Raw genomic sequence first — 72,089 nt, 5'->3', positions numbered from 1 at the left:
ATAATAATAATAATAATAATAATAATAATAATAATAATAATATATGAAAATAACAAGGATATTTAGATAAAAAAACGAAAACAGGACTAAAATTAAACTAAAAACAAAGTTGTGGGGTAGATTTGAAAAGAAAATAAGGAAGAGAGGACCAGATTGCAATATGCGCGCAACATGGGACGACCAAAAACAGAAATATCCCCAATCATTAAGACGCAGTGCTTGGTACGGGGATAAATTGAAAACCTCAGAGATTTAGGTGGCCAAATTGCAAAATCATAGGAAAAGGTAACTAAAGCAATAAATTGCAGCGCACTGGAGAGGTTGAGGGACCAGGGGGACAAATATCCCTAAAAGCAGAAACATACAAATCATAGTTAGTGGCGCCGTTTCCTTTTGACTTTTCAATTTTTATTTTAAAACCATTTTAACCTTTATATATTTTTTCTGAAAAACTGCTCTCAAACCCCCCCTTTTTATCTCTTCCTCCTTTCTTCAGCTAGGATTTCAACACCCATCATTGCCGGTAGTTCACCGTGCCGACGGAGAGGGGAGCGGCCACGGGGTAGATCCGGTAAGACTCTTTTCTTCCTTGATTCTTTTTTGTTTTAAAGGAAGTTAATGAAATAAAAAATAAAACAAAGCAAAGATAAATAGAAAGATTGAGATAACAGAGGAAAAAAAATTGAAGTTCACCTTCTAAGCTTTTCTTTTTTCTTTTTTTTTTGATACAAACTTTTTGTACATTTACCCCCCACGTTTGTTGTTTGGATGGCTTTATATAGCCTAATTTTTACATACTTTGTTATTATTTTCTATTCTTGCTTCTGTTTTGCTTGTTTGCAGGGCATGGGCATGGACGGTGGGGTGTGTGATGGCTCAGCATGCGTGGGGCGTGGTGGCCGACAAGGTGGAGCAGTGTCAGTCGCTTGGGGGCATGCTATTTTTTTTTCTTTGCTGGGAAAATGTTTGGTGATGGTGAGCTAGGGTTAGTGGGTTAGTTTAGGTGGGCTGTTGGTCTAGATTGGGTTTGATGATGTTGGGCTGATGAAATTGGGGTGGGTATTTGGTTGTATTTGGGCCAAAATTGGCCTGCAACAGCTGCCCCTCTTTGCTCATTATCGTGTAACGGGAATAGAGCAAAGACATAATGAAAGGCCAATTCTGCCCGGTCTTGCCAATTGTTGACTTCTTTGGCGCTCTTCTTTTCCGAGTAGCCTCTTACTAGTCCATCGCATCTTGTAGCTTTGGTTCAGTTCATTGCATCTTCTGATATGGGCCTTGTAGCTTCAATCTACTTCAATATAGTTTCAAGGATATGATATTTGTGGCTTCCATCTGCTTCACTGTAACTTCAGAAGGATAATATCTACAGCTTCAATCCTCTCTTCTATTGCTTCCGTGAGATAAGGTTTTGGTCTTCTCTTCTGCCACTTCAGAAAGGTAAGATCTGATGTCCTCGACCAGCTCCACTGCAACTTCAGGGAGACAAAATCTGGTGCCTTCAATCGGCTCCAATCTTTATTCTTTACTCGGCATGTGATCTTGGGCTCAACTCATTTCTCGCAATATGAATTGATTCTTTAAAAACAGACATTAAAACAGAAATTGAAAATAGCTCAGCACATGAGCTAAAGCTCAACTCACTTCTCGCAATGTGAGTTGATCTTTTTGAAACTTAATTTGAAAAGCAGATTTTGAAAATACCTCGACATGTGACCCGAGGCTCAACTCACCTCTCGCAATATGAGTTGATTTTTGAAAAACAGAAATTAAAAGGCTCAACTCACCTCTCGCAATATGAGTTGATTTTTGAAAAACAGGAATTAAAAGGTTCAACTCACCTCTCGCAATATGAATTGATTTTTGAAAACCAGAAATTAAAAGGTTCAACTCACCTCTCGCAATATGAGTTGATTTTTGAAAAACAGGAATTAAAAGGCTCAACTCACCTCTCGCAATATGAGTTGATTTTTTGAAACTTAATTTGAAAAGCAGATTTTGAAAATACCTCAATGTGTCTTGAGGCTCAACTCATTTCTCGCAATATGAGTTGAATTTTGAAAACAGAAATTGAAATTACCTCAACGTGTCTTGAGGCTCAACTCATTTCTCGCAATATGAGTTGAATTTTGAAAAGCAAAAATTAAAAATAGCTCAATGTGTCTTGAGGCTCAACTCATTTCTCGCAATATGAGTTGAATTTTGAAAACAGAAATTGAAATTACCTCAACGTGTCTTGAGGCTCAACTCATTTCTCGCAATATGAGTTGAATTTTGAAAAGAAAAAATTGAAAATACCTCAATGTGTCTTGAGGCTCAACTCATTTCTCGCAATATGAGTTGAATTTTGAAAACAAAAATTGAAATTACCTCAACGTGTCTTGAGGCTCAACTCATTTCTCGCAATATGAGTTGAATTTTGAAAAGCAGAAATTGAAAATACCTCAACGTGTCTTGAGGCTCAACTCATTTCTCGCAATATGAGTTGAATTTTGAAAACAGAAATTGAAATTACCTCAACGTGTCTTGAGGCTCAACTCATTTCTCGCAATATGAGTTGAATTTTGAAAAGTTGAAAATACCTCAACGTGTCTTGAGGCTCAACTCATTTCTCGCAATATGAGTTGAATTTTGAAAACAGAAATTGAAATTACCTCAACGTGTCTTGAGGCTCAACTCATTTCTCGCAATATGAGTTGAATTTTTGAAACAGAAATAAAAGCATTAGAATACCAAAACATGTTATCTGGTGGAACTCAGGTGTCTTTTCCTTTAATTTAATACAACTATCATCACATCTTCTTATTCTACTGGAGTACCTGTATATGTCATGCATGATGTTATCATGATATGCACATGTTTGTCTTAAATGCCTTTATGCCTACATGATTATGCTATGCGCCTTAGGCATGTTTGTCGTATGTCCCTTTCCTTCATGATTTTTGATGATCTGTGTTCATTGCTTTGACTCTTGACTTTCTCTTCAGGCTCTGTACCCATCCTCTGGCTTCACGAGTAATCTGCGTTTCTCAGTTACCGCTCTCTTGCCCCTTGTTGAACTTTGTCCTTGCGTTGAGGCTCTTGTACTTATCAAATTCTCATCCGGGTAATGCTCAACATTTCTTTTGTTTGGAGCATGTCATTTCAAAATACTCTAGATCTTCAACGCATGAACTCTTCCACATTTCTTAATCAAGAATCTTTTTGAGTTTGTCTTCTTGCGTATAAATTTTTGAGCTGCTAAAAAACCTTCAAATACTGTAGTCTTGCTGCTTGACTCACTTCTTGAATCTTTTTACTCATTGGGCCCAAACCTGCTTCATTAGGACGCCCTTTCGGGTTTTCATCCTAATTTTTGTTTATCAAGGCGCCCTTTTTCAGGTTTTCATCTCGATCTTCTTCTTTCTTTTTTTTTTTTAAGGTGTCATCACTCATTGCCCATCAGGGCTCTAACGTAGTACGCTGCCCTATTGCTTGATTGGTATTTCGACCCAAAATAATCGCGTTTTGCTCAACCAGCTTGCCCCACTATAACTTCAGGGTCCATTCTACTATAATTTGGGGACACAAGGTCGGCACTATCCTTAAACCATTCCACTACAATTCCTGGCTATAGGATCTGTATCCTACTGTAACTCAAGGGTGTATGATCTATAATTTGTTCCATCGACTGATATTTTTGACAGAAAATCTGAGGAGATAAACTCAATTTGAGCTCAAATAATTCCAACCCTTACACTTGGTAAGCTCTTGAACAACCGACTGGTTCCAGGTTCCTGTACTATTTAGAAGCTTTCAGAGTAATATGCAAAATTCCTTTTATAAAAGTATGATTAGTCCATTAATCATTATTTCAATGCGAAATGCTTGAAAAGTATCGAACTGATAGACAAGAAGAAAATTGGTTAAGAGCATAACTCGAAACAAACAAGTTGAACAATGAGAGTAAATGCAAGTTTATTGGAAGCTTATTTTGAAAAGAATAATATAATCAAAGATAAATTCAGAAATGGGTAAAATGGAAAGCTAAGTGCCCCAAATATCACCGCCTGAGCTTCTCTGTACAAACTCCTTTTAAGACAATTTTGAGTTCAACATGTGTTTAGGGGATTCAGAGTACTTTGTCAATGCCCCAAGATGTAGCATACTTCTTCACTGTCAATTCAAGTATAGCAAGACTACCATATGCCCCACCTTTGAACAAGATTTGAGCTGCCTTTTTCAGGTTTTCAACTCAAAACCCCTTTGGTCTTAAGGTGCCCTTTGCGGGTTTTCACCTTGACCTCTCCATTTTCTTTTCTTTTTTCTTTTTTTTTTTTTTTGCTTTTGAATGAATGAAGGTCACAAGGCGCCCTTTGCGGGTTTTCACCTTGGCCACTCATTTTCAAGTATTTCTGGACTGAATCCAAATTTAGGATTGGATTAGTGTTCTTTCGGGGAAAGCCTCATTTACCTCATAAAGTTCTTAAGCATCCATTTCCCTTTGAAATCCTTTCGTATAGAAAGGATCTTCTGTAATACCAAGTTCCTACTATGAAATTCCTTTGGGTGAACCATTTCCGCCATAACTCAGCATCATACGCGTTTGACCTCCAAACCCTTTTCTGCAGTCAAGTTTAATGAAGACATTTTACTTCATCCAATTCTTGATTCAATCAAAGCTTAGAGAAAAAGAATCTTAATTTCCATGGACAGAACCACCTCCAATGCCCCAGTGAAGGTCCTGGTCAACTTTAATAAGCACAAAGAGTAAAAGGTAGCTTCTTATGTCAACATTTACAAGTCTCGGTCACCTTCTATAACTTTTCTTGATTTTTGTATCTTTCTTTTGGCAGCCTTTGTTGCATTTTGATATGACATTGTACAGTTACGCATTAAAACATGATTCTTTCTGGCATTTGATTTCTTTTTTTTGTTTTTTTCTTGTCCTTTTTTTTCTTTTTGTTTTTTTTTGTTTTTTTTTATTTTCATAACTGTCGACCTTATAATATTGGCATATGAAGCTACATTCATCTTCTTAGTGAAGCAATTGACGGCCACGATGATGATGTCGACTGGAAGCTTTTGACGAGATCATCCCCAGAACATCTATGCCCCACGTATTGAAAAGTTTGTGAAGAGATGAAAGAAGCACGTGAGTCTTGACGTCATAACTGATGCTATTCCCTTCCCATGGTGGACCAACAACATCTGATCCTCATTGATTAGCTTGGCTATTGCAGAACCATTGTCATGTGTTCTCTAAACACCCTTATGGACCTCTTTCCAGATGTTCCTAAGTGCGTCTTAATATGATCGTGCAAAAACATCCTTAAATTCTTAGAAATAACTCAATAGTCTGGCCTTATTCTTGCGGTGAGCTAGGTTTCGATCTTCATCACTTTCCCAAGCTCACAATGTCAGCTGACCCTTTGTAAGTTAGGGTCTGTTTTTCATCTCATTTTGTTATCCTTCACGAATCAGAAGATGGACACAGTCTCTGTCATCTTCAAAGTCCTGAGATTCCTCTAGACACACATCTTGCTCCAAAGGGAGTTAGTAACAGTGTCGCTCGTGACATTGATATCTAGAGACCCACTGTGGGTATGAAGGAAAATTCTAGAGAATAAATGATTCTAAGGATGATTATTTGTATAGGATGATCATGAATGTAAAATAAAAGAATGAAAGTCCAAATAATAAAAGAATCTATAAATAGAAGAAAATTTACTCAGAAAGATGCATTTCATTGAAATAAAAATCTTGGACCGAAACCTATTTCTCAAAAGAAATCTTATCACCTCTAGGTCTTAAGGCAATAAGTATGTTTTGAATATTACTCTAGATTAGCTTTAAAAGTACACGGATCTCTTCCACTGTCCCATTGTTCAAAACACTCCCAAGTATGAAATTCGGAGGTGGGTGATATCGAGGTCATGGTTGAGTTGGGTACGAATTAGAAGCATAGTGGCTTCCTATTCCCACCACATGGGTTTCTGGCTCTTTTTTCTTCATGGGTGCTACCCTTTTGAGCTCTCAGGGCATTCCATCCTTCCATTTTTGATGGAATTCTCTATAAGTTCCCCAGATATCACAATGTTCGCAAAGTCTTTCGTAGCACTTCCTACCAACTTGTCATAGAATGGTGCTCTCAGAGTATTGATGAAAAGGACTGTTATCTCAGTCTTAGTCAATGGTGGTTCCACTTGAGCCGAGATATCTCTCCACCTTTGAGCATATTGCCTAAAGGTTTCTGCTGGTTTCCTTTCCATCCTTTGTAGAGTCATTCGATCAGGCACCATGTCAGACACATGCTTGTACTGTTCACAAAATGCTGATGCTAAGTCTTTCCATGATCGGATCCTTTCTTTACTAAGTTGATTATACCATCGAAGAGCTGATCCGACCAAGCTGTCTTGGAAACAGTGTATTAGCAACTTATCTTTATTCACGTGACTCGTCATTTTTCGACAAAACATGACAAGATGCGTTCTTGGACATCTCGTTCCATCGTATTTTTCAAAATCTGGTGCTTTAAACTTCGGAGGCAGAACTAGATCAGGCACCAGACTGAGCTCCTTGGCACTTAATGCAGAGAAGACTTCAGCGCCTTCGATTGCCTTGAGCCTTTCTTCAAAACTCCTATACTTGCCCCAAACATCATGATCGTCTAATTTCAACTTGGCTATCTCTACTGGGTCATCCCGATCTGGAATATTGGGATCAACGGGATTACCTCCGGGGTTTGATACAGATATACCTTGCCTTAAATGAGTAGGTGGTACAGGTCGTTGCTCCAAGCCTACAGGCTCCTTTTGAGGACATCCTCTTTGCGTTACAAGAACGTGAGGCGGGGTGAATCTTGGGGGATAAAACGGATCCTGATCATGATTAACTCTTGACTGAGGTTCTATAACGTCAGGACTCTGCATAAGTCCATTCCCTTTAACAAAAGCTGACATCATCCCATCATTTTGGCCATTTGATCCCTTTGCTTGAGTGATTCCTCTCGAGACCTTACCATCAGATCTCTCGTTTCCTGCTATGATTTAGCCAACTGTTCTTGCAATTCTCTTTGGGCCTTTTCCATTCTTTCAATTCTCTCATTGAATTCGGCCTCCATAGTTCTAGCTCTTAGCCGCATCTTATACGAATGGCATGATTCCAGACTCGTAGCGTTACAACTGTAGATCATACGGTTTCAGTCGCAGTGAATGATTAAGGGACATGTACATGCAATGAATGGATGAATGAATAAATGGCAGATGAATGTCAGTCATGAATATGCAAAAATTTGGTGTTAATTTCAAGATAGCCCCTATTTAGGCATTTCCTTAATCAAAAGAGTCTATTACACAACATTTCGGACATTCGTATAATTGACTCCTCCATCAGAAACCCATTTTTGGCAACCAATCTCTAATCAACACCTTCCTAACAAGATGCCTTTGATGCATGATGAAAAATAGAAATACAGACAAACAACCTTGGTTAGCATAACACATATGAACAGAGAAAAACTGTGGAAAATCTAACAAATTAAGCTCCTTGGTCCAATGGACTTGATTCCCTTGCATAGAAAGCGTAAATGTAAAAGAAATAGAAGGTAAGGTGTGTTTTTCCCGTATACTTATTTCGGTGACTAGTAAACGGACAAAGGTTAGGCATGGCTCTAGTTAGATCGCTCGTACAGTTCACTATATGTGGTTTTGGCTCTAGATAGGTACTCGAATTGTCCATACTGTCATCTACTAAGATTAGTATATAGCCTCAGTCATTGCCCATCATAGGCTTACAAGATCAATTCGAGGGATTACATTTACTTATGCCTATGCGGAGGGACGAGTTAACTCACGAAAGCATAAGTCATATGTAACCCGAAAGTATTCACTAGCCTGTGTGGAGAGCGAGTTAACTCACGAAGGCGTAGCGTTTACTTTCACTTAACAGGGACAGAGCCCGGGTATAGAGCTCATGTTATGCAACAAAAATGCATGTGCACGGTGTGTGGGGAGAAACTTGCAAACCTTTTCTCTTTATTTAAAACTAAAAACTAGAATCGTAAAAACTTAGAGCTGAAAAACCGATGATAAACAAGTTAGGAAAATATTTACAACACGATACAAATGATTCTTTGAAATTTAAAATTTTAAGGATCACGACTAAATATGTTTTTGAACAAGGAATTTTTGCAAATTTTAACAACACATGCTTAACTCGACTCGACTCTCAAAAAGGGTCCCTAGTGGAGTCGCCAAGCTGTAGCGACGTAAAATTTTTTTAGCTTAGCTTTCGGTTGGTCGCTAATTGTGATAATTTATTAAACATTTGAAAACCAACTTTCGATTTTATTAATAAAGGGAGTCGCCACCGATCCTTTTTATAGGTGTGATCGGACACCTAATAAATTTATTTTTAGAACAAAAAGAAGGCCAAGTTTAGGTCTACGTGAAAGTCCAGAGAAAAATTTGGGTTCGGGAGTCAGTTACGCGTGAGGAAGGTATTAGCACCCTCGCGATGCCCAAAATTGGTATCTTATAAACAAGTGTTGTCTTAATTTTCAAAATTGCTAGTCCAAAATAACATTGAATCGTGATTCGATCAAAACGCGAGAAATTTCAAGTTTCGTTTTGTATTGAGAAGGATATACCGTTTTAACACGAGTCGATTGATATTCACCCAACATAGCGATGAAATCGATGGCATAGTGTTTAAATCGGTACGTTGCCTTGGTTATTGAAATAAATAAAAACACGAATAAATATTTTAAAATAATGAACAACGGGGTAATATATAAAAATGGGTGGGAAACGAAAGATAATAGTTGGAAATACATCAAGGCACATAATACATACAACAATAATATTAAAAACAATGACAATGCACGCGATATTAAATGTAACAATAGTATGAAATATGAGAACACAATGAGAACACGATGAATATACATATAAAGATAATTAAGAGTATATATGTAATATATATATATATATATAAAATAGTAATAGTGTTAGAAATATACTATATATAGTGTTTGAAGTATATACATAAGATAGTAAATAGGTATATGTAACTTGTATTATTAAAATATGTACATAGGGTAATATACACAAAAATTTAACTAATAATATTGAAAATACATGTTCATAATATATATAAAGCATATATATAATATAATATTAAAACATTTTACATAATATATACATATATAATTACGGTGTTAAAAAAACATATTAATATTAATAATAATACTAATATTACATAAAGATATACTTATATATATATATATATATATATTAAAGATATGTGCATATATGATATAATACATGAATAGTACGATATTTAATATATACGTAATATGTATAATAAAAATAATAATATACATAATATATAAAATATATACGTATATAACAAAACATATACTACGGTTAGTGATTATAATAGTAATGGTATTAAAATACAAAAAAACAACAATGTAACATAACAAAAATACTATATATATAAATCTATGTACTTAAATAGAAATATACACTATTATAATGATAATAATAATAAATATAATAACAATATTGAAACACAAAAACAAAAACAATAAAGATATTGAAGTAAAGTAAAAATAAGCCTATACGTAAATACATATATATACATATATACATAAAACATATATAAACATTGGTAATAATAATAATAATAATAATAATAATGTTGAAATATAAAGGCAAGTATAGCATTAAAATATTAAAATAGAATAAATAAAAAACCTAATACAAATACATATATATATATACGCATATAACAAAAGCACATAATAATAAGAATAAGAATAAGAATAAGAATAAGAATAAGAATAAGAATAATAATAATAATAATAATAATAATAATAATAATAATAATAATAATAATAATAATAATAATAATAATAATAATAATATGAAAATAACAAGGATATTTAGATAAAAAAAACGAAAACAGGACTAAAATTAAACTAAAAACAAAGTTGTGGGGCAGATTTGAAAAGAAAATAAGGAAGAGAGGACCAGATTGCAATATGCGCGCAACATGGGAGGACCGAAAATAGAAATATCCCCAATCATTAAGACGCAGTGCTTGGTACGGGGCTAAATTGAAAACCTCAGAGAATTAGGTGGCCAAATTGCAAAATCATAGGAAAAGGTAACTAAAGCACTAAATTGCAGCGCCTTTGGAGAGGTTGAGGACCAAGGGACAAATATCCTAAAAGCGAAACATACAAATCATAGTTAGTGGCGCCGTTTCCTTTTGACTTTTCAATTTTATTTTAAAACCATTTTAACCTTTATATATTTTTCTAAAAAGCGCTCTCAAACCCCCTTTTATCTCTTCCTCCTTTCTTGACTAGGATTTCAACACCCATCATTCTTGGCGGTTCACCGTGCCGATCGAGAGGGAGCGCCACGGGTAGATCCGGTAAGACTCTTTTCTTCCTTGATTCTTTTTTGTTTTAAAGTAAGTTAATGAAATAAAAAATAAAACAAAGCAAAGATAAATAGAAAGATTGAGATAACAGAGGAAAAAAAAATTGAAGTTCACCTTCTAAGCTTTTCTTTTTTCTTTTGTTTTTGATACAAACTTTTTGTACATCCACCCCCCACGTTTGTTGTTTGGATGGCTTTATATAGCCTAATTTTTACATACTTTTTTATTATTTTCTATTCTTGCTTCTGTTTTGCTTGTTTGCAGGGCATGGGCATGGACGGTGGGGTGTGTGATGGCTCAGCATGCGTGGGGCGTGGTGGCCGACAAGGTGGAGCAGTGTCAGTCGCTTGGGGGCGTGCTGTTTTTTTTTCTTTGCTGGGAAAATGTTTGGTGATGGTGAGCTAGGGTTAGTGGGTTAGTTTAGGTGGGCTGTTGGTCTAGATTGGGTTTGATGATGTTGGGCTGATGAAATTGGGGTGGGTATTTGGTTGTATTTGGGCCAAAATTGGCCTACAACATTCATGAAACTTTAACACATGCTTATTTTCATATCCTAGACCTCATAATAATCGTAAAATAATTATTTTAACATCGAATTTATGGTCCTAAAACCACTATTTTGATAAGCCCTAATTTAAGATGTTACAATGCCTGATCGATAACTGTTCGAAGAGTAGTAACCGTCCCAACAATGTTTTCGTGAGAGTAAAAACCATTGTAATCTGCATATGGCACTCCAAAAACAAAACTAAATATGGACCCTAAAGAGTTGAGTGGTGGAGATGAAGAGATATTAGAGAGAGATAAAGAGACACGAAAAAATAAACCACCAAAAAATGGTAGAAGAAAAGGCAGGAATAGATGGCGAGGAAGAAACAGGAGCAAGCCCGAACCCTAATGAATTATGTTGATCATACTTAACGTAACAACATTGGGCCAAAACAGGTTGAGAAGAACGAGCCTGAACATTACTATTTAAATTGGGTTCAAATTACAATATTGAGCCAATGTAGGTTGAGACGAAAGAAACTGAGAAGAATGGCTATTAGGGTTTCAAACTCTTCATCATCATCATACCGATAAAAACATCGGTGGGCAACATGCCCAATTCTATCTTAGATCTGACATTGAGAATGAGATCATTGTTCAAATCTTCTAAGCCCATGACCTCTACTATACCTATTTCGTCTAGATCAAATATATTAAGATGTCGATAAACCAGAATATAACTACACAGCGATTGAAGTCAGAGCGGATAGGGTATGACTAGCAAGATTAGTCGTAATCATGATCTGAGCAAGATGGGCATTCAAATGAGCCTCCCCATTAAACAAAACGGTTACAATTCCTTTTAGATCAAACGATGTTTGATTGGTGGTGATGATCGAAACCACATGGTCGTACTCCAGTGGAAGGCCTTTAAAATGGCTAACTGTTGCTCTTTTTGACAAACTTTTTTACCACACCCAACCAGAGAATCACACAAATGCTTTATCCCAGCAAGGTAATCTGACATACTCATATTATTTTTGTGGAAATTATGAAGTAAAGAACAATATCTCATGGCTTTTGTTGTTGATTGACTACCAAAAATTCTATTTAACACAAACCACAACATAGATGCATATGAAAAATCGCCAATTAACCGATTATACATAGTAGGCCCCCACCGATTATTACACAAAAGCCACCCAAAGATATCAACATCATGTTGCTCATATTGAACAAAAGCACGATTTTCCATTGATAGGCCCCCACCGCCAATGACCACAAATGGAGAAACCAACATCGTACCATCAAGATAACTTTGAAGTTGATGAGTCTTAATCACCAGTAAGACATGTTACTTTTAGGCTAAAAAGTTGCCATCATCAATCAAAGTAGCAACCTTCTAAGATGCAAAAGCAAATGGATTTAACTCTAATACCATATTATAGATTAACAAGAATTCATATCAAGAAATCAATCATAATTGCATATCTCAAGCCAACCGTAGCTTTATATCTAACAGATAGTAACTTAGCAACTAATGTAACAGATTAACAAAAACTTAGAAACTACTTACTACTACTAACTATATTGAACTAACTAGCAGTTGTTAGCTGATACTAATACCATGCACCTAAAGCACATAATCAAGTTAGTAACTTGGATTTCGTAATTTCAACTACCATGAAAAATTTACACTTTAACCCTTATAGAACATATTATACTTCTATCACAACAACATAATACTTAATATGTCAAAACTTTATAAACCATAATTACTCCTAAATTAATCCACTTGCAGTGAAAATTATGTTTATGCCCTTACATAGTGAAAACACAAAAATTATAATTAGTTTTTGCACTTCTTCATTTTTTTTATTTAGTCCAAAAGTTATCTTAATCATGATAATACACATTCCAAGTTATTATCATTCCAAATAATCATTTTTAACCTATATTTTCTCAATTTGGTCAAATTGTATTTTTGTCCTGATACGTGATTTTGTGTGATAAGTTTTATAAATTTATAATTAATCATTCTTGAAACTAACTATTATCACGATGTAGGCAAGTGTACCTATTGAACAGTAGTATAGCTTTAGTAAGACCAGATTGTCGAACCCAAAGGAACTAAAAGTACTAGTAATGACTATCTTTTTATTATCTAGCCTAAGAATAAGGGGGTTTGTTTTAACTAATTAATTAACTAAACTAAGAATTTACAGAAAATAGAATTGGGGAATTACTTTTGGAAAAACGGTTAAATTAAGACAATACTTAAGGAAAAATCCACCTAGAATTTACTTGTTATTCTGACTCCGAATCGAACGATTTATTCATTTGACTTGATCCGTAGAAATCCCTAAGTTATATTATTATCTCTCTCGAGACTAACAATGTCTAACCCTAGGTTGAATAATTGAAATCTCTTTTTAATTAACTTCCTAGGGTTACATTAACTCTATCTATGGATCCCCTTATTAGGTTTCACCCTAATCCGGCAAAATCTTGTCACCCTATCTCTAGGCACGTAATCAACTCCGCTTAATTATGACAATTGTACTCTTAGACGGGGTCTATTCCTCCTCCGAATAAGAGCTTAACTTGAATCAATATCCTGAAATATCAAAACTAGAATTAAGAACACATAATTAAGAACAAGTCAAATATTTATCATACAATTCAGAAAATAATAGCAAGATTCGTCTTAGGTTTCATCCCCCTTAGGTATTTAGGGGATTTAGTTCATAACTAAAAAGGAAAACACCTCACAAGAATAATGAATATAAAACATAAAGAAAACCAAAAACTTTTGAAGGGAAATTGAGGGGAGATCTTCAGTCTTGATGATGAATCCAGCTTCTGAGATGGATCAATCGGCTTCCTTTGAGTAATTCCTTCCTTCCTCCCTGTGCCTCCCTTTTCCTCCTCCTCTAGGGTGTATTTATAGGCTTTGGAATGCTTCAGAACCCTCAAAATTGGCCTTTTCCGAATTGGACTAAACTTGGGCTCGGCAGGGACACGCCCGTGTGACACACTAGTGTGCAATTACTTTAGGTCGTGGTCAAGCCTGTTAAATAGGCACGGGTGTGTGGTCCACCCGTGTGAGTCGTGCTTCGATTATGCCAAATTGACACGGCCGTGTGGTCTGCCTGTGTGAAGAGGTCCAGGCCGTGTTGATTTCGTACGTTGTCCCATTTTCTCCATTTTTGGCCCATTTCTCATTCCTTTCGCTCTCTTATGCTCACCTAAGTATAAAACATGAAATTAAGGCATTAGGAGCATCAAATTCACCAATTCTAAGGAAAAATCATCCATAAAATGTGTTAAGCATGGGGTAAAAATATGTATAAATTACGGTTTATCAAATATCCCGACATTTAAGCATTTTCTTATCCTCAAGCAAAATTCCCAACTCATAATCAAAATAAATTGTTCTCAACTTATAATCTCTATCGAAAATATCTCAAACTAATTCATGAGTAGTCGTACATTGAGAATTAAACTAAAAGAACATTAGAGCTTCAAACATTCCAAGTTGAGTATTTAATCATGCAAAACTTAGGCATCTCCCCTTATCTAAGTGGTTACCTTGATTCAAAATCGCACGGAGTTTAACATCTTCACTAAAGATTCACTCAAATCACTCAAATTGTTTAAGGACAATGAAAGTAGCACTCATCAGTCAATATGAAAAGTTATTACCATAGGCTTGCATGAAAATCAAATCTCCACCACTATAAATTGAGATGATACATTAATCAAAAGGTCTTTAGAGGGTTGTAACGAGGCTTGGTTAGGGGGTGTGATCACAAGCTGAAAGAAAGGGTTAGAATCGAGATTGAATTGAAAAATTACTTAACTAGAAAAAAATTTTAATCATTACTTGTGTACAACAGAGCTTTTTCTTAGAATATGGAATTTAAGTACCTAAGCTAAAAAAACAAAAGATTACTACTAAAATATATACACTTTTTTTTAAGAACAAACAATTACAAAATAGAATAAAACATAGCTAAGCAACTATTCCAACTCAGATCTCGACAAAAATAGGGATCAAATTAATTTAGGGGATTTCAACAATAATGAGTTATAGGTTAATATTAAGGGTAAATCAATGAATGGGTTGTTAGGCTCAAGGGGGTTCACTAAGGGTTACTTGTGAAGGTAGGCTTTTCATGGTATGAATGGGTTAAACCTAAGTGCCTTTGTCATTTTGACATATCAAATCAAATGGTGTGGTCTTAACATGCATAATCAAGCAAGTTCTAGAGTAGCAATTCAATACTGGCGCACTCATAATGAAAGTGAGCATGAAAGAAATAATAAATGCCCTAAAGGCTCAAGATCTCACAAAAATTATGGTTTTTTTATGTTTAAACTTGTGGATTCCAATTCAAGATAAAACCTAAACTTGGGGAAACAACCTAAAAGTTTTTAATTCTTTAAAAATCAACTTATCATGCTTGATTCCCTAATGTCTTAAAGTTTAAACAATCAACGCATAAATGCCTATGTTTTAATTCAAGATATATCAATAAAAGTCATAAATCAATCAAAATTTATTCTAAACATGATATGAGAGCTTTTCAAGAGAACAAGGCAATCATTCAGAAATTTTTCTGATATAAAAATGAATACCCCCCACACTTAAGATGTACATTGCCCTCAATGTACAGAAATAGATATATAGAAAAGAATATAAAAATAAGATAGGGAGAAAAGTGAAACTTCCTGAGTGATGAACGAATTTCCTTGAACTAGAGTTTTGGAGAATAATCAGCGTAAGGGTGGAGGAGGAGGATACTCCGACGGTGGTAGAGGTTCATTAGTCCATAAATCCTGCGCCAAAAGAATATTATATCTAGTGGTAGCTATGGTCGTGGTCGAGCAGGACATGGCAGTCGTGGAGAACCTTTCCTGGTGGAGTTTTTAGTTCCTATGCGATGATGAGCTTAGGAGCTCTATATAACTGTGATAGAATTAGGAACTTTTTTAAGGGGTATAAATAAGAATAATTACTCTTAATGAAATAACCGAAATTGATAATTATAAAATAAAATTATAAAATCTAAAAAATAAAAAGTAGTCTTCATAAAAATTAAAAACATAAAATAATAAAATAAATAAATGTTTTTAAACATCTTCATCACTGGATGGTTCGCGAGGTGGGAGTGGCCATGAGATGTGGAAGTGCTGACAAATCTGCTGTAGAGTAGCATCAATGTTGTCAAATTGTTAAAACACTGCTGCTCGAATCGAGTGAGGCATTCATGTAACATCCTGATTTTTGAGATTTTCGTAATTCTCGCGATTTTGGTAAATTTTGTAAAGTTTGGTATTTGGTTGTGAAATCCATAATTGGAGTATGTAAATGGGCTTATGGAAGGCCCATGTGTTGGCCAAAACCCGATAGAATTTTTGAATTTTAGACTTAAGGAGATAGGGGCATTGGATAGTTGGCCTTATTAAAAGATGTGGGTAAAATGTAACACAAGAGAGCCCCTAGCAAAGTGGCTAAGTGATGCCACTAGGGAGCTATAAAGGTGGCGTGTAAGTGGTTGGGGGAAGGCCAAGGTTCGATTCGCTAAGCTGGCAATTGTGTTGTTATTTTTACGCCTTGAGCATGCAGAAATTTGAAGCCAAATGGAACTCTGTTGGAGAGAGTTTGAATCAGTTGAATGCTTGAATTAAGGAGTGATAAGGGGAGAGATTTTAGAGATTTGAAAGGAGGCATAGAGTTGGCCGAATAGTGGGGATTAGGGAGGAGAAATCGACTTGGGGATTTTGAGGGTAGTATTTCGGCATTAGGGGCTATAGTTGTGCCGATTTTCTTCTGTTAAACACCATAGAGTCATTCTTTTCTTCCCTTTTCCTCTCTAGCCGAAAACACCACTCTCTTCATCCAGTTTCTTTCTCTTTTATTACCAAAACCAAACCAATACTCCCTTTCTTTTCATCTACTACTTCCTTTCTTTTCATCCCCCTTGCCGAATCATCACAAGAACCGAAACCTTTGAAGGTTGGTTGTGCCGTATGCTTTTAGACCAGCATCTTTTCTATTCTCCTTATTTGTGGTGACCGACCCCTTCATCTGGTAAGTACTCGTTTTCCAAATCATTTTAGTGGTAAATGTTGAGAAAAGCCGAAACCCCCTATTGTTTAGGGAAGTTGGCGATTTGAAGCATAGGCCTTATGAGGGCCTTTCCTTTTGACCTGTATGGTTTGTGTAGTAAACTAGATAACTTTGGAGGAGCAACAAGGCTTGGAGTATCAGTTTTGGATAAGCTTGAATCGAATCGTCGGACCCTGTGAAGGTAAGGGATCTATGGCTATTAGGGATTCCTTAGCCGAATATGGTAAGGTGGACTTTAGGTTTGATTGCTTGAACTTTAAACTAAGTATGGTGATGTTTAAATTGTAGGTTGTCGTGGGAGACTTTGTTAGCGAACGTCACAAAGCAGGTGTGTAATAACCCCCGTAAGATCTTAGATTAATATTCGTTGAAAAGCCGAAATGCTTAAATCCGGCATTTTGGAAACTTGAGATTTTGCATGTGGTTTTAGATGCGATAGATACGACATGGTCGGTGTTGGGATCAATGGAACAGGTAAGAGCGCAAATTTTGTGCACATTGGTAAGTTGGGCCTCAAGGGGCTGGAATTGGGCCCAATGGGCTTTCGGACCATTTGGGTAAAATTGATAGATAATGGAAATTGGAAAAAGTTGCATGTTAACACGGTGAGTACTGTTGTAAAATTTGGGTTAAGAGGGCTTAGTGGGCTAAATTGGCATTCGTAGGGCCCATTAGAGATTTTGAGCCCAAAAGCCCGATTTTGTTAAAACGCGTTAAAATCATAGTTTAAAAACTTGGAATTTGATAATTGTTAATGAACGTGGAAAACTTGTAATATTTGGCAAATTTATAGAATTACCCTTAAAATATGAAAAATAACTATTTTGCCCCTAGGTAAAAATGACCATTGTACCCCTAGGGTTTAATTATGAATATGATGCATGGATTTTGATATACATGATATGACATGATATGCACATGATATGTTACGAGATGCACATGATATACTCATTATATACATGGGTTGCGTTTGATATAAATGGAGGAAGTGTAAAAAAGGCTTTGCCCCAGTTATTAAAAGAGGCTAGGCCTCCAGTTATGATAAAGCAGCTATGCTACCAGTGGAGAGTTTGGTTGGGTGGGTTGAGTTATTCCCCACATGGAGAGCTTGGTTGGTATGGGTGGAGAGTAGCAGATGGTGGGTTGAGTAATCTCCCCAAATGGGCTTGCATACATTCATTAATATTACATGTGATATTGAAATGGTCCTATGGGCCATACCGCTTACAGTAAAGGCTTCAGCCCAGTGATATGAATTTTGAAAAGGCTTTGGCCCAGTGTTATGAATTATGAAAGGCTTCAGCCCAGTATATGTTGAGACTGAATTTGGGCTTAGGCCCAATATGCTAGGATTAGTTTGGGCTCTGAAAGGGGCTTGTTGCACACTGAGTTTCCAAACTCACCCCCTTCCTTAACCTTGCAGGTGAGCCTTGATGTGGAGACTTGGAGCCGGAGGGGATTCAGAGTGGCCGTGTTGATCGTTTTCGAACTTTGCAATAAGTAACTATTTTTTTTCAAGTTTTATCGTAGTTATTATTATTATTTGGTTTTGGGTTGCAATAAGGCCTTTTTATTTTTCTAGGATTATTCTATTTTATACTATATGTTTTACTGTTATCAATCTAAAATGGCTAGACTTAAGGTGCGTTTTCAAAACGATACTTGTTTCCAAAATAACACAACGATACAATCAATCGGTTAATCAAAACAACTATTTAAATGAATTACAACTCGATTTTCATACAAAACCTAATCTCGTGCCAAAGTGAGCATGTCTAGGATTGGATCCAATCGAGAGCCTGGTACTTAAGTAGCCTTCATGGCTCACCTCCTCTGTTTTGGATACCTACCTGGTGCTCAGCTTCCATTTACTATAGCAAAGACCATCTTTTAAAACACTAAGAAGGCCATTGGAAGAGGCTTGGGTTTTCTTAAAGACTTAAGTGACATGTCGGATTCGGCCATAACGTCTGGGCCGGGTTTGGAGTGTTACAATTCAGAGATGTCAGCATATGAAGTCGCTGCATGAAATGGATGAGAGGGTGGTGGTGGCTGAGACGGTGGGTCCTCGTGCTGTGGGGGGACATCATTAGTAATGTCCTCATGGGCCTCCTCCTCGGTAGATTGGGCGAGACGATATTAAGGAGGGTAGGTTCCTCGGTGCTTTTCGATCATCCTCATGCTTAGCATGCTCGAGATGCCTTATGAAGACATCTGGCCAATGAGGGTCAAGGATGATTCTTGGGCCGTTGTGTTGAAGAGCCTGAAGTGTCGAGCCAACCGAGTAACATAGGGGCCAATGGAGATGACCCCCTTCCTATGCCACTCCGTCTGGTGCTGAATGGCGAGGGCAATGAAATAAGCCAGGTTTATGACGTGCCCGTACGACATACACCATAGAAAGTAGGCGTTGTGAGTGTTGATGACGTCAGTGCTCTCTCACCTTCCTGTTATCGTGTGAGCCAAAATAGTGTGTAAGTACCTTAGGGATGGAGGGAGAGCTAATGCCTTGGAGCGGTGATCACGAGGTTTCGTGATAGGTTTTAAATATTTATAATTACTCACTCTTGAACTAACTAATATCGTGATGTAGGCAAATGTACCTATCGAACAGTAGTATAGTTTTAGCAAGACCGGATTGTCGAACCCAAAGGAACTAAAAGTACTAGTAATGACTGTCTTTTTATTACCTAGCCTAAGAATAATGGGGTTTTGTTTTAATTGACTAATTATCTAAACTAAGAACGCACAGAGAAAAGGATTGGGGAACTGTTTTTGGGAAAATCGATTGACTTGAGACAATACCTAAGGAAAAATCCACATAAACTTTACTTGTTATTCTAGCTCCAAACCAGACAATTTATTCATTCAACTTGTTCCTAGAGATACCTAAGTTATGTTATTATCCCTATTCAAGACTAATAACATCTAATCCCTAGATTGAATAACTGAGACTTTTCTCTAATTAACACTCTAAGGTTGCATTAACTCGATCTATGGATCCCCTTATTAGGTTTCACCCTAATCCGGCAAAATCTTGTCACCCTATTTCTAGGCGCGCAATCAACTCCGCTTAATTATGACAAAAGTAGTCTTAGACAGGGTCTATTCCTCCTCTGAATAAGAGCATGTCTTGAATCAGTATCCTGGGATATCAAAACAAGAATTAAGAACACATAATTAAGAACAAGTTAAATATTTATCATATGATTCAGAAAATTCCCCTTAGGTATTTAGGGGTTTTAGTTCATAACTAAATAAGAAAACATCTCAGAAGAATAAAGAATACAAAATATAAAGAAAACCCAAAACTCCTGAAGGGAAATTGAGGAGAAATCTTCAGTCTTGATGATGAATCTGTCTTCTGAGATGGATCAATCGGCTTCCTTAGAGTAATTTCTTACCCCCTATTCTCTGTCCCCCCCTTTTCTCCTGTTCTAGGGTGTATTTATAGGCTTTGGAATGCCTAAAAGCCTTAAAAAATGGCCTTTTCTGAATTGGACTTAACTTGGGCTTAGCAGGGACAAGCCCGTGTGCCACGACCGTGTGACGTGATTACCAAGCCGTGTTCAATCCGTTAAATTGCACACGGCCATGTGGGTCAATGGCCAGGCCTTGTGAATCGTGAAAGCCTTGGTCGACACCCTCGAAAGACACGGGCGTGTGAGCTACCCGTGTGGTAAGGATTAGGCCGTTTCATCTTTTCGATTTGGTCAATTTGTCCATTTTTGGCTCGTTTTTGGCTCCTTTCACTCTCCTATGCTCTCCTAAGTATAAAACATGAAATTAAAGCATTAGGAGCATCGAATTCACCGATTCTAATAAGAAATCATCTATAAAATGCATTAAACATGGGGTAAAAATATGTATAATTTATGGTTTATCAAATACCCCCACACTTAAGCATTTGCTTGTCCTCAAGCAAAATCTTCAACTCATAATCAAAATAAATTCTTCTCAACTTATAATTTCTATCAATAATATCTCAAATTAATCCATAGGTAACCATACGTTCAGATTTTAACTAAAAGAACATAAAAGTTTCAATCATTCCAAGTTGAGCATTTTATTCCAAAAACATAGGTGTCTTCCCTCATCTAAGTTATTACCTTTAATTCAGAATATCACATAGTTTTACATCCTTACTAAAGATTCACTCAAATCACTCGAGGTGTTTTAATGACAATAAAGGAAGCACTCAATAGTCAATAATGGAAAGTCGTTACCATAGGCTTGCATGAAAATCAAGTCTCCACCACTATAACTTAAGATGATACATCAATCAAAAGGTCTTTAAAGGGTTGTAATGGGGCTTGGTTAGGGGGTGTGGTCACAAGCTGAAAGAAAAGGTTAGAATCGAGATTGAATTGAAAAGTTGCCTAACTAGAAAAAACAATTAATCTTCATTTGCGTACAATAGAGCTTCTCTCAGAATATGAAATTACAGATATGCATACATAGTTTTTTTTTAAGAACAAGTTAAATAATATAGACTAAATATCAAGAACAAAACATAGCTAGGTAATCCATTCAACTTAAATCTCGATAAAAACAGGGATTAATTTAGGGGATTTCAACAATAATGGGTTAAAGGTTAATATTAAGGGTAATACAAGAAATGGTTTGTTAGGCTCAAGGAGGTTTACTAGGGATTAACCGTGGGGGTAGGCTACATGGCATGAGTGGGTTAATCCTAAGTGACTTAATCATTTTGATATATCAAATCAAATGGTGTGGTCTCGACATGCATAATCAAGCAAGTTCTAGAATAATAGTTCCATACTGACGCACTTAAAGCAATAATAAAAGTGAGCATGAAAGGATGAATAGATGCTTAAAAGGCTCAAAAATCTCACAAAAATTATGACTTTTTTATGTTTAGACTCGTGAATTCCAATTCAAAGTAATACCTAGACTTGGGGAAACAGCCTAAGATTTTGAATTCTTAAAAATCAACTCATTATGCTTGATTCTCTATTGTCTTAAAGTTTAAATAATCAATGCATAAATCCCTATGTTTTAATTCAAGATATATCAATCAAAATCATAAATTAATTAAAATTTATCCTAAATATGATATGAGAGTTTTCAAGATAACAAGATGATTATTCAGGGATTTTTCTGATAATAAAATAAATACCCCCACACTTAAGTTGTATATTGCCCTCAATGTACAAAGATAGATATTAGAGTATAAAAATAAGATAAGGAGAGAAGTGAAACTTCCTGTATGATGAATTCCTTGAACTAGAGTTTTAGAGAGTGATCGGTTCGAGAGTGGAGGAGGATACTCCAGCAGTCGTAGAGGTTCATTAGGCCATAAGTCATGTGCCAAAAGAATATTTTATCTAGTTGTAGCTATGGTCATGGTCGAGCAGGACATGGCAGTCGTGGAGACCCTTTCCCGGTAGAGTTTTAGTTCCTATGTGATGATGAGCTTAAGAGCTCTATATAACTGTGATAAAATCAGGAAATTTTTAGGGGATTTTAGGAAGAATAAGTACTCGAAAAGAAATAACCGAAATTTATAATAAAATTTTAAATCTTCTAAAAAATAAAAATAAAAAGTAGTTTGAATAAAAATAAAAAACATAAAATAATAAAATAAATATTTTTAAACATCTTCATCACTGGATGGTTCGCGAGGTGGGACTGGCAACGAGATGTGGAGGTGTTGACAATCTGCTGTGCAGTAGCATCAATGTTGTCAAATCATTGAAAACACTGCTGCTCGAATCAGGTGAGGCGCTCAGAAATGTCAGCATATGAAGCCGCCGCATGAACTGGACGAGAGGGTGGTGGTGGCTGAGTCAGTGGGTCCTCGTGCTGTTGGGGTACAGCCGTGTAGAGGAAAAATAGAGGGAAAAGAGAGGGGAAAGTGAGGATTAATGCACGTGGAGTGGAGTTTAGGGTGGTTTGGGGGTTGAGGAAGTGAGAATCTGTGGAATGCTGGCCGAAATAGGATTAGGGAGTGGAGAGGGGGAGATTCCGGCTAGGGTTTTGAAAGGAAGAAGAAAATGAACAGTGGTTTGCTTATATAGGGGGAAGCCACATGGCCTAGGGCCACGCCCGTGTACTCTGAAAGTAAGCCCATGTTTTTCAAATTTTGCAATTTAGGTCGTGCTCGGCTACTATCCAACGCACGTGTGTCTAGGACGTGTGTGGCATACGTCCATGTCGCACGGTCGTGCCTAGGTTTGTTCGCTTCTCCCATGCCAGTGTGCTAGGGTACCACGCCCGTGTATTGTTGTCCACGGCTTAACTGCACGGGCGTGTCACACGCTCGTGTCGAAGAAACAGAATCGAGCCTTGCCCCTGGCACGCCCGTGTTTTGGGAAAATCATGTCCTACTTCCACACGGCCGTGTCTCTTCCCCTGTTTGGCACGGTTTAGGCACGCCCGTGTGCCTGGCCGTGTGTGCTGAAAAACTTTGCAATTCAAAGATAAAGTTGATGATTTAAAGTGTTAGAAATTAAAAATAAAGAAATCAAAATATGTTAGTGCTCGGGTTGCCTCCCAAGAAGCACTTATTTATAGTCTAAGCTCGACTTCCCTCTCTAGTGAATGGTCAGGGTGGTTTGAGAGTTTGTACTCCTCATTCTTGCTATCAATCTCATCAAAATAAGGTTTTAATCGAGTGTTGTATACCTTAAAAGTGCCGAACCTAGGACGACTCACCTCCACCGTACTGAATGGAAAAATACTGAGTACCGTAAGAGGGATTTCCTCATTTGGTGTGGTAGTGACAATGTGGGGGTCTGTGGTGTGACACCCCTAAAGTGACCCTAGTCGGAAAGCAGTTTCGGGACCGCTAAACCGAGTCACCAAATTATTTGAATATGATAATTATTGTCTAAAATATGTGAATATGAATGTGTGAAAGTTTTAAGCTTTGGTTTAGTTAATTGCATGTGAATTTAGTTAATAGGACTTATGTGTGACACTTTTGAAATGTGATAGGTTAATCTATAAGGATCTATTAGTGCATGTAATCAAAGGGGTGGACTTGCATGTCAATTTCCCCCATTTAATTACTAGTGGCCGGCCATGACAAAGGGTGATGGGTAAAACATGTCATAAACATGTTGTGTTAATGGTTTATGTTAGAAATTATAAAATAAAGGGTTAGTAATAAAATAAGGAGATGGAGGGTGATGAAAGAAAAAAAAAAGTGTCCATCCTTTAACATTTCTTTTGGCCGAAAATTCTAAGGAGGAAGGAAGAAGAAGAGGATTTTCTTGCTTCATGTTCGGTTGGTTGGTGTTTAGGAGGAGGAAATGTTGAAGAGATTCGGCCATGCTTGTAGCTAGGTTAAGCTCAAGAGCTTAGAGGACCAAAGTTGGATAAAGGAAAGGAAAAAGTGATCGAATAGCCGCCGAAATCGTTCGACAACATCCGAGGTAAGTTTTAAGTGATTAAACGTTGAGTAAATTCAATCATAATAGGACATAATGAGTTGATTTAATAAGATATGATGTGGCCATGATATGTCTTAAACTCAAATGGTAAGTTCATAAGTGTTTGGACTTGGAAATTTAAGAGCAAATTGTAATAATTTGCTTTGGACAGCAGCAGTAACGTGATTTTAGAAAATCACTATAAATTGTTGGTGAGGAATTATAGGCTGAATAAAACATGTAATCAAGGCTTAATTAGTCTAGTTTCTTATAAAAGAGACCTTGTGAGCAAATAAATTTCCTATAAAGAGATATTTAAAGTTGTGTGAGACGGTGTCAGAATGACTCCGAAATACCCTATTCTGTTTTTAGAAAATCATTATAAATTGTACATAAATAGTTATAAGATAAAATATATATGCCTAGACTCCTTAATGCGTCTAGTTTCAAATGAAATCAAATACAACACATTTTGAATTCTGTAAAATGAGAAATTTGATTTGTAGTGAAGAGTGGTCAGATTAGTCAAACAGTGAAACAGGGGAAACTTTAAGAAAAATCTGGTATTGATTGGCCAAACTTAAAATTCTGGAAATTTTATGGATGGAAGATATACGAGTCTATATTCAGGAAAAATTAACGGCAAGTGATTTGGAGTTTTGTAGCTCCAGTTATAAATAATTTAGTGACTATTGCTTAGGAAAAACAGCTTGTGCTGAATTTGAGATTATGTTGTAAACCTTGATAAACTTGTTTTAGTTGCTTATAAGCTATTGATTAAACCCATACGTGAATTCTAAATTGTGATATTGGAAAATGATAGATGTAGATTCAACCAAGACAATGTGTATACGTGAAAGTATATGTGGTATGTGAAGTATATTTGGATAATTGTGATGTGAATACATGAAAATTTATATTTTGATTTAGGATTTTATGTGATGGATGTGAACATGCGTATGTGTGATAAGGCCGAATGGCCAATGTGATGAATGTGAACATGCGTATGTGTGATAAGGCCGAATGGCCAATGTGATGAATGTGAACCCGTATATATATGTGTGATAAGGCCGAATGGCCAATGTGATGAATGTGAACATGCGTATGTGTGATAAGGCCGAATGGCCAATGTGATGAATGTGAACTTACGTATGTGTGATAAGGCCGAATGGCCAATGTGATGAATGTGAACATGCATATATGGATAAGGCTGAATGGCCAATGTGATGAATGTGAACATGAATATATGTGGTAAGGCCGAATGGCTAATGCGAAACGTGTATGAGATGGATATGTGGTAAAGCCAAATGGCTAATGTGAGATATGTATGAGATGTGTATATATATATATATATATTGTGGCCAAATGACAAACGGTGAAAGTTGTGTATTATTAGATTTTTGATGAGGCAAATGAATTACAACTATGACAGTCGATGTGAATGTTGTAACATGTGATTAAATGTACATGAAACTTGAAATATATTAGGGTAAGACCCGATGACTACGTGTGGAGATTATGTCGGGTAAGACCCGATGACTACGTGTGGAGATTTTGTGCAGGTAAGACCCGATAACTTCATGTGGAGATTTAAATCGAGCTAAAGGTCTCGTCGATAATCCGAGTAGAGGTTAGAGCTATAAGACTTAGTAATAAGAATTGCATATAAATATATTCAATGCGAAAGGTTAAGCAGTATGTACTCCAAGTTTATATGTGAGCTTGATTTGAACTAAATCATAAGGTAGTTATGTGATGCATATGAGAGCAATCTATGAGACTATTCCTATGATTATGTGACTTCGGATCAGTGTGAGAGGATATGTGAAATCATACAATATATCTATGTCACATGAGCTCACTTTTATGCTAAAGTTTATCTGCCTATTATATATGATGAGATGTGCATATTCGGTAGAGGGATGGTATGCCCGAAGGAAGAGTGAAATAAAAATACGAACAACTATGTTATAATTTGATTGTTATCTATTGTCACTGCTTAAAACTTACTAAGCATTGTAATGCTTACTCCGTTTACTTTGTTTTCTCTGTTTTATAGATCTCATTGCGAAGCTACGAGGCTCGGGATCGTCGACAACTAGTCACACTATCACTATCCTTTGCTTATTCTTGTTATGTTTAGAATTATTTTATGGCATGTATAGAATAGACTAGTGGCGGAAGAATATTTTTGGTTAATGTATATAAGCCATGCGAAAATGGCATCTTTTGAATGTTTACTTAGAAGTTTAAATTTTATCCTGGTCGTGCTTAGTACTTATTTAAATGAATGATCTTTATTTCAAGAAAAAGTTCAAAATTTTCTTGTTACGACATGAGTTACAAGTGCGGTAATGCCCTTACCTATTCCGACGACGGTTACGGGATAGGGGTGTTACATGTGGCATCTAGTAAGACTTTATCACCAACAATAAGTTGATTCGAAGAGGTATTGAACTCCTTCTGGCGTAATTTCGGTTTATCGTGTGTTCTTGGTTTATGTGCTCGCCATTCGTCTAACTCCTCTATCTATAGCCCTCGTTCTTCATGATTGTGTCCTTTATCTCTGGAACATGGCTCTTGAACTTCTTTGAAGCTTAATTTCTGCAAAGTAGCTTGTATCATATTGTTAGTTTTAGTAGACTGGTGTGGACCATTACCTTCATTGTTTGATGTGATGCCAGAAGTACAAGCTTGAAGGGTGATCATTTCGTCTCCCACACGAAGTGTAAGCTCACCTGTGCCAACATCAATAACTATTTTAGCAGTTGCTAAAAAGGGCCTCCCTAAAATCAAAGGGTGTTATTATCCTCCTCTATGTCTAGAACAACAAAATCAATAGGGAATATGAACTTATCTACTTTCACAAGTACATCTTCAATAATACCCCTAGGGAATCTTATAGTTTTATCTTTCAATTGAATGCTCATCCTAGTTTGTTTAGGTTTCCCAAGACCTAGTTGCTTAAACATTTTGTAAGGCATGACGTTAATACTAGCCCCTAAATCAGCTAATGCATGACTTATATCTAAACTACCAATTAAGCAAGGAATTGTAAAATTCCCTGGATCTTTCGATTTGTGGGGTAGCTTATTCTGTAGAATACCTGAGTAGACTACGTTTAGCTCCACATACGACGCTTCGTCCAACTTCCGTTTATTTACTAAAATCTCTTTTAAAAATTTCATTGCATTTGACATTTGCTACAAAGCTTCAATAAACGGTAAGCTAATATGTAATTTTTTCAAAATTTTAAGGAATTTACCAAATTGTTCATCTGAGTAGTCTTTCTTTGTCATGTTAGGTTATGCACACGAGGTTTATATTCGACAGTTACTGGTTTGTTTGTATTTTGATCTACCTCACCTCTCCCTTTGCTTACCACTGTTTCTTGCCTCGGTTCTGGTTCAGGCTCAACGACTCATTCGTCATTTTGGATATTAATTGCGTTGAGCTATTCCCTTGGGTTGGGTTCAGTGTTACTTGGTAAGCTACCTTGTGGTTGTTTGGAGATTAGTTTAGAAAGCTGGCCTATTTGAGTTTTGAGCCCTTAGATTGATGCTTGTTGATTCTTAAGTGCTGTCTCAGTATTCTGAAAATGAGTTTCTGACACCGAAATAAACTTTGAGAGCATCTAGTCAAGGTTTGCCTTCTTTTCTTGTTGATAAGGTGGCTGTTGAAAGCCCTGAGGATTTTGTGGCTTTTGATTCCCTTGACCACCCTAGGAGAAATTTGGGTGGTTCCTCCAACCTGCATTATAAGTATTACTGTATGGGTTATTTTGATATCTAAAGTTATTGTTACCCATATAGTTGACTTGTTCCTCTTCGGTTGTAGGATTGAAGGATTGATATTCTGTATCCACACCTCCTCCGCTTGAGTCACACCTCATTACTGGATGTACCTGCGTAGAACCAAGAAACCATCAATCTTTTTATTGAGAAGTTCTACCTGATTTGACAACATAGTAACTGAGTCGACGTTATAAATACCGACTGTTTTTGTTGGCTTTGTTCTCATGACTCGCCACTGATAGTTATTCAGTGACATCTCTTCTATAAACTCATAGGCATCTTCAGGTGTTTTATTGTTGATGGTTCCGCCAGCAGCTGCGTCAACCATTTGTCGAGTCGAAAGATTCAGACCATTATGGAATGTTTGTACTTGAAGCCAAAGCGGTAACGCATGGTGAAGGCACCTTCTTAGTAAGTCCTTGTATCTTTCCCATGCATCATAAAGTGTTTCTAAATCCATCTGCACAAAAGAAGAGATATCATTATGTAATTTAGCCGTTTTAGCTGGCGAAAAGTATTTTAGTAAAAATTTTTTAGTCATTTGTTCCCAAGTAGTAATTGACCCTCATGGTAACGAGTTCAAACACTGTTTAGCTTTGTTCCTCAATGAAAAGGGAAACAACCGAAAACGTATGGCATCATCAGAAACGCCATTGATTTTAAATGTATCGCAAAATTCTAGAAAGTTTGCTAAGTGAGCGTTGGGATCTTCATCCTGCAAACCATCAAACTGAACGAACTGTTGTATCATTTGAATTGTGTTAGGTTTCAGTTCAAAAGTATTTGCAGCTACAGCAGGTTTTACTATGCTAGATTCAGTTCCTATTAAAGAAGGTTTAGCATAATCATACATAGTACGTGGAGCAGGATTTTGATTAGCCGCAATTGTAGGAGGTAGCTGATTGTTTTGGTTTTCAGCCATCTCTTTGGTTGAGGGCTGAGTATTGTCTTCTTGCTCGTTTTCTGTGTATCTTAAGCTTTACCTTATTTCTCTTTGGTTTCAACGAACTGTACGATCGATTTCTTCGTCAAAAAGTAATAGTCCCGACGAATTTCTTCTAGTCATAAACTATAAAATCTGCCAAGAGAAAGAAAAAGTAAATTAATAAATAATAATAATTAAATTAAATTAAATTGCAAGAAAAATAAATGGCTAAAGTAATAAAAATTGAGCGTTCTTAATATTTTAGTTCCCCAGCAACGGCGCCAAAAACTTGATTGCGAGGTTTCGTGATAGGTTTTAAATATTTATAATTACTCGTTCTTGAACTAACCAATATCGTGATGTAGGCAAGTGTACCTATCAAACAGTAGTATAGTTTTAGCAAGACCGGATTGTCAAACCCAAAGGAACTAAAAGTACTAGTAATGACTGTCTTTTTATTATCTAGCCTAAGAATAATGGGGTCTTATTTTAATTGACTAATTATCTAAACTAAGAACGCACAGAGAAAGAAATTGGGGAATTCCTTTTGGGAAAATTGATTGACTTAAGACAATACCTAAGGAAAAATCCACCTAGACTTTACTTGTTATTCTGGCTTCGAATTGGACGATTTATTCATTCAACTTGTTCCGTAGAGATCCCTAAGTTATGTTATTATCCCTATTCAAGACTAATAACGTTTAATCCCTAGATTGAATAATCGAGACTTTTCTCTAATTAACACTCTAGGGTTGCATTAACTTGATCTATGGATCCCCTTATTAGGTTTCACCCTAATCTGGCAAAATCTTGTCACCCTATTTCTAGGTGCGCAATCAACTCAGCTTAATTATGACAAAAGTAGTCTTAGACAGGGTCTATTCCTCCTCTGAATAAGAGCATGTCTTGAATCAGTATCCTGGGATATCAAACCAAGAATTAAGAACACATAATTAAGAACAAGTTAAATATTTATCATACGATTCAGAAAATAATAACAAGATTCGTCTTAGGTTTCATTCCCCTTAGGTATTTAGGGTTTTTAGTTCATAACTAAATCAGAAAACATCTCAGAAGAATAAAGAATACAAAACATAAAGAAAACTCAAAACTCCTGAAGGGAAATTGATGAGAGATCTAGTCTTGATGATGAATCCGGCTTCTGAGATGGATAAATCGACTTCCTTGGAGTAATTCTTTACCCCTATTCTCTGTCCCCCCTTTTCTCCTCTTCTAGGGTGTATTTATAGGCTTTGGAATGCCTAGAAGCCCTCAAAAATAGCCTTTTCTGAATTGGACTTAACTTGGGCTTGGCAGGGACACGCCCATGTGCCACGGCCGTGTAACGTGATTACCAGGCCATGTTCGATCTGTTAAATTGTATAGGCTGTGTAGGTCAATGGCCAGGCCATATAAATCGTGAAAGCCTTGGTCGACACCCTCGAAAGACATGGGCGTGTGAGCTATCCGTGTGGTAAGGCTTAGGCCATGTCATCTTCTCAATTTGGTCTGTTTTGTCCCTTTTTGGCTCGTTTTTTGCTCCTTTAGCTCTCTTATGCTCTCCTAAGTATAAAACATGAAATTAAAGCATTAGGAGCATCGAATTCACCGATTCTAATGAGAAATCATCTATAAAATGCATTAAACATGGGGTAAAAATATGTATAATTTACGGTTTATCAAGCGGCTAGGATTTTAGGTGGTCGAACCTAGTACTAGTGCGTCCCAGCACGATGAAGGAGAATGATGGATGTGGCGGTTGAGAGTATGTAAGTCATTCTCCTCCTTGAACTCCTCCGTATATAAGCCCAGTGCAGTACTGAATTATGGGACGCTTAGTTGGCAGACATTCGCCTAGGCGAAATTGGACTATGCCAGGATCATCGTAGTTCGTCATCACGGTCTGAAGATGAAATGTTGAGCATAATTCCATCGTGAGCTCGAGATACGTCGGCTCAATGATCCCAGAGAAAAACTCCCAAGGGTCGGTGGTTAGGAGGGCCCGAATCGCATCAGCCAACTAAACTTGTTCTACTGCAACCCAGTCGATGCAGTAGCCCACAATTAAAGGTCGGGCCTGGAGTATTTGGAAAAGTTCTTCTTGGGGCCCGATGGGGAATTGCAGGAAAGAGTGGCGAATTTCTGCGGTAGGACCCGAGGAAGATGACGCTCCCTTCCTTTTCTTTGAAGCAGGAATGACAGCCTTTTTACTACGTAAAGACAACATTGTATGCCTGTAATATATAAAAAAATAAAACAAAAAATAATAGTAGGTAAAAGAATTTGAAAAGGAAAAAGCCATGAATTTGAACTAACAATTTCAACCAAAACTACTAATACTACCAAACTCAACCAAAATAATCAATTTGATAGCATAATTTCGTGACATTAGCATGGTAATAGCATGAGAATGAGCATAGTAATGGCATGGGCATGACAATAGAATGAGGCTTTCCTAACAACTCGATTCAATATGAAATGTACGAGAAATAACCTAAGAATGCAAATTAAATGATAGAATAATGAGCAAAATGAAAATAGTATGAGAAAAATGAAGATTGTTTTGATAATAAGCATTAGAAAAAAGTAAAATAGAAGTGAAAAGAGTAAACAAACGCTAAGGGAGAGAGATTAAGCATGAAAAATAGAGTGGGAAGCAGCGCACGAGCGTAGTAGGGAGGCCGTGTAGACTTGCAGTAGCTAGGGTTAGGGATTTTGAGTGAAGAAAACAATGAATAGTGCAGGGTATTTATAGAATTTGGGACACACGACCAGGGAACTCGCCCGTGTTCCTCAATTTTTGCCCGTGTGATTCACAAATTTTAAATTTGGGCACGTATGACGATTGGCCCACTCCCGTGTTCCTTGGACGTGTGGGTGCACACGACCGTGTCGCACGGCTGTGTCTGTCTTCGTTTTCTTCTCCCACGCCCATGTATGTAGGCCCACACCCGTGTTAATTTAACAGGTTCAACCACGGGTGCTAGACACGGGCGTGTCTCATGCCCATGTTAATTTGACAGGTTCAGCCACGGTTTTAAGGCACGGGCTTGTCGCACGCCCGTGTTGTTTTGGCAGGTTCGTCCACGGCCATGTCGTACGGTCGTGGTGATTTATCATAACCCATGTTGGGGAAATCTTTGCTCTGTTTTCATACGGCCTAATGCACACCCGTGTGCTTGGCCGTGTTTGTGTGGTAAACTTGTATTCAAGAGCTTTGTTAGTAAGTTAGGTGTTAGACACTAAAATTTAAAGAAGTTAATTCAGTTAGTGCTCGGGTTGCCTCCCGAGAAGCACTTATTTGTAGTCTAAGCTCGACTTACCTTTCCATTGAATGGTCATGGTGGCTCAAGGAGTTTATACTCCTCATTCCTACTATCCATCTTATCATAATAAGGTTTTAGATGGGTATTGTTTACCTTAAAAGTGCCGAACTAGGGATGACTTACCTCGATTGTACGGAATGGGAAAATGCTAAGTACCGGAAGAGGGACTTCTTCATTCGATTTGGTAGTGACAATGTGAGGATCTGCGGCATCTAATAAAACTTTATCTCCAACCTTAAGTTGATTTGGAAAGGTATTAAGCTCATCCTGGTTTAGTTTTGGTTTATCGTGTGTTCTCAGTTTATGTGTCCGCCATTCATCTAGCTCCTCGATTTGTAGCCTTCGTTCTTTATGAATAGGTCCTCTACTATTGCTTGAGAATGCCTCAAGTACTTCCTTCAGACTCATTTCCTGCAAAGTAGGTTGCACCATATTGTCAGTTTTAGTAGAATGGTTTAGACGATCACCTTCAATTTCCGATGTGTTGCCAGAATTGCGAGCTTGAAGGGTGATTGTTTCGTCTCCCACATGAAGTGTGAGCTCACCTGTGCCAACATCAATAATCGTTTTAGCAGTTGCTAAAAAGGGCCTTCCTAAAATCAATGGAGTGTTGCTATCCTCCTCTATGTCTAGAACAATGAAGTCAACAGGAAATATAATTTATCGATTTTAACTAGCACATCTTCAATAATACCCCTAGGATATTTTATAGTTTTATCTGCTAATTGGGTGCTCATCCTAGTCTGTTTAGGTTTCCCAAGACATAATTGTTTGAACATTTTGTAGGGCATGATGTTAATACTGGCCCCTATATCAGCTAATGCATTATTAACATCTAAACTACCAATTAAGCAAGGAATTGTAAAACTCCCTGGATCTTTTAATTTGTTGGGTAGCTTATTCTGCAGAATAGCTGAGAAAACTGCGTTTAGCTCCACATGCTACACCTCGTCCAACTTCTGCTTATTTGCTAAAAACTCCTTTAAAAATTTATTGCGTTTGGCATCTGTGATAGAGTTTCAATAAACGGTAAGTTAATGTGTAATTTTCTTAAGAGTTTAAGGAATTTACCAAATTGTTCATTTGAGCGGTCTTTCCTTGTCGCATTAGGTATGGCACACGAGGTTTGTATTCTGCAATTACCGGTTTCTACTCATTGTGGTCTACCTTACCTTTACCTTTGCTTATCTCAGTTTCTTGCCTTAGTCCTGGTTCAAGTGTGACTAACCCTTTCTCATTTTGACTAGTAATCGCGTTGAGTTGCTCTCTTAGGTTAGATTCTGTGTTGCTTGGAAAGCTACCTTGTGGTCGTTCAGAAATCAACTTGGCAAGTTGTCCAATCTGAGTTTCGAGCCCTTGGATTGATGCTTGTTGATTTTTGAGTGCCGTCTCGGTATTCGAAAAATGAGTTTCTGACACTGATATAAACTTTGAGAGCATCTCTTCAAGGTTCGGCTTCTTTTCCTGTTGGCAGGGTGGTTGTTGGTAGCCTGGAGGTGGTCTCTGATTTCCTTGGCCTTCCCATGAAAAATTTGGGTGGTTCCTCCAACCTACATTGTAAGTGTTACTATATGAATTGTTTTGAGATCGAGGATTGTTACCCATGTAATTTAACTGCTCGTTATCGATGTTGTGGCCATAAGGTTGGTATTCTGAATTGCTTGATCCACCTCCATTTCCTTCGCACTGCATTACTGGGTGAACCTGTGAAGAACTAAGAAAACCATCAATTTTCTTATTCAAGAGTTCTACCTGATTAGAGAGCATAGTGGCCGAATCGACGTTATAAATACCGGCTGTTTTTGTTGTCTTTGTCCTCATGACTTGCCACTGATAGTTATTCAGTGACATCTCCTCTATAAACTCATTAAGCATCTTTAGGTGTTTTATTATTGATGGTTCCACCAGCGGCTGCATCAATCATCTGCCGAGTCGAAGGATTCAGGCCATTATGGAATGTTTGAACCTATAGCCAGAGTGGTAACCCATGGTGAGGGCATCTTCACAAAAGGTCTTTGTATCTCTCCCATGCATCGTAGAGTGTTTCCAAATCCATCTGTACAAAAGAAGAGATATCATTACGTAATTTAGTCGTTTTAGCCGGCGGAAAATATTTAAGTAAAAAATTTTTTGGTCATTTGTTCCCAAGTAGTAATTAACCCTCGTGGTAACGAGTTCAACCACTGTTTAGCTTTGTTCCTTAATGAAAAGGGAAACAACCGAAGACGTATGGCATTATCAGAAACACCGTTGATTTTAAATGTATCGCATAGTTCTAGGAAATTTGCCAAGTGAGTGTTGGGATCCTCGTCCTGCAAACCATCAAACTGAACAAACTGTTGTATCATTTGAATTTTGTTAGGTTTCAGTTCAAATTTATTGCAGAAATAGCAAGTCTAACTATACTTGACTCAGTTCCTGTTAAATTAGGTTTAGCATAATCATACATAGTGCGTGGAGCAGGATTTTGATTAACAGCAATTGCAGGAGGTAGCGGATTTTCTTGGTTTTCAGCCATCTCCTTGGTTGTGGTTTGAATATCGTCCTCTTGCTTGTTCTCTGTGTATCTTAAACTTCGCCTTATTTCTCTTTGGTTTCTGCGAGCTGTGCGATCAATTTCTTCGTCAAAAAGTAGTGGCCTTGACGGGTTTCTTCTAGTCATAAACTATAAAAACCTGCCAAGAGAAAGAAAAAGTAAATTAATAAATAATAATAATAATAATAATAATAATAATAAAATAAAATTAACTTGCAAGAAAAATAAATGGCTAAAGTAATAAAAATTGAGTGTTCCTAATATCTTAGTTTCCCGGTAACGGCGCCAAAAACTTGATATGTGATTTTGTGTGATAAGTTTTATAAATTTATAATTAATCATTCTTGAAACTAACTATTATCACAATGTAGGCAAGTGTACCTATCGAATAGTAATATAGCTTTAGCAAGACCAGATTGTCGAACCCAAAGGAACTAAAAGTACTAGTAATTACTGTCTTTTTATTATCTAGCCTAAGAATAAGGGGGTTTGTTTTAACTAATTAATTAACTAAACTAATAATTCACAGAAAATAGAATTGGGGAATTACTTTTGGAAAAACGATTGAATTAAGACAATACTTAAGGAAAAATCCACCTAGATTTTACTTGTTATTCTAACTCCGAATCGGACGATTTATTCATTTGACTTGATCTGTAGAAATCCCTAAGTTATATTATTATCTCTCTCGAGACTAACAACATCTAACCCTAGGTTGAATAATTAAAATCTCTTTCTCATTAACTTCCTAGGGTTGCATTAACTCGATCTATGGATCCCCTTATTAGGTTTCAGCCTAATCCGGCAAAATCTTGTCACCCTATCTCTAGGTGCGCAATCAACTCCGCTTAATTATGACAATTGTACTCTTAGACGGGGTCTATTCCTCCTCCGAATAAGAGCTTAACTTGAATCAATATCCACATAATTATGACAATTATGACAATTGTACTCTTAGATGGGGTCTAGGCCGTGTGGTCTGCCTGTGTGAGGAGGTCCAGGCCGTGTTGATTTCGTATGTTGGCACAAGTGAAATCTAGGTGGATTTTTCCTTAGGTATTGTATTAATCAATCGAATTTTCTAAAAAGTATTTTCCCAAATTTTCTTTCTGTGCATTCTTAGTTTAGTAATTAGTTTAAATAACCAAACCACTTAATTTTTAGGCTAGATAATAAAAAGAAAGTAAATATTAGTAATCGTGGTTCCTTTGGGTTCGACAATCCAGTCTTGCTGAACTATACTACTGTTCGATAGGTACACTTGCCTTAATCGTGATAATAAGTTAGTCTCAAGAACGATTTAGTCATAAATCTTTAAAACCTATCGCGAATATCACGTACCAAGTTTTTGGCGCCGTTGCCGGGGAACTAGGATATTAGGAACACTCGATTTTTATTACTTTAGCCATTTTACTTTATTTGCAATTTAAATTTTTATTTTCTTTCCTAATTTTTCTTTTATTTGTTCCTGACAGGTTTTTATAGTGTATGACTAGATCGGGACCATTATTGTTTGATAGTGAGATCGATCCCACAGTTCATAGAAATCGAAGAGAAATAAGGCGAAGCTTACGATACACAGAGAAAGAGCAAGAGGACGATACTTCCACCACAACCGAGGAGATGGCTGAAAATCAAGAAAATCTGCTACCTCTTGCAATTGCTACTAATCAGAATCTTACTCCACGTACTATGTATCATTATGCTAAACCTTCTTTAATAGGAACTGAGTAAAGTATAGTTAGTCTTACTATTGCTGCAAATAATTTTGAACTGAAACCTAACACAATTCAAATGATACAACAGTTTGTTCAGTTTGATGGTTTGTAGGATGAGGATCCAAACAATCACTTGGCAAATTTTCTGGAGTTTTATGATACTTTTAAGATCAATGACATTTCTGATGATGCCATTCACCTTTGGTTGTTTCCTGTTTCATTGAGGACCAAAGCTAAAGAGTGGTTGCACTCATTACCACGAGGGTCAATCACTACTTAGGAACAAATGACCGAAAAGTTTTTACTTAAATATTTTTCACCAGCTAAAACGGCTAAGTTGAGGAATGATATTTCTTCCTTTGTGCAGATGGATCTAGAAACACTCTATGATGCATGGGAGAGATACAAGGATCTTTTGAGAAGATGCCCTCACCATGGGTTACCACTCTGGCTACAGGTTCAGACGTTTTACAACGGTGTGAACCACTCAATGAGGCAACTCATCGACGCAGCCGCCGGTGGAACTTTGAATAACAAAACACCTGAGGCGGCTTACAAATTTATTGAGGAGATGTCACTGAATAACTATCAGTGGCAAGTTATGAGGACAAAGCCAACGAAAGCAGATGGTGTTTTCAACCTCGATGCGGTTACTATGTTATCTAACCAAGTAGAACTCTTAAATAAAAAGATTGACGGTTTGTGTGGTTCTAGTCAAGTACATCCAGTGATGAGGTGCGATTCAAATGTAGGAGGAGCATGCACAAAATATCAACCCTTCAACCCTAGCATCGAGGAGGAACAAGTCCAATATATGGGTAATAATAACTCTAGACCCTAAAATAACCTGTATAGTAACACTTATAATGCAGGTTGGATGAACCATCCCAATTTCTCGTGAGGCGGTCAAGGAAATCAAAGGCCACAACATCCTTCGAGTTTTCAACAACCACCTTACCAGCAGGAAAAGAAGCTGAACCTTGAAGAGATGCTAACAAAATTCATCTCGGTGTCAGAAACTCATTTCCAGAATACCGAGACAGCCCTTAAGAATCAACAAACGTCAATCCAAGGGCTTGAAACTCAGATAGGCCAACTCGGCAAACTGATTTCTGTAGGACCACAAGGTAGTTTGCTGAGTAAAACGAAATCTAACCCAAGAGAGCAAATCAATGCAATTACCATTCAAGACAAGGGAGGGTTAGTTACACCTGAACTAGAACTGAGGCAAGAAATTGTGGTAAGTACCGGTAAGGGTGAGGTAGACCACAATGACTAAAAACTGATAAGTAATGAATACAAACCTCATGTGCCATACCCAAATGCGACAAGGAAAGACCGCACAAAAGAACAACTCAGTAAATTCATTAAATTATTAAAGAAGTTACATATTAACTTACCGTTTATTGAAGCTCTTTCGCAGATTCCAAACGCAGTCAAATTCTTAAAAGAACTTTTAACAAATAAGTGGAAGTTGGATGAGGCGTCGCATGTGGAGCTAAATGCAGTTTGCTCAGCCATACTAAAGAATAAGCTAGCCAACAAATAAAAAGATCCAAGGAGTTTTAAGATTCCCTGTTTAATTGGTAGCCTAGATGTTAATAATGCTTTGACTGATTTAGGGGCTAGTATCAATGTCATGCCTTACAAAATGTTTAAACAACTAGGTCTTGGGAAACTCAAACAAACTAGGATGAGTATTCAATTAGCCGATAAGACAATCAGATTTCCTAGGGGGATTATTGAAGATATACTCGTTAAAATTGACAAATTTATATTCCCAGTTGATTTCATTATTCTAGACATAGAAGAGGATAGTAACGTTTCTTTAATTATAGGAAGGCCCTTTTTAGCAACCGCTAGAACAATAAATGATATTGGCATAGGTGAACTCACACTTCATGTGAGAGACGAAACCACCCTTCAAGCTCGTAATTCGAGTAACACATCAAAAATTGAAGGTGTTTGCATAAATCATTCTACTAAAACTAACCATGTGGTGAAACCCTCTATGCAGAAAACAAGTTTGAAGAGCGCATATGAGCTGTGTTCAAACAAAACCAAAGGACCAATCTATGAAGAACGAAGGCTACAAATCGAGGAACTAGATGAATGGTAGACACATAGACCGAGGACACACGATAAACCAAAACCACGCCATGATGAGCTCAATGACGCACCAAATCAACTTAAGGTTGGAACCAAAGTACTACTAGATGCAGCAGACCCTCGCATTGCCACTTCTGAACGTAACGGAGTAATCCCTCTTACGGTACTCAATATTTTCCCATATGGTACAGTCAAGGTAATTCATCCCAAATTCGACACTTTTAAGGTAAACAGTACTCATCTTAAACCTTATATTGATAAAATTGATAGTAGGGATGAGGAGTGTAAAGTCCTCCACCACCATGACCATGCACCAGAAAAGTAAGTTGAGCTTAGACTATAAATAAGCGCTTCTCAGGAGGAAACCTGAGCACTAACAATGTTAACCTCTTTAAAATTTTAGTCTTTAGCATCTAATCACCAACTTATTCATTGAAACACAAGTCCTCTAATCTACACGGGCGTGCCTTAGGCCGTGCTCATACCACAAGAGGAGACACGACCGTGTGAAAACAGGGCACAATCTTCCTCAACAGGGGTTGTGATAAGTTGCCACGGCCATGTGACGTAGCCATGTTCGAGTCTATAAAACCAACACAGGCGTGCGATACGCCCGTGTCTTTACACCGTGGTTGAAACTGAGAACCGCACGCCCGTGCCTACCAACCGTGCTCAAGACTGATAAAATAACACAGGTGTGGACATCCATACACGAGCATGTGAGAAGTGAACAAAGATTGACACGGCCGTGCAACATGGCCGTGTACACCAATACGCCCAATTTCGAAAACCACGAAACGCACGGGCTGAAATGAGGGCACACGGGCGTGCCTCACAACAATGTGCCCCAATTTCTCTATAAACACCTATTATTTTTATCTTTATATTTCGAAATTACTTTTTATTTCCTTTTAATACTATTTTATCTTGAGTTTTTACAATTTTTATTTTCAGCTATTTCATTATGAGTAATTATGCTTCGTTATATTTCCTAAAGAGTTCCTGATTTTATCACAATCATAAAGAGCTCCAAAACTCATCATCAAATAAGAACTAAAAACTCCAAGGGCAAAGGACTTATGGATTAATGAACCTTTACCACCACCGGAGTATCCTCCTCCACTCTCATTATTGCCTTGACTGATTATTCTTCATAAATCCAATTCAAGGAATCCATTCATCATTCTGGAAGTTTCACTTCTCTCCCTATCTTTTGATTAATTATCTTTATGTTTCAATATATTTATCTTTGTATATTGCGGGCAATGTACATTTTAAGTGTGGGGGGTCTTTCATATCATCATTAGAAATCCCTAAATTTTGTCTTATTCTCACGTGAATCACTCATATCACTATTAGAATGAATTCTAATTAATTTATGATTTTTATTGATATGTCTTGAATTAAAACATAGGCATTTATGCATTGATTGTTTAAACTTTAAGACGTTAGGGAATCAAGCATGATAAGTTGATTTTTGAAGAATTAAAAACTTTTAGGTTGTTTCCCTAAGTTTAGGTATTATCTTAGTTGAAATTCACAAGTTTGAACATCAAAAAGCCATAGTTTTTGTGAGATTTTGAGCCTTTAGAGCATATTTTATTTCTTTCATGCTCACTTTCATTATGAGTGCATCAATTTGATTTGTTATTCTAGAACTTGCTTGATTATGCATGTCAAGACCACACCATTTCAATTGATATGTCAAGTTGATAAAGGCACTTAGGTTTAACCCGCTCACTCCACGAAAGCCTACCTTTATAATTAACCCTTAGTGAACCCCTTTGAGCCTAACAAGCCATTAATTGATTTACCCTCAATATTAACCTATAACCCATTATTGTTGAAATCCCCTAATTTGATCCTTATTTTCGTCGAGATTTAATTTGAAATAATTGCTTAGCTATGTTTTATTCTTCGTTGCAGTAATTAAGTTTTATGTTATTTGACTTGTTCTTAAAATATATATATATATATATATATATATATACTTCACTTGTATTCAACTGATGACTAGTTATTTTTCTAGCTAGGTAATTTTTCAATTCAATCTCGATTCTAACCATTTCTTTCAGCTTGTGACCACACCCCCTAACCAAAGCCACATTACAACCCTCTAAAAGACCTTTTTGATTGATGTATCAGCTCAATATATAGTGGTGGAGATTTGATTTTCATGCAAGCCTATGGTAATAACTTTTCATATTGACTTTTCATATTGACTAATGAGTGCTTTATTCGATGTCCTTAAACACCTTAAGTGATTTGAGTGAATTTTTAGTGAGGATGTTAAACTCTGTGATATTTTGATCAAAGGTAATCACTTAGATGAGGGGAGACCCCTATGTTTTTGTGATAAAATGCTCAACTTGGACTGTTTGAAACTTTGATTACTTTTAGTTGAATTTTCAATGTATGAATACTTATGGATAATTTTGAGATATTATTGATAGGAATTATAAATTGAGAAAAATTTATTTTGATTGTGAGTTGAGGATTTTGCTTGAGGACAAGCAAACGTTTAAGTGTGGGGGCATTTGATAAACCATAATTTATACATATTTTTACCCCATACTTAGCACATTTATGGATGATTTCTCTTTAAAGATGGGGAATTCGATGCTCCTAATTCTTTAATTTCATGTTTTATACTTAGGTGAGCATAGGAGAGTAAAAAAGAGCGAGAAACGAGCCAAAAACGGAGAAAAATGACCCACATGGGAAATCAACACGGCCTAGACTTCCTCACACGGGCGTGTCACACGGCCGTGTCTATTTGGCAGGATCGAAGCACGACTTACACGGGTAGACTACAAGCCCGTGCCTATTCAATAGCCTTGACCACAGGCTGGAGTAATCGCACACGGGCGTGTCCCTCCCAAGCCCAAGTATAGCCCTATTCGAAAAAGGCCAATTTTAAGGGCTCTTAGGCATGCTAAAACCTATTTAAACACCAGGAGGAGGCACTTAGAGAGGAGACACGGAGTATGAGGCAAGGAATTACTCAAGGAAAGTCGATTGATCCATCTCAGAAGCCGGATTCATCATCAAGACTGAAGATCTCCCTTCAAGTTTCTTCAGGAGTTTTGGGTTTTCTTATGTTTTGTTATCTTTATGCTTTTGAGATGTTTTCTTTCATAAGTATGAACTAAACCCCCTAAATACCTAAGAGGAATGAAACCTAAGACAGACAGATCTTGTTATTATTATCTGAATTGTATGATAAATATTTGACTTGTTCTTAATTATGTGTTATTAATTCTTGTTTTAATATTTCAGGATATTGATTCAAGTTAATGTTCTTATTCAAAGGAGGAATAGACCTTGTCTAAGAGTAAAATTGTCATAATTAAGTGGAGTTGATTGCGCGCCTAGAGATAGGGTGACAAGATTTTGCCGAATTAGGGTGAAACCTAATAAAGGAATCCATAGATCGAGTTAATGCAATTATAGGGTGTTAATTAGAAAGAGATTTCAATTATTCAAACCTAGGGTTAGATGTTATTAGTCTCGAGAGAGATAATAATATAACTTAGGGATTTCTACGGATCAAGTCAAATGAATAAATCATCTGACTCAGAGTCAAATAACAAGTGAAATCTAGGTGGATTTTTCCTTAGGTATTGTCTTAATCAATTGAATTTTATAAAAAGTATTTTTCCCAAATTTTCTTTCTGTGTATTCTTAGTTTAGCAATTAGTTTAGATAACCAAACCTCTTAATTTTTAGGCTAGATAATAAAAAGGAAGTAAATACAGATACACGTGGTTCCTTTGGGTTCAACAATTCGGTCTTGCTGAACTATACTACTGTTCGATAGGTACACTTGCCTTAATCGTGATAATAAGTTAGTCTCAAGAACGATTCATTCATAAATCTTTAAAACCTGTCGCGAATATCAAGTACTAGTGTTTAATCGAATTGAGTGAAAAAATTTCAAGTTAATCAAGTTGACGAGACTTATTTTATCATCCTAACTTGATTTGATTTTTTTAATCGAGTCGAGTGAAATGAAATTCGAATTGAGTCGAGTCGAATCAAGTGAAATTATTCGAATTAACTTAAAAAATTAAACATGTCAAATTAAAATCTTATTATAGTATAACCAATTACATGTTAGAGCACAAAATTTAAAACCATATATATTTAAATTTTTTTGAGCAAAATAATAAAAAAGATACTTTAATATGATAAACTTGAACTATTAATTAACTTATTTAAGTCCCCAAAATTATTATTTTAGAAAATATTTAAAATTTTAACTTTCTTTATATATTCTTTAGAATTTTTTCAAAATTTTATAATTTTTAAAAATATAATTTTAGAATTTTATAAATATTTTGAATTTTAAAAATTATTTTGAATATTTGAAAATTATTTTGATTTTTTTTAACTTTTTTGAAAGACCAATTTGCTCATTTGTAAAATTGACGAGGATCAAAGAGGTATTTACATCAATCTATTATTCGAATTGTTTAAGTTATTCGAATTGTAAAGTTCAAGTCAACTTGAACTCAAAACTCGAATTACTTACTCGATTTGACTTAATAACTTTAACTATTCGAATAGCTCGATTGGATTAACTTGAAATTCAATTTTTTTCGATTTTTTAAATTAGATCGAGTTTTACTCACCCCTACTAATGATTTTGTTAGACAAAACACGTTAGCAAACAAAATAAATTAATAAAAAATAAACACATATTAAATAAAATATAAATAAAATTATTTATAATTAATTTATCAAATACAAAAATCAAATAAAACCATAATAAACAATTGAAATAAAGGAGAATCGAGATTTTACGAAACGTTGAGGCCTGTGAAACGCGGTTTCTTTAAGACAGATTCAGCCACTCCTATGGTACTTGGAGTAACATGGGTCAAATGTCTCCCAAAATACAACAATAGCAGTGATCAAAGTAGCAACACCTCTACAACAATCAACAAACAAACAATGCATTTTTCTATCACTAGAATGTTTGAAAATACGAAAGAGGAAAAAGAAGCGTTTTGAAAGCAATAGAGTTTCGACAAGAGAAATTATAAGAGAGTATGACCATGTCAAACCCTTCCGAAATCATGGCCTTTTATAGGCATGGAGAGTGTTGGAATTTTGGAAAAAAAACATCTACAAAACTGCCATTAAATCCATTTGATTTAAATTTTTAATCAGATTTATTGAAATCAAATCAATCAAATCAATAAGATAAGTTTCTATAATAAACAGATTATGTCCACTGAGGAAAATAAAATCAAGTTGGGCTAAAATATCCGCAGGCCAACTTGGGCCGGACCAATCTGGACATTTTGCGTCGCCCACGTCGTGCAGATGCGCCCCAACCTCGTCAGGTTTGGACCTACACCCCCTTGCGCACAAGCAAGGTTACAAGCTTAGTCATTCAATTACCCTTCAAGAGAGTTCACATATATAAACACATCTCACACTTGGTATCTAACCAATGTGGGATCAAAGCCTTTACTTTTCCTCAACAATATTTCCAAGTAGCTTACTTTGAGCATCAGTTTCTCATTCATCACTTAACCATTTTAAGCATATGATATACAGTTATAAAGGTCTCATGGAGTAGAATATGAAACCATAATTTTATGATTCAACTCTCCACCTTTATCTATTGAGAATATGCCTCAAAGTTCCCATGCAAGCAATTTTTCCAACAATCCTCCACATGAATGAAAATTAATAGTTTTATCGAAAAACAATGACTCGATGTGGTGATAGAATCTACGATCAATAGTTGCATACGATAGGTAGGTATCCACCCTTGAACCTTCCTTTGTGAAAGTATATTTACTTTACTAGCTGACCAGTAGATGTGATGTCTTTGAACTGTATTACCTTTTATGTAAACGATGATATACCTCACACAACTACCTCCCTGGCAAGGTTTTATTTCTCATGGTTATGTTCATATAGCTGTGAACATCTCTTGGTTCTGTAAGAGTTTGAGAAAACTATACCTCAATAGTCTCCTTGAAGCAGCCCCACTTCATTCTCACATAGGTGACTTATGTTGTTCGGCTCACCAAAACACACAATGGTCATTAAAAGCATTGCTTAACCTATCTCATTTTTAGTCACTATTTACAACATAAGAACAGACTTGGGATAAGTACCCCCATAGTGACCCCACAAGGTCTATGCAATTAGGTTGTCCCTTTGAACCTAGATCTTGGGATCTCCAGTCTAGGTAGGGTTTTCCTTCACATAACGCCTTTTATTTTCATGGGCTTTAGTACCATTCCTTTTGATGTTTTATCAATCTGATCTCGATTCAATCCTTTAGTTAGCAGATCCACAATGTTATCTTTTGATTTTACAAAATCAATAGAGATAACTCCATTTGAGATCAATTGTCTAATGGTATTGTGTCGACAACACATATGTCTCAACTTACCATTATACATTATATTCTGTGCTCTACCAATTGTTGCTTGGTTATCACAATATATGCATATTATGGGCACAAGTTTTGGCCAGTTAGGAATATCCTCTAAGAAATTTTGAAGCCATTCTACCTATTCTCCAGATTTGTCTAAAGCTACAAACTCAGATTCCATTCTGGTTATAATCGTTTGTCTTGAGGATTTCCATGACACAGTTCCTCCTTCCAATGTCAAGACATATCCACTTGTGCCTCTGGTATCTTTAATATCATATATCCAACTGGAATCAGAGAAACCTTCTAAAATAGCAAGATCTCTAGAATAATGTAATCCATAATCCTGAGTATATCTGAGATATCTCAGTATCCTCACAATTGCTTTCCAGTGGTTTTCCCCTAAATTGCTTGTGAATCTACATAAACTACTCACAGTGAAAGCAATATCTGGTCTAGTGCAGCTCATAAGGTACATTAGACTACCTATGACCCTAGCATATTCCACTTGCTTAATGCTTTCACCTCTGTTTTTAGACAGATGTTGGCTCATATCAATTAGAGTTTTGGCTATATCAGAATCATCCTTACTAAATTTCTCAAGAATCTTGTCCACATACTGTGAATGAGTCAATATGAGACCGTCAGATGACCTTTTAATTTGGATACCCAAAATTACATCAACTAGTCCCATATTGTAACACCCCAAACCTGGCCTAGACGTTATGGCCGAATCTGGCGATGTCACATGGTAGTGTTTTTCGAAAAAGTGAGTTGTCATCCAAAAACCTCTTTTTCATATAACCTCTTTGCATTATTTTATGTTAATTCTGGGACGTGTCATTCATTTTCAAAACGTAATTCATTATCACAAAGTTATTCTCTTTCAAAACGTTATTTACTTTCAAAACGTTATTTACTTTCAAAACGTCACTTATTATGGAAGCTTTTTAAAACTGTTGCGTATTTGAGTGAATTTTGTTAAAATGTTTGATTCTTTTTAAAAACTCGATTATCCCTACTACTAGAAATTATGAATCAAAACAATAAAAATCCCAAATTAAAAATTTAAATCCAAAGAGGCCATGATACAGTAAAATCCCCAACATAAAATCAAAATCAAAATTAAGTACTTAAATGGAATAAAGTAGGTCGTATGGCCACCACTGAGTCCTCCACCACACCGATCCGCCTATGATTAGGGATTACCTATACAGATAAATCAGAAGGGTGAGTTTATGAAAACTCAGTGTTTAGTCCCATATATAAGTGATAAACTTTAATTTATACATATTTTTACGCCATGCTTAACACATTTTAATTTCATGTTTTATACTTAGGTGAGCATAGGAGAGTAAAAGGACCGAGAAATGGGCCAAAAATGGAGAAAACGGGCCAACATGGGAAATCAGCACGGCCTAGAGTCACGACACGGGTAGACCATATGCCCATGTAGGTTTAACAAGCTCTAGTACAGCCTGAACCTCCGCACACGGGTTGACTACACGACCGTGTCAAATTGGTAAGATCGAAGCATCACTTACATGGGTAAATCACATGCCCGTGCCTATTTAATAGCCTTGACCATGGCCTTAAGTAATCGCACACGGGCGTGTCACACGGGCGTGTCCTTGCCGAGCCCAAGTTTAGTCCAATTCAGAAAAGGGCACTTTTGAGGGCTTCTAAGCATCCTAAAGCCTATAAAAACACCCTAGAGGAGGAGAGAAAGGTGGACGCGGAGTAGGAAGCAAGGAATTACTCAAGGAAAGCCGATTGATCCATCTCAGAAGCCGGATTCATCATCAAGACTGAAGATCTCCCTTCAAATTCACCCAGGAGTTTTGGGTTTTCTTATGTTTTGTTATCTTTATGCTTTTGAGATGTTTTTTTCTCATAAGTATGAACTAAAACCCTTAAACACCTAAGGGGAATGAAACCTAAGACAGATCTTGTTATTATTATCTAAATTGTATGATAAATATTTAACTTGTTCTTAATTATGTGTTCTTAATTCTTGTTTTGATATTCCAGGATATTGATTCAAGTTAATGCTTTTATTCAGAAGAGGAAGAGACCCTGTCTAAAAGTAAATTTGTCGTAATTAAGCTGAGTTGATTGCGTGCCTAGAGATAGGGTGACAAGATTTTGCCGGATTAGGGTGAAACCTAATAAGAGAATCCATAGATCGAGTTAATGCAAGTCTAGGAAGTTAATTAGAAAGAGATTTCAATTATTCAACCTAGGGTTAGACGTTATTAGTCTCGAGAGAGATAATAATATAACTTAGGGATTTCTATGGATCAAGTCAAATGAATAAATCGTATGATTCAGAGTCAAATAACAAGTGAAGTCTAGGTGGATTTTTTCTTAGGTATTGCCTTAATTAATCGAATTTTCCCAAAAGTATTTTCCCAAGTGTTCTTTCTATGCATTCTTAGTTTAGTAATTAGTTTAGATAACCAAAACTCTTAATTTTTTAGGCTAGATAATAAAAAGGTGGTAAATACTAGTACTCGTGGTTCCTTTGGGTTTGACAATCCAGTCTTGCTGAACTATACTACTGTTCGATAGGTACATTTGCCTTAGTCGTGATAATAAGTTAGTCTGAAGAACGATTCATTCATAAATCTTTAAAACATGTCAAGAATATCACGTATCAATAAGCAGACAAAAAGTGAACACAATCTGGGCCTAAGATCTTTTTCAGTATCAGATCCGTTTCAGTTAGGGCCTTAGCCCATCTCAATATAGGTGCAATCACGCATTAGGGCCTTGGCGCATTACAGTATCAGATATGTGATCACAAAATCCTACCCAGCCAGCCTCTACACTCCATCTCTGTCCAACCCCGCACTCCATGTGGGGATATAATCAATCTAGTCATCCCTACACTCCAAGTAGCACCGAATATGGCATATACAGTAGTATGCAGTTGAACTTCCAGTACGTTAGGCTCAAACCTTTCAGTACACTTCCTCTGATCAATATAAACCCATCCCTATGCAATGCATCATACAATCATGTCTGGTCAAATCATGGTATCATACATGCATTCAATACAGTTTTAACAGCATGCTCAATATACAATCATAATTATATATATCGTACATGGATATAATAGTCTTTCAGTCAATTAGGGGTCTAGGTAAGCTTATCGACCCTGCAATAGGTTCACAACCGTCTTGGGCTACCGGTGCAACCTTAACATCAAACAATGAAAAATGGACCAACATGCCCATATTGTTGGCCCGTGCAGGCCCACACCCTCGTGTGGCCCACAAGGCCCAATTCGGCTTTTCCCATAAATTTTACATGGCCAGCCTCATCGATCATACGCCCATGTTCGGTTACGCGGCCTACCACACGAATGGTCACACGCCCGTGACATGTTGACAGTCTCACTTTTTGGCTTTTCGCTGACTAGCGTTTTCAGTGATGTGATTACACATCTGGTCTATTTCTGCTCCTTAATTGACTAACCAAAAAGCAGACGCACCTCACTTACTGAATGTGAAAAAACGTGGAATGGGAAAATGACTAATGAAAGAGGCAAAGACAGAGGACAAAGGAACAATAATTCAGCTGCAACCAAGCGGGAATAAAAGTACCCCTCCAATCAATCACTTTTAATCGAAGCATTATGGACAAACAATTTCCAGAAACTATAGACAACATTACCTTCGACGAACAACATTGGATTTGCAATTAAATAGCACCGTCTGAAATTTCTACTGTGGCCTAAAGGCCTTCTAACCAGAAATAGAAATCCCATTAGACAAAGAACAACAATAGGATGGAAGCTATAATAGCAAAACTTACTGTCACCACTCAAGATATTGAAGAAACAAGTCACGACCGTAAGAAGAGGGTTATGAAATGAAAGAAATCCGCAACAAACAAGAAAAGATGAAATCAATAGAACCAAGCGAATAGCATAAAAGAGAAAGATGGAGAGGGAAAAACTAAAGGAAACTTTCGGCAGGAGAGAAAGAACAATGAAATTCGGCTTCAGTAAAACTAGGAAAGGAAAAACCAAATTTTGAAAAGAAAAAAAAGAATCTAATCCTATCACAATCCCTTAATTCCTCCTATTCTTACTCCTCAAATCTCTCATTTAAACTATCCACTCAATCCAAACACCCCAAACCATCCACAACCTACCACACATTTCAAACACTCATTATTTTACCACATTTCAAACTCTTTCACGGCAAAAGTACCAAAAAAATCCCCCTTGCCAGTACAGGGTTTCGAACTCAAGACCCCTAGCATACTGACACTCCACTTAACCACCAGACCAACAAGCCCATTCTGACATATTTTACCAACATATATTTATAAGCCAACTAATTAGAGATAGGGGTTTATTCATTTAAAAACAAAATTTACCCAAGCTAATGCTTAAACTTGAGACCTCTCAAACACTTCCCAGAATACTTAACCACTGAAGTAGACATACAATTGTGTTATGAACATACGAAAATAAATATATAAGATATTTTTGGGGCGTTACAACTCTACCCTTCTAAAAGAAAATTTCGGCCTAGAAATTTTACCTGATCAAAACAAATGAGGATATTGCTGCAGCATCGCAACCTCAGGCTCCAACGTGGCCTCCTCAGAGCTATGATTACGCCAAAGAACCTAAATCAGTGAGATGGATTTTCTTCTTAGAACCTTTACATCTCGCTCCAATATTTGAACTGGCTCCTCCTTAAAGGTCAGATCTGGCCTAACCTCGATCTCCTCAACAGGAACAACTTGCGTAGGATTAGAGTGGTAGCGCCTCAACATTGAGACGTGAAAAACATCATGAATTCGATCCAATTCTGGAGGTAGCTCCAACTGGTAAGCAACCGGTCCTACTAGACTCAGAATGCGGTAAGGCCCAATAAATCTTGGGCTCAGCTTGCCCTTACGACCAAATCTCAGTACCTTCTTTCATGGCGAGACTTTAAGGAAAATGGAGTCTCCCACAGAATACTCAATCTCACATCGCTTTAGGTCTGCATAGGACTTCTATCTATCAGATGTCGCTTTTAGTCGGTCCCAAATTAGTCTAACTTTATCCTTGGTATTAGAAACCAGTTCATGGCCCAGGACACCCCGCTCGCCAAACTCAGTCCAACATGAAGGTGTAGGACACCTACGACCATATAATGCCTCGTAAGGTGCCATCTGAATGCTAGACTGATAACTGTTGTTATAAGAAAATTTTGCTAACAGCGAATAATCCTTCCAGCTGCCTCGAAAATCAATTATGCAAGCCCTTAACATGTCCTCTAGTATTTGAATCACCTTTTCAGGCTTACCATCCATCTGAGAATGGAACGCAATACTGAAGTCCAATCTTGTACCCAGAGCTTCATTATCTTCTTCTAGAACTGAGACGTAAAACGAGGATCCCTATTAGATATTGTTGAAACTGATACCCCATGCAGTCTCACTATCTCAGACATATACAACTTAGCTAGTTTCCACAAAGAGTAGTCAGTGTGAACAGGTATGAAGTGGGTAGACTTGGTCAATCGATCTACGATGTCCCAAATAGAATCCTTCTTAGCGGGTGTGAGAGGTAACCCACTAACGAAGTCCATAGTCACTCGCTCCTACTTCCAAAGTGAAATCTTAACTAGCTGCAACAATCTAGAAGGTAGCTGATGATCAGCCTTAACCTGCTGGCATGTCAGACACTTAGCCACAAATTCAGTAACCTCTCATTTAAGAACTGGTCACCAGTATGACTCACGAAGGTCGTGGTACATCTTATTTTCGCCAGGATGCATAGCATAAAGGCTACTATGCACATCTCGCAGTATGGACTGCCTCAAATCAGTATCCTTTGGAACACAAATTCTCCCACGAAAACAGAGCACCCCTTCGCTATTTAGACCAAAATCCACAGTATCACCACTCTCAAACTGTAGGAATCGAAGGCCCAGTGACTCATCCTCCAACTATTTACCCTTAATCTCCTCAATCCACGTCGATTTAACCTGAAGTTCGGCCAATAGACTACCATCATCAAATAAACTAAGATGAGCAAACATCGCCCTAAGATCAGTCACAGCTCTACGGCTAAGTGCGTTAGCCACTACATTCAGTGCGTCAGCCACTACATTATCCTTACCATAGTGGTATTCAATCATACAGTCGTAGTCCTTAAGCAACTCAATCCATCTATGCTGCCTAAGCTTTAGCTTATTCTGAGTGAGGAGATACTTGAGGCTCTTGTAATCAGTGTAGATGATACACTTCTCACCGTACAAATAATACCCCTAAATTTTCAATACGAATACCACCGTGACTAACTCTAGGTCATGCGTCTCATAATTCACCTCATGAGTCTTAAGCTGATGAGACGCATAAGCTACCACCTTACCCTCTTGCATCAACACACATCCCAAACCGATATGTGATGCATCGCTGTAAACAGTAAACCCTTTTCCAGACTCTGGCTGTATCAAGACAGGGGCCTCATTCAGTATTGTCTTAAGCTTCTCAAAGCTCTCTTGCTACGCATAAGTCCATTTAAATGGCAAACCCTTGCGTAGCAACTTAGTCAAGGGTGTTGCAATTAGTGAAAACCCCTCTACAAATTGTCGATAATACCCAACCAGTCCCAGCAAACTGCGAGTCTCAGATACAGTCCTGGCTGCTTTTATTCCAAGACAGCTTTAATCTTTCGAGGATCGACTCTAATCCCCTCGGCAGAAACTACATACCCCAAAAATGTTACTTCTTGTAACCAGAACTCACATTTACTAAACTTGGCATACAATTAGATCTCTCGTAGAATCTGCAGGACCAGTCTAAAATGTTCATCATGTTCATCCTCCATCTTTTAATATACCAGTATGTCGTTAATAAATACCACTACGAACAGATCCAGATAGGGCTGGAACACTCAGTTCATCAGATCCATAAAAGCTGTCGGTGCATTAGTCAGTCCAAATGGCATCACTAGGAACTCATAATGACCGTATCAAGTCCTAAATGTTGTCTTATTCATATTAGCCTCCTTAACTCTCAACTGGTGATATCCTGATCAGAGGTCAATCTTAGAGAAGACTGAAACACCTCAGAACTAGTCGAACAGATCGTCTATCCTGGGTAAGGGGTATTTATTTTTGATGATCGCTTATTCAGTTACTAGTAGTCGATAAACATATGCATGGATCTATCCTTCTTTTTCACAAACAGTACTGGTCCTCCCCACGAAGATACACTAGGACGAATTAATCTATGATCCAGTAACTCTTAAATCTGAGCCTTAAGCTCCACAAGCTCTTTTGGTGCCATTCTATAAGGGGTGACGGACACCGGAGCTATACCAAGAAGAAATTCAATCCCAAACTCTACTTCATGATTCAGAGGTAACCGAGGTAGCTCTTCAGGAAAAACGATTGGAAAGTCATTAACCATCCTGATATCCTTAACTGAAGAATCCCCAGAATCTGAAACACAAATGTAGGCCAGATACGCCTCACATCCCTTATGAACCAACTTTTTGACCCTTAATGCAGAAATTACATTCAATAAGTAGTTTCGACACTACCCAATTACGACTATCTCACTGTCCTCCGATGTTCTCAGTACAACCATTTTTGTGGCACAATCTAAACCGACTCGTTGCTTGACCAACCAATCCATCCCTAGTATCAGATCAAATAACCAACCAATCCATCCCCAGTATCAGATCAAACTCTCCGAAAGGAAATTCTATCAAATCTGCCAAAAAGATAGCCCCTTGAACCTCTAAAGGAACGTCTCTAAACAACTTATTTACCCTTACTGATTGCCCCCAACAGATTCAGTACAGTGACATCACTCATAGTGCTCTCAACCAGTACACCTAAATTTTTAGATACGATACAAGCTATATAGGAGTGAGTGGATCCTATATCTATTAATGTAGTATAACGTACATTATAAATAAAGAACGTACCCGTGATGACATCTGGAGCATAACCATTCTCTCGTTGACGTACAATATAAACTAGAGCCGGCAGCCTCGTCTCAGTATGACCAACACCTCTGCCCTATGCTCTCTAACCACAGCCTAGCCCATTACCACCTCTGACCTGAGCATAGCCTCTCGGTGGCTGCTGAACTGCTCTCGGAGATGGTGTCGTACCAGTACCTGGAGCTTGCATTTGATCACACCTCTGTGGACACTCTCTAATACGGTGCTCTAATGAACCACACCTTAAACAAGCCCCAGTTCTTTTCCAACACTCGCCCTGATGGCGCCTACCACAGTCAGTACACTGTGGTTGTCCAGTAGTAGCCATTGGATCCCCAACTCAGATCGGCCCATCAACTCTGGCCTTTTTCTTAAGCCTCTAAATGGAACTCGATGGCTCTGAATCCCTCTTGTTCTTACCTCTCTCAATTCTGGCATTCAGCGCACTTCACTTCCTCTGTGATTTTTTCCTTATCAACCAAAGTAGCAAAGTCTCGCTCCCTCTGTGGAGCTACCAGAACCCTCAGATTATCCTTGAGGCTATCCTCGAAGCGAGCACATTGCTCATACTCAATGGCCACCATACCTCGCACATAGCGGCTCAGTTACAGAAATTTGGCCTCATACTCGACCACTAAAATATCCCCCTAAGTCAAATTCAAGAACTCTCTTCTACGAGCATCCACATAATCGGCACCCACATACTTCCCTTAGAAGGCAATCTTGAAGAACTCCCAGGACAGTCGATCGGGCTAAAGTGCCTTCCTTAATCGTAAGCCACCACTGGTAAGCCTCATTTCTCAGTAGTGACACTGCACCCTTTAGTTTCTAGTTGGGGGTGCAGTCCAAATTGCCCATAACCCTTTCTATGGCCTCAATCCAGCACTCAGCCATGTTAGGGGCAACTCCAGCAATACCCTAAAAGTCTTGGCTCCATTAGACCGAAGGCATTCCCTAACCGACCCTTGGCCTCCAGCTCGAGTATTGGGCCCAGCGACCCTCTCTAAAATCCTCAACATGGCCTAAGACAATGCATCATCCCCAGCCGCTTGTTCATGAGACCCAGACCCAGACCCAGTCTTTGTAACAGGCGACACTTGTGTCTCGCCAGTGTCTAAATTTGGCATACTACCCAGTGAAGAAGACTCTACGGCCTCTACCATAGCCTCTGGTACCCCATCTGTGAGTACCTCTTGTGTTCATTGTCTATTCGCGTTTTATCTGTATTAACAGTTTTATGCATCAGTTTACAGTTCCAGTATTTATTAATACATATTTTATGATAACAATATCAGAAGTGTATAACTTGTTTCGTACATCGCAGTGTCTATCAGTGTCTATTGGTTTTACTACAGTATCAATTTACACTAACTTAGTTTTTCCAGTACAGTCTATCTATAGTAGTCCTGGTATATACTATCTATAGCATTTCAGTTCTTAAAAAATAACAGTTCAGAAGACTTACGGAAACAACCCGGAGACTCGGTATACCACACATTCAGTAAAATATTACACGTCATTTAAAAAAATCAATTTTTAGATAACTGAATCTTAAAAACCCAAATCCACAGCTATTTTTTCTAACCTGGCTCTGATACCACTAAATGTAACACCACAAACCTGACCTAGACATTATGGCCGAATCTGGCGATGTCACATAGTAGTGTTTTTCGAAAAAGTAAGTTGTCGTCCAAAAATCTCTTTTCCATATAACCTCTTTACATTATTTTATGTTAATTCTGGGATGTGTCTTTTGTTTTCAAAACGTAATTCATTATCACAAAGTTATTCTTTTTCAAAACATCACTTATTGCAGAAGCTTTTTAAAACCATTGCGTATTTGAGTGAATTTTGTTATAACATTTTATTCTTTTTAAATACTCAATTATCCCTACTACTAGCAATTATGAATCAAAACAATAAAAATACCAAATTAAAGATTTAAATCCAAAGATGCCATGATACAGTAAAATCCCCAACATAAAATCAAAATCAAAATTCAATACTTAAATGGAATGAAGTAGGTCGTGCTGCCACCGATGAGTCCTCTGCCGTACCGATCTACCTATGACTGGGAATTACCTGTACAGATAAATTAGAAGGGTGAGTTTACGAAAACTCAGTGTGTAGTCTCATATATATAAGCAGACAGAAAATGAACACAATCTGGGCCTAAGCCTTTTTTCAGTATTAGATCCAATTTTAGTTAGGGCCTTAGCCCATCTCAATATAGGTGCAATCACGCATTAGGGCCCTGGCCCATTACAGTATCAGATATGCGATCAAAAAATCCTATCCGACCAACCTCTACACTCTATCTCCGTCCAACCCTACACTCCATGTGGGAATATAATCAATCCACCAATCCCTACACTCCAAGTAGCACCAAATGCGGCACTGTACAGTAGTACGCAGTTGAGCTGCAAGTAAGTTAGGCTCAAAGCCTTTCAGTAAACTTCCTCCGATCAATATAAACTCATCCCTATGCAATGTATCATACAATCATGTCAGGTCAAATCACGGTATCATACATGCATTCAGTACAATTTTAACAGCATGCTCAATATACAGTCATAATTATATATATATATATATCATACATGGATGTAATAGTCTTTTAGTCAATTAGGGGTTTAGGTAAGCTTACCGACCCTACAGTAGTTTCACAACCGTCTCGGGTGACCCGTGCAACCATAACATCAAACAGTGAAAAATGGGCCCACATGCCCATGTTGTCAGCCCCTGTAGGCCCAAGACCATGTGTGGCCTACACGGCCTAATTCGACTTTACCCATGAATCGCACATGGCCAACTTCATCGATCATACGCCCATGTTTGGTCACACGGCCTACCACACCAACGGTCACATGCCCGTGTGGTGTCGACAGTCTCACTTTTCGACTTTTCATCGACTAGCGTTTTCAGTGATGTGATTACACACCTAGTCTATTTCTGCTGCTAACCCAACCACGAGCAGTCCAAGACCTAGAGTCAACAACCCCAAGCTCAAAAACCAGTGATATCAACAAAACTAAACGAAGCTATGATCAGCCCAACGTCTTCCAATCACTACAACTTACCTCAGACAAAAAACAGAATGGCGATTCCCTACTGCCAAAGTGTCAATCAATAGCCCACTGCCCTTTGATCGAGTCCTAGCCATAAAACAACCTTTAGTAACCATTAATTAACTAACCAAAAATCATACGTACCTCACTTACTGAATGCGTAAAAACGAGGAATGGGAAAACGACTATTGAAAGAGGCATTGACAAAGGCCAAAGGAACAATAATTCGGCTGCAATTAAGCAGGAACAGAAGTACCCCTCCAATCAATCACTTTTAATCAAAGCATTATTAACAAACAATTTTTAGAAACTATAGACAACCTTACCTTCGACGAACAACAGTGGATTTGCAATTAAACGACACCGTCTGAAATTTCTACCGTCGCCTAAAGGTCTCCTTACCAGAAATAAAACTCCCATTAGACAAAGAACAACAATAAGATGGAAGCTATAATAGTAAAACTTACCATCACCGCTCAAGATATTGAAGAAACAAGTCACGACCACAAGAAGAGGGTTATGAAATGAAAGAAATCCGTAGCAAACAAGAAAAGAGGGAGTCGACAGAACCAAGAGAATAAAATAAAAGAGAAAGATAGAGAGGGAAAAAAAAGGAAACTTTTGGCAAGATAGTAAGAACAAAGAAACTCAGCTTCAGCAAAACTGGGATAGGAAAAACCAAATTTTGAAAAAAAAAAGAATCTAATCATATCACAATCCCTCAATTCCTTCTATTTCTACTCCTCAAATCTCTCCACAAGACTCCCCACTCAATCCAAACACCCCAAACCGTCCACAACCTCCCACACATATCAAACACTCAGTATTTTACCATATTTCAAACTCCTTCACGGCACAAGTACAAAAAAAATCCCCTTGCTCGTATAGGGGTTTGAACTCAAGACCCCCATGACACTGACACTCCACTTAACCACCAAACCAGCAAGCCCATTTTGACATATTTTACCAGCGTATATTTACAAGCCTATTGATTAGAAATAGGGGTTTATTCATTTAAAAACAAAATTTACCCAAGATAATGCTTTAACTTGGGACCTCTCAGACACTTCCTAGAATACTTAACCACTGAAGCAGACATACAATTGTGTCACAAACATACGAAAATAAATATATAAGATATTTTTGGGGAGTTACACATATCTTTCTTGATAAATCTTGAATTTAACATGTCTTTGGTACGTTTTACCATTCCATTGTTATTTTCAACATGAGTATGTCATCGACATATAAGCATAAGATTATATATCTAACACTAGTAGTTTTGACATGCACACATTTGTCACACTCATTAATCTTGAAGCCATTTGTTATCATGACTTTTCATACCATTGTTTTGGTGCTTGTTTAAGTCCATATAAAGACTTCACCAATTTACAAACTTTCTTTTCTTATCTTGGAACTACATAACCCTCAGGTTGTACCATGTAGATTTCTTCATCAAGATCTCCATTTAGGAAATTTATTTTAACATCCATTTGATGTACTTCCAGATTTCGCAAAGCGGCAATTACAAGTATCATCCTTATGGAAGTTCTTCTACATACTGGAGAAAAAGTATTAAAGTAACCAAGGCCTTCCTTTTGTCTATAACCTTTTATAACCAATCTAGCCTTGTACTTATCAATTGTTCTATCTGCTTTCATTTTCTATTTGAAAATCCATTTAGAACTTAGTGGTTTAATTTCCAAATGAAGATCTACTAATTCACATGTATGATTTTACATGACGGAATCAATTTCACTTTTAATAGCATCTTTCCATGAGGTGCTTTTGCATGATCATATAGCATCGTTATACGTTTGGGGTTCGACCTCTAGCATAAAGGTTAGAAAATTTTATCCAAAAGACTTTTCTACCCTTGTTCGTTTACTCCTCCTTGGCTCTATCTCAGTTTCAGCCTCGTCAAGACTATTTTCATCTATAGTATCTGAATTTCATTTTGTTGAACTTGAGTCAACTTTCCTAGCTTTACAAAGGAAGATATTTTCAAAGAATAAAACATTCTTTGATTCCAATATGGTATCCTTGTAAATGTCAGGATTTGTTTATTCATACACAAGAAACCTATATACATTGCTATGATTTGCAAAGCTAATAAAATTACAAGCCATAGTTTTAGGACTTATTTTCATTTGCTTTAGTAATAGAGCCATTACTTTGCAAGACACCACCACACTTTTAAGTGGTTGTAAGAAGGTTTTCTACCTTTCCATAACTCATATAGTGTCTTGTCCCTTTTCTTGCCGGGAGCATTATTTAAAAGGTAATTAGTTGATAGAATAGCTAGCCCTCACATATTTTGTGATAACCCAGAGCTTCCTAGAAATGTGTTTATCATTTCCTTTAGAGTCTGATTTTTCCACTCGGCTACTCCATTTGATTGAGGATAATATGGTGGTATCACTTCATGAATAATACCGTGTTGTGTACAGTATTCATCGAATGGCTCAACATATTCACCACCATGATCACTTCTCACTATCTTAATATTTTTATTAAGTTGGTTTTCAACTTCCTGCTTATAGAGAATAAAATTTCTCTATAGCTTCATCTTTGCTCTTAAGCAAATACACGTAGAAATATTTTGTGCTATCATCAATGAAGGTAATAAAATATTTATTCCCTTCTCTTGTTTGAACAAACTTTAAGTCACAAACATCACCATCTATTAGATCAAGTGGCTATGTGCTTCTTTCAACAATTTGAAATGAAGACCTTGTTAATTTTGTCTCAACACACGTTTCACATTTATGTTTATAGTTAATGCGAAATGAAGGAATATGCTCCAAGTTAATTAATCTTCGTGATGTATCATAATTAACATGTCCGAGCCTATCATGCCATAAATCAAATGACTCAAGCATATAAATAGAAGAAGAAGCGACATTTTTATTCATTGTCTTTGCTTTTACAAAGATTGCATTAAGTTTCCACATGTTATCTAATACATATCTCCTTCCCACATGCATTCCCCCTTTAGACAAAACTAGCTTCTGAGATTCAAACACCATCTTAAAGCCATGTACATTAAGGAGTGTCTTAGAAACAAGGTTCTTGTGTATGTCAGGCACATACAACACATTTTTAAACTTGAGTTCTTTGCCAGAAGTCATCTTCAAAACCATAGTACCCTTCCTCTTGATCTTGGAAGTTGCAGTATTGCCCATACAGAGCTTCTCCTTATTTTCACAAGATTCCAACTCAAAAAAGGAGTCTTTGTCATAGTAGGTATGACTTGTGGCACATGTATCAAGCCACCACTCTCTTGGGTTTGAATCAACCATGTTGACTTCAGAAATCACAACGCATAAGTCCATATCTTCCACAACATTGATGGGAGTTTTCATTTTTTGTCAAGAAACAAAATCAGAATTAAAAAATCATCAACTTTTGTTAGACGGTGGGAATCTAATAAAACTCGAAATAAAAGTTTATGCGGTTTAATAAAAAAATACAATAAAATAATGCACCAGGTAGGTAACCCTAAAAGAGAGTTTTAAAGAACCAATTCTAGACATGCATTCTCATATTGTCTTTTTAATTTCATCATTGATAAATTTTCTTTTTAATTCACAATTTAAAGTCACAATTAGGCCAAAAGAAACAGAAAATTTCCCTTTGATTTTGTTAAACGACAGAATTAAAGTTCTGAAACAAAATCAAAAATTAATTTTGTTAAACGGCAAGACTAAATCTTGAAACAAAATTAAGTAATTAAATCACAATAAATTTTGTTAAATGGTGGGAATAAATCCCAAAACAAATTTATTTGATTAAGTCTTCGTTTGAAAGAAATTAATATTGCATAAAAATCTCATTCAACGACGGCGAAAAAATTTTTATTCAAATTTAAAAACTTATTTTTGGAAATAAAAATAAAAATTGGAAAAAAATCCATTGAGCGATGGTAATAAATTCTGAAACAGATTTTATTCTAATTTAAAAACTCATTTTTGGAAATAAAAATCAAAACCGGAATAAAATCCGTTAAACGGCGGGAATAAATATCGAAACAGATTTTATTCTAATTTAAAAAACTCACTTCTAGAAATAAAAATCAAAACCAAAAATAAAATCCGTTGAACGGCAGGAATAAACCCAAAACAGAATTTATTCACTATAACAGCCCATTTTTAGTCAAATCGAAAAGTGGTTTCGAAACTATAAATTCAAAGTTAAAATAATTATTTTGGTATTATTTTAATGGTTACAGCACGATATTTTATATGTGTGAAAATTTCGTTAAGAAATTTTATCGTTTGGTTAGTCAATTTGATAAAAAGGACTAAATCGCGTAAAGTGCAAAAGTGGAATTCTATTCTCTAAAAGTATCTAATAGCTATAGAACCTTAAACTAAAGGTCCTTATGTTGTAATTAGACCATTAAAAGTATAATTGGACATTTATGGGCATAGAATGGATTATTTAAATGGTTATTTATTAAGGTTATATTTGTAATTTGATAATTTAACTTAAAATAAATAAAACAAAATCAAATTAAAGCTTCATTATCATCTTCATCCAACAAAAATTAAAATAAGAAGAAGCTAATTTGGTGTTTAACATTCAGAAACCCTAAATTCTTCAATTAGGTATGTATTTTGACTCGATTTTTAATGATTTCTATATTTTTGAGATCGTTGCTTTGTACTCTAGCTAGCCAGTACCCTAGATTTCAAAACTGTTAAAGATTTATCATATTTCCATTATTGAATGCTTGAGTAATTTGATGATTTATGATATATTTGGAAGGTTTAATGTTAGATTAATAGCTTTTGTAAAGTGATTTTTGACAAAAATATCAAAAAGGGATTAAATTGAAAAATGTGAAATGTGGTGGTTAAAAAGTGTGAATAAATTGAAAATATGGGCTGCTAGAACATGTATTAAATTCGGTTAAGCATGGGTTTTTACTAAGTTGCATGAATTTGCAATTTTATGTGATAAGGACTAAATTGTAAAAATGTGAAACATTACGGGCAAATGTGTAAATTTTCCAAACTATAAATTTATAGGCTAAATTGAATAAACTGAATGCTAAATATGCTAAATTTGATAATATTTAGATTAAGAAAAGTGAAATACGGACTTGGATCAAGGAAAAGATAAAGTTATCGACTAATCGACTCGATTCGTTGTTTTCACATTCGAGGTAAGTTTGAATGTGATAAGCATTGTTATAATTATAACTTAAATGCTTTGATATTGCATAAATTGTGTATATGAGATGATAGTCATGTTTGACGATGATTTGGATATATATATGGCACTTAGTGTGCGATCCGAGATAGCTTCGGCTATATATGGCACTTAGTGTGCAATTTGAAATAGCTTCGGCTATATGTGGCACTTAGTGTACGAGACTGAGATAGCTTCGGCTATGAAAGGCACTTAGTGTGCGAGAATTCGAGTATTCAACATTTTTCGTTTAGATATGAGTTTGTTACGGATTAGTACAGGTATGTACGGAATACTATTCAAATATTGAAATTATATAGTTGATGAATTCTTTAGTAAGTTATGTAAATGAGGTATTGATAGCTTTGAGGCTTAATTGAATTGTTGTTCATTGATTTCAAACATTTGATTGCTAAACAATTGATGAGATTTGCTTATCATTTTTCATATGAACTTACATTGTTTATTTCATTATGTTTTATAGTGATTCAAAGCTAGCTCATATTCGTGGATCGTCGGAGGCTCCGTCACACTATCTACTATCACTTTGGTACTTTTGAGCTTTTGGTCTGGTCATATGGCATGTATAAGATTATTGTTGTTTTTTATATGTATTTTGGTAGTGAGTTTTGACATTTGAAATGGCTTGTGAATAGTCATGTTTTGGTTTGAGTATATAGCCATGAGACTTGGTTTAATTTGATGTATTTGGTTATGTGCACATATGTGCATATATGGTTAATAGTTGAGTTCATGAATGGATGTGTAAATGACTTGTATTATGAGGTTTGTGGAATTGGTAACATGCTAGTGAATTGGTGAAAAAATTATGCATGTTAAGTAAAGGTTTAACTAGTGGATTTGTATATGTATTTTGGTATGTTTTGATAGAGTTAGATTTGAAGTTATAAGCATGTTATAATATTGGTATTGGATATGATATGAATTAGTCTTGATTATGGCTAAATTGGATGCTTATTTTGGCATTGAATTGGTGCCATTTTGGTTGTGTAGGTATATGCAAATTTGGGTGGCAAATTGGCTTAGTAAATAGCCTATTTTTGTCCACATGGACAGAGACACGGACGTGTGTCTCAGCCGTGTGTGTGACACACGGTCATGTTGCACGGCCATGTGTGTGACACACGGTCATGTTGCACGGCCGTGTGTCCTCTGGCGTTGAAATTAAAATCAAGTCAGTATGCTCCACACTGCCTCACACAGGCGTGTGACTTGGCCATGTGGTATAAGTCAGTATAGCCTACAGGTTTGGCACGGCCTAGCACATTGGCGTGTGCGGCCATTTTTAGGGCACACGGGCATGTGTGTTGGCCGTGTAACCCAAGTCAGAGAGTTACACAGGGTAAGACACGAGCTGGGACACGGCCATGTGCTTCCATTTCAAATGTCCACACGGCTTATGACATAGGCATGTTTGGTGGCCGTATAGGACACACAGCCTAGCCACACAAGCGTGTGTCCTCTGTTTGAGAAAAATTTTCTAAGTTCGTGAAAATTTCTTAAGTTTTTGGTTTAGTCCCGAGCCAATCCCAAAGTATGTTTAAGGCCTTGCAGGCTCGTATTAGGGACAAATTGATTGAGTTTGAATGATGAATGTATGAAATAATGCTATGTATGTTAAATGGTTGTATAATTGTTTCGTAAATCTAGTAATGCTCTGTAACCCTATTTTAGGGTTGAATACGAGTGAAGGGTGTTACATTTATTGGTATCAGAGCTACAGTTTAGTCAATTCTAGAAATAGCGTAGCATATGTGAGAGTCTAGTTATACATGCTATATATAAACTGTGATAGTGTGATGACTCCTGACTTTTGAAAATGTATTTTCATATAGCAAATAGATCCCAATCGAACTATCGCTGATGAGGTTAAGAGTAATGTGCCCACTCCCATTCAAGGGATAGCGCGTCTGATTCTAGACCCGTAACGAGCAGCCAGAGAGGAGAGGCTAAAGAAGCCTTCTTCCAAATGATGAACGAATGGTTTACACAATATATTAGAACCAACCCTGCTGCTCAACAACGTCCAACCCCTCCTAATCCCCCACCAGTTCCCCTAGTTCCTAGAGGAGTGGAGCTTTTAAGATTGAACAATCCTCCAGTTGACAAGATCTGTAAGCACGAGGCTGAAGAATTCAAAACTAATGTTGACGATGACCCTAAGAAAGCCGAGTTTTGGCTTGAAAACACTATTAGAGTACTTGATAAACTTTCTTGTATGCCAGCTGAATGTTTAAAGTGTGCTATATCCTTTTCGAGAGATACCGTGTATCAGTGGTAGAATACATTAGTATCGGTGGTACCGAGGGAAAGAGTCACCTGGGAATTCTTTTAGACTGAATTTCGAAAAAAATACATCAGTCAACGATTTTTGGATCAAAAGCATAAAGGGTTTTTAGAATTGAAACAAAGCCGCATGACTGTAACCGAATATGAAAGAGAATTCGTACGGTTAAGCAAGTATGCTCGAGAGTATGTTTCTACTGAAGAGATAATGTGCAAGCAATTTGTTGATGGGTTGAACGAAGATATTAAATTACTGATCGGGATTTTAGATTTAAAAGAATTTGTTGTGTTAGTTGATCGGGCTTGCAAAGCCGAAGACTTTAACCGAGAAAAGAGAAAGGCTAATTCAGAAGTAAGATACTCAAGGAAGAGATCGATGAGTAAACCTTATCATTCCTCGTCGAGGAAATCCAGAGACAATTTTAACCGATCAACAGCTTCAGTGGGATATTCTAATAGAGATCGCGGAAAGCAATACACCAGTCCTAATGCTAAAGCTACATCAGTATCAACAGTGTGGAAGATGACATTTTGGAGATTGTTGGATGAAAAATAATTATAGAGCTTTTTACAATTGTGGTTCACGAGATCATTTTATCCAAGATTGTCTTGAGCTAAAGGAAAAAGATAAATCTCAGAATGCAAGATCGATCAATACAGCTACTCGAGGAAAGCTGCCAATAAATGCGGGAAATGCAAGTGGTAATTATAGTACAATGAGAGATTCTACAGTGAGATTTGAGGCTAGAGTACCTGCTAGAGCTTATGCTATTCGCGCTCGTGAAGATGCATCATCACCAGATGTCATTACCAATACATTTTCCCTTTACGACACTAATGTTATTGCACTGATTGATCCTGGATCGACTCACTCGTATATATTTATGAATTTGGTGTCTAATAAGAGTTTGTCTGTCAAGTCTACTGAGTTGTGATTAAAGTATCGAACCCCTTAGGCAAGTATGTTCTAGTTGACAAAGTTTGCAAGAGCTGTCCTTTAATAACTCGGGGTTACTGTTTTCCAGCTGACTTGATGTTTTTTCCATTTGATGAGTTTGATGTAATTCTGAGAATGGATTGGTTGACTTTGCATGATGCTATTGTGAACTGTAGATGAAAGATTATAGAATTGAAGTGTCAGAATAATAAAATTCTTCAAATTGAATCAAATGAATTGAATAAATTACCTGTTTTGATTTCGTTTATGTTAGCTCAAAGATGTGTAAGAAAAGGTTGCGAGGCTTATCTTGCTTATGTTTTGGATACAAAAGTGTTTGAATCAAAGACTGAATCAGTGCCAGTTGTCTGTGAATATCTAGATATATTTCTTGAATAATTACCAGGGTTGCCACCTATTAGAGAGATTGAATTTTCTATTGAATTAGTTCCGGGAACTTCACCAATATCTATAGCTCCTTACAGAATGGCTCCAATAGAATTGAAAGAGTTGAAAGCTCAATTGCAAGAGTTAACAGATAGAGGTTTTGCACGACCGAGTTTTTTGCCCTTGGGTGCACCTGTATTGCTCGTAAAGAAGAAAAATGGATCAATGAGAATGTGTATTGACTATAGGTAGCTCAATAAGGTTACAGTAAAGAATAAGTATCCGTTATTGAGAATAGACGATTTGTTTAATCAATTGAAAGGTGCAACAGTGTTTTTGAAGATTGATTTGAGATCGGGTTATTATCAATTGCGAGTTAAAGACTCTAATATGTCGAAAACTGCATTCAAAATGAGGTATGGACATTAGGAATTCCTTGTTATGCCTTTTGGACTAACTAATACTCCTGCCATTTTTATGGATTTGATGAATCATATTTTTAGACCGTATCTAGACAGATTTTTGTTATGTTCATTGACGACATTCTGATCTATTCACTAGATGAGTTTGAGCATACCGAGCATTTGAGGATTGTGTTGCAAACCTTGAGAGATAAGCAACTGTATACTAAATTCAAAAAATGTGAGTTTTGGCTCTGGGAAGTCAGATTTTTGGGACATATTGTATCGACAGATGGCATTCGAGTTGATCCGAACAAGATTTCAGTAGTTATTGATTGGAAACCACCTAAAAATGTATCTGAGGTTAGAATTTTTCTAGGATTGGCTGGTTACTATCAACATTTCGTCAAAGGATTTTTGATGATTGCTACACCAATGACCAGACTGCTACAGAAAGATGTCAAGTTTGAATGGTCCGATAAATGTCAACAAAGTTTCGATCAACTGAAAGCATTGTTAATAGAGGCACTGGTATTGGTTCAACTTGAATCAGGTAAAGAATTTGTGATTTACACCGATGCATCATTGAACGGATTGGGTTGCATATTGGTGCAAGAGGGAAAAGTTGTAGCTTATGCCTCTAAACAGTTGAAGCTGCATGAAAAGAACTATCCGACGTAGGATTTAGAGTTGGCTGCTATAGTTTTTGCACTGAAAATTTGGCGTCATCATTTGTACGGCGAAAAAATCCACATCTTTACTGATCATAAGAGTTTAAGTATATTATGACTCAAAAAGATCTGAATTTGCGACAATAGAGATGGCTCGAACTATTAAAAGATTGCAAGTTAGAGATTGATTATCACCCAGAGAAAGCAAATGTGGTCGCGGATGCTTTGAGTAGAAAGTCGTTGTTTCCCTTGAGAGAATTGAATACACAGTTGACATTATCCGATGATGGTTTGATCTTAGCTGAGTTAAAAGCTAAATCAGTATTTCTTCAGCAAATTTAAGAAGCTCAAAGGTGTGATAGTGAATTGCAAGCTAAAAGAGTACAATGCGAGTCGACTAGTGATTCAGAGTATCAAATCAGATCTGATGATTGTTTGATGTTCTGAGATAGAATCTGCATACTGAAAAATCCAGAATTGATTCAGAAAATTTTACACGAAGCACATAGTGGTTGCTTATCAGTTTATCCTGGGAGTAATAAAATGTACAATGATTTGAAACAACTGTATTGATGGTCAGGTATGAAACGAGACATTTTGGAATTTGTATCGAAATGTTTCATCTGTCAGCAAGTGAAAGCTGAGCATCAAGTGCCTTTGGGTTTGCTTCAACCTGTGATGATACCGGAGTGGAAATGGGATAGAATGACTATGGATTTCATATCAGGATTACCCCTGTCTCCGAAGAAGAAAGATAAAATTTGGGTTGTCGCTGATCGACTGATGAAATCTACACATTTCATTCCGGTACGTATTGACTTTTCGCTTAATAAACTGGTTGAGTTGTACATTGCTGAGATTGTTAGATTGCAAGGGGTACCAGTTTTGATTATTTCGGATAGATATCTGAGGTTTACATTGATATTTTGAAAGAAATTACAAGAAGCTTTGGGTACAAAGCTGAATTTTAGTACAACTTTTCATCCACAAACTGACGGACAATTTAAACGAGTAATTCAGATTCTTGAAGATATGCTCAGATGTTGTGTTTTAGAGTTCGAAGGCAATTGAGAGAAATACTTACCTCTGATTGAATTTACGTATAATAACAGCTTTCAATTGAGCATAAAGATGGCACCGTACGAAGCATTGTATGGTCGTAAATGCCGAACCCTATTGTATTGGGCCGAGCTTAATGAGAAATAGATTCACAGGTTGATTTGGTTAGAGAAACCAAAGAAAAAGTGAAGGTAATTCGCGAATGCTTGAAAACAGCTTCTGATCGTCAGAAATCATGTGCAGATTTGAAATAGAAAGACATTGAATTTCAAATCTGTGATATAGTGTTTCTGAAAGTATCTCCATGGAAGAAAATACTTTTTTTGGTCGTAAAGGCAAGTTGAGTTCGCGATTCATCGGGCCGTACGAGATTATTGAAAGAATAGGGCCACTGGCATATCGACTAGTTTTACCATCAGAGTTGGAAAAGATTCACAATGTGTTTCATGTATCCATGTTACACCGATATAGATCTGATCCATCACATGTAATTTCTCTGTCTAAGATTGAAATTCAACCTGATATGACATACAATGAAGAACCGATCAAAATTCTCACATGGGAGGTTAAAAAGTTAAGAAATAAAAGCATAGCTCTCGTGAAAGTACTTTGGCAACGTCACAGAGTCGAAGAGGCTATGTGGGAGCCCGAGAATGCTATGAGAAAATAGTACCCTAACCTATTCACTAAGGTATGAGAAAACAATACCCTAACCTATTCACTAGTAAGATTTTCGGGGAAGAAAATCCCTAAGGGGGGAGAGTTGTAACAGTTGATTTTTAGTCAAATCAGAACAGCAATTTTGGAACCATAAATTTGAAGTCAAAATAATTATTTTAGTATTATTTTAATGGTTGCAGCATGATATTATGTTTGTGTGAAAATTTCGTTAAGAAATTTTATCGTTTGGTTAGTCAATTTGATAAAAAGGACTAAATCGAGTAAATTACAAAAGTGGAGTTCTATTAGCTAAAATTATGAAATAGCTATAGAACCTTAAATTAAAGGTCCTTATGTTGTAATTAGACCATTAAAAGTATAAGTGGACATTTATGGGCAGAGAATGGATGATTTAAATGGTTATTTATTAAGGTTATATTTGTAATTTGGTAATTTAACTTAAAATAAATAAAACAAAATCAAATTAAAGCTTCATTATCATCTTCATCCACCGAAAATTAAAAGAAGAAGAAGCTAATTTGGTGTTTAACATTTGGAAACCCTAAATTCTTCAATTAGGTATGTATTTTGACTTAGTTTTTAATGATTTCTATGTTTTTGAGATCGTTGCTTCGTATTCTAGCTAGCCCGTACCCTAGATTTCAAAACTGTTAAAGATTTATCATGTTGTCATTGTTGAATACTTGAGTAATTTGATGATTTTTGATAGATTTGGAAGGTTTAATGTTAGATTAATAGCTTTTGTAAAGTGATTTTTGACAAAAATGTCAAAAAGGGATTAAATTGAGAAAATGTGAAATGTGGTGGTTAAAACTGTGAATAAATTGAAAATATGGGCTGCTAGAACATGTACTAAATACGTTTAAGCATGGGTTTTTACTAAGTTGAATGAATTTGCAATTTTATGTGATAAGGACTAAATTGTGAAAATGTGAAACATTAGGGACAAATGTGTAAATTTTCCAAATTTTAATTTATAGGCTAAATTGAATAGACCGAATGCTGAATGTTCTAAATTTGATAATATTTAGATTAAGAAAAGTGAAATACGGACTTGGATCGGGGAAAATATAAAGTTATCGACTAATCAACTTGATTCGCTGTTTTCACATCCGAGGTAAGTTCCTATGTGATAAGCATTGTTACAATTATAATTTAAATGCTTTGATATTGCATAAATTGTGTATATGAGATTATAGTCATGTTTGACAACGATTTGGATATATATATGGCACTTAATGTGTGATTTGAGATAGCTTCAGCTATATATGGCACTTAGTGTGCGATTCGAAATAGCTTCAGCTATATGTGGCACTTAGTGTGCGAGACTAAGATAGCTTCGGCTATGAAAGGCACTTAGTGTGCGAGATTAAAATAGCTTCAGCTATGTTTTGGCACTTAATGTGTGAGAATTCTAGTATTCAACATTTTCCGTTTAGATATGAGTTTGTTACAGATTAGTACAGGTATGTACGGAATACTATTCAAATATTGAAATTATGTGGTTGATGAGTTCTTTAGTAAGTTATGTGAATGAGGTATTGATAGCTTTGAGGCTTAATTGAATTGTTGTTCATTAATTTCAAACATTTGATTGGTAAACAATTGATGTGATTTGCGTATCATTTTTCATATGAACTTACATTGTTTATTTCGTTATGTTTTATAGTGATTCAAAGCTAGCTCAGATTCGTGGATCGTCGGAGGCTCTGTAACACTATCTACTATCACTTTGGTACTTTTGAGCTTTTGGTTTGGTCATATGACATGTATAGGACTATGGTTGTTTTTTATATGTATTTTGGTAGTGAGTTTTGACATTTGAAATGGCTTGTGAATAGTCATGTTTTGGTTTGAATATATAGCCATGAGACTTGGTTTAATCTTTTGAATTTGGTTATATGCATATATGTACATATATGGTTGATAGTTGAGTTCATGAATGGATGTGTGAGTGACTTGTATTATGAGGTTTGTGGAATTGGTAACATGCTAGTGAATTAGTGAAAAAATGATGCATGTTAAGTAAATGTTTAACTAGTGGGTTTGTATATGTATTTTGGTATGTTTTGATAGAGTAAGATTTGAAGTTACAAGCATGTTAGAATATTTGTATTGGATATGATATGAATTAGTCTTGATTGTGGCTAAATTGGATACTTATTTTGGCTTTGAATTGGTACCATTTTGGTTGTGTAGGTATATGCAAATTTGGGTGACAAATTGGCTTGGTAAATAGCCTATTTTTGTCCACACGGGCAGAGACACGGGCGTGTGTCTCGGTCGTGTATGTGAGACATGGTCATGTTGCACAGCCGCTTGTCCCTTGGTGTTGAAATTAAAATCAAGTCAGTATGCTCCACATGGTCTCACACACGGGCGTGTGACTTGGCCATGTGGTATAAGTCAGTATACCCTACAGGTTTAGCACGGCCTAGCACACGACCTTACACACAGGCGTGTGTGGCCATTTTTAAGGCACACGGGCATGTGTGTTGGCCGTGTGACCCCAGTCAGAGAGTTACACAGGGTAGGACACAGGCTGGGACATGACCATGTGCTCCCATTTCGAATGTCCACAAGGCCTGTGACATAGGCGTGTCTGGTGGCCTGTGAGACACATGGCCTGGCCACATGGGGGTGTGTCCCCTATTTTGAGAAAAAGTTTCTAAGTTCATGAAAATTTCTTAAGTTTTTGGTTTAGTCCCGAACCAATCCCAAAGTATGTTTAGGGCCTTGCAGGCTCTTATTACGTACAAATTGATTGAGTTTGAATGATGAATGTATGAAATAATGTTATGTATGCTAAATGGTTGTTTAATTGTTTTGTAAATCTAGTAATGCTCAGTAACGCTATTCTGGAGTCGAATACGGGTGAGGGGTGTTACATTCACCTTTTTTTTATTCAAAAAAAATTTTTTTTTTTGCCTTAGTGTTTCGTCCATCTCGGATCAGAGAATAACAAAAAATAACATGAATTTTGTCTTAAGATTGTTAGACAAAATACGTTAGCAAACAAAATAAATTAATTATAAATAAACACATATGAAATAAAATATAAATAAAATTATTTATAATTAATTTATCAAATAAGAAAATCAATTAAAACCATAATAAACAGTTGAAATAAAGGAGAATCGAGATTTTATGAAACATTAAGGCCTGTGAAACACAGTTTCCTTAAGACAAATTTGGCCGCTCCTACGGTACTTGGAGTAATGTTGGTCGAATGTCTCCTAGGACCCAAATAGAATAGATCCTAAAACCCGTTCATGAATTTATTCACTTATAATGTTCATAGTGCGGCATACTTAAATCTTGAGTGGATGACAAACTATGTATGCATTAATCGTATACCTTAATGTAAGTAAAACCTTGAGTTTGAATATATAAGGAACCAAAAGCTAGTGTGTTGGGTGTACGACTTCTGTAGTATGTAGCACAATTTACAATAGTGGATTTCATAGCTTGAGTCATGGATAAATGATATCCTCTCATTGGAATTACATGGTTGATGAAAAATAAACGTGGTCACGAGTTGTTCGTCTTTGTGATGAATGATTTGATCACTATTTAATAGTAATTGATTCTTCATGAAAGAAAATGTAATGATTACCATGAGATAAAATAGGATTATATTGGGAGAATGGATATTATCCCAAAGTGATCAAGGATATCCTCTAGGGGTAACACACTTATAACAAGCTTATTGGACGAGCAGTGAATAGTTGCTTTCATAATGGTATATCGTCAGGGAGAACTCTATCATGATACTATAGTGGAATGACTTCGTGACTAAATGAGTTTATAATTAATAGGCAAAAATTTATAACTTAATTATAAATCATTTAAGACCTAATTACATTCGTTCAGTCGATCCCTCCTCTAAATCGTTGAAACCAAAAATGAATTGCATAGTTGAATCAAAATGAATGAAATGAATAGAAATAGAGAAAAAGAATTCATTAAAAATGATTTTCTCTTAATGAATAGAAATAGAGAAAAAGAATTCATTAAAAATGATTTTCTCTTAAATGGAGAAATGGAATCATTTGGAAATGAATGTAATTTTCTCAAAATGAAAATAAGAAATGACTTATTTGCAAATGTACATGGATTACTCAGAAATGATCAAAAGAATGAGTTTAT

The 72,089-nt window shown here is 36.5% G+C and overlaps 3 non-coding genes across 3 annotated transcripts; 2 read left to right on the top strand and 1 right to left on the bottom strand.

Annotated features, from left to right (window-relative positions):
• Positions 1-28,636: 28,636 nt before the first annotated feature.
• LOC128281115 (small nucleolar RNA R71) lies at positions 28,637-28,742 on the top strand. Its single transcript, XR_008271330.1, has one exon. It is a non-coding gene; the product is annotated as a small nucleolar RNA R71 (small nucleolar RNA).
• Positions 28,743-34,483: 5,741 nt separating this feature from the next.
• Positions 34,484-34,590, top strand: LOC128281086 (small nucleolar RNA R71). Its single transcript, XR_008271301.1, has one exon. It is a non-coding gene; the product is annotated as a small nucleolar RNA R71 (small nucleolar RNA).
• A 2,499-nt stretch (positions 34,591-37,089) lies between these two features.
• LOC128280953 (small nucleolar RNA R71) lies at positions 37,090-37,196 on the bottom strand. Its single transcript, XR_008271171.1, has one exon. It is a non-coding gene; the product is annotated as a small nucleolar RNA R71 (small nucleolar RNA).
• Between the last annotated feature and the right edge of the window lie 34,893 nt (positions 37,197-72,089).

This window comes from Gossypium arboreum, chromosome 9 (genome assembly GCF_025698485.1).
Source record: "Gossypium arboreum isolate Shixiya-1 chromosome 9, ASM2569848v2, whole genome shotgun sequence".
NCBI lineage: Eukaryota > Viridiplantae > Streptophyta > Magnoliopsida > Malvales > Malvaceae > Gossypium > Gossypium arboreum.
This window is presented reverse-complemented; position numbering and strand designations above follow the sequence as displayed.